At 34.7% G+C, this 72,089-nt stretch overlaps 4 protein-coding genes across 9 annotated transcripts in view; 2 read left to right on the top strand and 2 right to left on the bottom strand.

Annotated features, from left to right (window-relative positions):
* Positions 1-4,109: 4,109 nt before the first annotated feature.
* On the bottom strand, positions 4,110-12,199 carry LOC109112874 (G patch domain-containing protein 2-like). 2 transcript variants are annotated; one of them, XM_042746480.1, is made up of 10 exons: positions 12,042-12,199; positions 9,814-10,524; positions 9,235-9,299; positions 8,972-9,145; positions 7,784-7,830; positions 7,650-7,705; positions 7,201-7,234; positions 7,006-7,070; positions 6,782-6,870; positions 4,110-4,716 (listed from the first exon to the last, which is right to left on the bottom strand). In XM_042746480.1, exons 1-10 carry the CDS (start codon positions 12,089-12,091, stop codon positions 4,547-4,549), a joined length of 1,461 nt encoding a protein of 486 aa, XP_042602414.1. In that variant the 5' UTR covers positions 12,092-12,199; the 3' UTR covers positions 4,110-4,546. The 2 variants fall into 2 exon arrangements, with proteins under 2 accessions (XP_042602414.1, XP_042602415.1); XM_042746481.1 differs by having other exon boundaries at positions 9,817-10,524.
* A 1,037-nt stretch (positions 12,200-13,236) lies between these two features.
* Positions 13,237-29,564, top strand: LOC109112871 (phosphatidate phosphatase LPIN1-like). 2 transcript variants are annotated; one of them, XM_042746685.1, is made up of 20 exons: positions 13,237-13,483; positions 19,868-20,068; positions 20,149-20,244; positions 21,076-21,275; positions 21,619-21,705; positions 21,878-21,989; positions 22,116-22,359; positions 22,450-22,543; positions 22,974-23,119; positions 23,247-23,340; positions 23,434-23,503; positions 24,165-24,257; positions 24,377-24,432; positions 24,514-24,649; positions 25,306-25,454; positions 25,530-25,616; positions 25,699-25,851; positions 26,203-26,317; positions 26,490-26,593; positions 27,648-29,564. In XM_042746685.1, exons 1-20 carry the CDS (start codon positions 13,391-13,393, stop codon positions 27,802-27,804), a joined length of 2,487 nt encoding a protein of 828 aa, XP_042602619.1. In that variant the 5' UTR covers positions 13,237-13,390; the 3' UTR covers positions 27,805-29,564. The 2 variants fall into 2 exon arrangements, with proteins under 2 accessions (XP_042602619.1, XP_018981305.1); XM_019125760.2 differs by lacking the exon at positions 13,237-13,483 and adding an exon at positions 17,197-17,576.
* A 1,957-nt stretch (positions 29,565-31,521) lies between these two features.
* Positions 31,522-41,189, top strand: LOC109113116 (dihydroxyacetone phosphate acyltransferase-like). The gene is made up of 16 exons (XM_042746608.1): positions 31,522-31,679; positions 32,422-32,607; positions 32,684-32,860; positions 33,507-33,636; positions 33,829-33,956; positions 34,874-34,949; positions 35,026-35,177; positions 35,249-35,379; positions 36,213-36,436; positions 37,439-37,687; positions 38,809-38,888; positions 38,958-39,098; positions 39,972-40,071; positions 40,190-40,283; positions 40,385-40,446; positions 40,549-41,189. The coding sequence occupies exons 1-16, from the start codon at positions 31,668-31,670 to the stop codon at positions 40,590-40,592; spliced, it is 1,986 nt and encodes a 661-aa protein (XP_042602542.1). The 5' UTR covers positions 31,522-31,667; the 3' UTR covers positions 40,593-41,189.
* An 11,203-nt stretch (positions 41,190-52,392) lies between these two features.
* The window catches only part of LOC109065302 (DNA (cytosine-5)-methyltransferase 3A-like), a 43,042-nt gene continuing 23,345 nt past the window's right edge, over positions 52,393-72,089 (bottom strand). The window contains exons 1-18 of one of the 4 annotated variants that reach the window (XM_042747021.1): positions 70,948-71,521; positions 65,259-65,489; positions 63,834-63,992; positions 63,649-63,756; positions 63,406-63,562; positions 62,239-62,388; positions 62,087-62,131; positions 61,155-61,234; positions 60,966-61,078; positions 58,879-59,062; positions 57,811-57,895; positions 55,944-56,089; positions 55,759-55,849; positions 55,521-55,669; positions 54,331-54,416; positions 54,138-54,207; positions 53,831-53,949; positions 52,393-52,799 (exon numbers count right to left, since the gene is read on the bottom strand). In XM_042747021.1, the coding sequence (XP_042602955.1) occupies positions 52,658-52,799; positions 53,831-53,949; positions 54,138-54,207; positions 54,331-54,416; positions 55,521-55,669; positions 55,759-55,849; positions 55,944-56,089; positions 57,811-57,895; positions 58,879-59,062; positions 60,966-61,078; positions 61,155-61,234; positions 62,087-62,131; positions 62,239-62,388; positions 63,406-63,562; positions 63,649-63,756; positions 63,834-63,992; positions 65,259-65,489; positions 70,948-70,968 (2,136 nt within the window). In that variant the 5' untranslated portion in view covers positions 70,969-71,521 and the 3' untranslated portion in view covers positions 52,393-52,657. Of the gene's footprint in view, positions 52,800-53,826; positions 53,950-54,137; positions 54,208-54,330; positions 54,417-55,520; positions 55,670-55,758; positions 55,850-55,943; positions 56,090-57,810; positions 57,896-58,878; positions 59,063-60,965; positions 61,079-61,154; positions 61,235-62,086; positions 62,132-62,238; positions 62,389-63,405; positions 63,563-63,648; positions 63,757-63,833; positions 63,993-65,258; positions 65,491-70,947; positions 71,522-72,089 lie in introns of those variants that run through there. The other 3 variants (XM_042747018.1, XM_042747020.1, XM_042747019.1) reach the window with 3 other exon arrangements.

Raw genomic sequence — 72,089 nt, 5'->3', positions numbered from 1 at the left:
GGTGTTTATGCGAGATCAAGTGTAACATTGTGTTTGAAATGAGAAAGCCTCCATTATGCAGGAGGTAAACAGACAGTGTTTTCAGTGGTATTAGCCGGAAAAGCCTCTGTCCACTCATGTGCCGAGAGCAAACATGCATTGAGCTGAAAAACAAAAGATCTCAACGTTTTCAGTCAATAAGTCCGACATTTACTCGATTCTGCAACTCTCTCACCATAATCATCGTCACTGCAGACATCACAGCAGGAAACGCTCCTCATTAAACATCCTCCTCACCCCTCCAGATCACAACTAAACCCAGATCAGACAGACAGGTCTGACCACTGCATTACACATCTCAGTTCATAACATCAGGTGAAATAGTTCAATATTATTCTTTTAAAACATTTTACAACCCAGACAGCAGCAGTCCAGGAAGCTGCATGAGAGCACAAATGCTTATTTAGGCACCTTTATCAGGTCGCTTTCTAATGAGCAAACGTGATATCTAGCACCTTAAAGGAATATTTCAACATTTGCTGAATATGTGCTCACCTTCAGGCCATCCAAAATGCAGATGAGTTTGTTTCCTAATGAGAACAGATTTGGAGGAATTTATCATTGCTCAACAATGGATCTGAATGGGTGCCGTCAGAATGAGAGTCCAAACAGCTGATAAAAACACCACAGTAAACCACAAGTAATCCACACCACTCCAGTTCATCACATAACATCTTGTGAACCAAAAAGCTTCATATTTGTAGTATAAAGAAAGCTTTACTTGCATATAAATAGCAGAAACTGCGTAGATTCTTAATGAAGTACAATAACGCTGCTAATTGCAATGATATATAGTGCAATTATATAGTGCTTTTAACAATACAGATTGTGTCAAAGCAGCTTTACAGTATTAAATAGGAAAAAATAGTGTGTAAAAATACAAAAGGACAGTAACCACTCAATTTCATTTAAAGTCAGTTCATCATTGCACCCAGGCCTCTTTCAAAAATACAATGTCACTAACCTGGCAAATCCTGAAATTAGTGTTGGTCTTCAGTGCATCAACTCTGGCTTAAGATGAACTGACTGACATCACCTATATGCCTTTAGTCACCTAAGATGTATAAAATCATACTACACTAAGAAATCAAGAAAGTATTTTCAAGTTTTGTGCAACAGTCATCAGGTGGTTGGTGAGTGTACTGTACTTTATTATGAAATTGTGTGGATATGTGAGTATCAGTGACAGTCGTTACCTGTTTGCTGAGCGTTACGTAACTCAGGTCTCAAAGTGATGAGCTGAGCAGGATTACATGCTGGATTTCCTCTGACTGAGACGATTCTCATCTCGTTTGTCTCACGCACAGAGACAGATGATGACACAGCTTTTTAACGCTCACTTTGAGTTAGACTTTTTTTTTCATAAAACTGCTAATGTTATCACATTGGACTAAAACTTATCTTGTTAGGCTAAGACAAGTTATTGCACTGGACTTGCTAACAACTTTGCTCTATCTATCTATCTATCTATCTATCTATAGATTATAATATAAGCAGGTACCTTAAACACATCATTGGTCTTTACTTTCTCAGTTCTGTTCAAAATTTTTTTAAAAAGTTATAATTACAAAACATTTTGATAGTCTGTTGAACTGACAGCTAAGTAACTGTTGAAAAATATCTTATGCATCTGAAATATATCTTAAATATTCATATCCCATATTTTGAACATGGTCTTACAAAAAAACAACGAACTGCATTTTGTTTAAGAACTAATCAGGATTCCGTTGTTCACACTGACTCTGGACACTTTGAATAAATCTCCAACATATCAGCTGCTTAGCGGAACAGAAAACCGTTGAGTCTGTTGGTATAATTTTCTGCTAGATTGCACAGTTATAATTCCTCTCCAGATCAGCTGTACTGATGAGAGTACTGAAAGTGAAAGTGACATGACATACAGCCAAGTATGGTGACCCATACTCAGAATTCGTGCTCTGCATTTCACCCATCCAAAGTGCACACACACAGCAGTGAACACACACACCGTGAACACACACCAGGAGCAGTGGACAGCCATTTATGATTTTTGGAGAGAAATAAGACTTTTACAAAACATACATTTTAAATAATTTAAAAAATATTTGTAAAAATGATTTCATAATTAACATTATTATTTTAACAAAATCCCTCACATCCTGAGACTAATTTCAAAAAAAAAATTGCTGTCTTGAAAGTGTTTAGAAGACATTTTCTAATGACTATGAACCAGCATTGTTTTACTGCCAGATACTATTAGTATTTTAGTTTTTATTAATATTTTGTAATAAATGTTACAAATATTTTACATTTGAAGCATTTTTAATTTTATTCATTAATATACACACACACATAAATTGTGAGTTATCACTTTAATTAAAGTTTTGGTAATTTATATTGTGTTTTTGCCATTTTTATTTGTCTATATAGTTTTTATTCCTTTTATTTCAGCTTTTTTATTTTAGTACATCAAGTTAAACTAAATAAAAATGAGTGATGTAGCAATGGCAACTAAAATATATATATATAAAAAAATACCTTAAACATTTTATTTCAGTTAAAGTTTATTTCAATTTATTTAGTTTTCTTAAATTTCATGGTTTTGTTTTTAGTCAGCTATAACAACTCTGCATCATGGGAAAGATTCAAAGATTAAACCTTGAGCAGAGAATACTTTAATACTGACCTACAGTATATGAACAATACGTCACTTTGACTTCAGAACACACACAGAGACCATAGCATCCCGGTTCCTAATATGCAAATTGGCAAAAATGACAAAAAAGGCCAATGTAAACAAAGGTGGCATGTTGTACAGATCACAGGAAGAGACAAACCTGACATGCTCCTCGTTTAAGTCACCAACCGCTTAAAAACGGTTCATTCGGAGTGCAAACATGGTTAAAAATATGTGTTCCCAAAACCAAAATTTAAAAAAACACTTATCTTCATTCAGGGAATGCTCAAACACCAGAGAGGAAGTGATGTCACATTTGGCTCAAAGACTCCTCCCGTATTAGCGAGCAGATTCCTAAACATTCTGACAAGATAATAGCATCTCCAATCATCTGGGATTGTTCGTAAGAGGCATTGAAGTGTTTACCCAACAATGGTGTAATCTTCACCTCGTGACAACCAGGAATGACAGTCGTCATTAGTTAGTGTGACGCCTCCTTGAACGCTTAATACCATCTCAACTAAGCCAATTCAGTCAATTAATCCTATTCATTACTCAAACTCTGCTGAGAAATACACGCATTTCACTGAATGTCGAATCATACGCGCTGGAAATAAACAAAGTGGACTCATATAACATTATTAAAACACGCAAGTGTTGAGTCACGCAAAAGAGCAGCGGCCGCTTGCTTCAGTCTGCATCGTTTCAGCATTTCATACATGCAGTTTTCATGAGCATGTGATTGGCTGAGGTATTGACATTCATTATTAGTGCATGATATTTGCATAAAATGTCCAAAAACAGGATTTAAAAATTAAAAAAATAAATTAAAAAATTAAGTGAAAAATACAGATTTCCAAAAACGACCCAAAAAAAGAAATAAATGATGTTATCAGAGACATCAGATACGAATATCAAATGAAAAACAAGAGACAGATGATAATGTTGACTGATCTATTCTGTTAAAACACATTGGTTTTTATGAGGTGAAAGTATTTAAAAATTGTTTTCTAAAAAACTGGTATTTGCCGAGTGCTGAGGTTTGGCTGTTGGCTTGTAATGAACATCACTAATGAGGACCCAAAGGCTCAAAAAAACACCTCCACAGTGTTTAAAAACACAGAGAAAAAAAAACACAAAAACAAAATAACAAAAAAACAAATCCTATATTAAACCAATCCTTTTTATAGTACCAGTATTAGTTTTGATGACAATTAAGTGCATAACATTGTTGCAAAGTGAAAAAATAAAGACTGCCACTATTATACTGAACATAATTAACCCTCAATTTAACAAAATCTTTTTGTTTTTACATTACAGTAACGAATATTGGGAGAAATGTGCTTAATTAACATGAGAATAATTTCATAAAGCACAACATCTTCAAGGTCCTATAAACAGGCTTCATTTTTTGTTATGCAAAATGTAATTTATTTATTTTCCCTGTGATTTGTCCAGTTAAATATTTCCTCATTAAATTCATCCTATACTCAACTGTAGAAACATTTTCTTTACAAATTGCAAATTCTTGACTGTAATGATACTTTTTTGGTGAATAATGTTTTTTCTGTTAATTTGTTTGCTTTAACTTTCGTGTTGAAATGAGTCCGTGTGTGTGTGTGTGTGTGTGTGTGAGTGTGTGTGTTGGCAGTGAGGCAGCTCTAGAGTCAGTCCTTGTCTGGGCCAGTGCTGGTGTCCTATTTCGTTTCATTCTGTCAGTCATCGTTTCACCTCAGTGCTACCCTCTGCTGGCTGGCTGCTGTTAACGGTGAGGTTAACGATGAGAAAGGCGGCCCGTGGGCCCTAGCTGCTGTCTCTGCATGAGTTGCTCTCTCTGTTCTTGGCTCAAGCTCAGTTGAAGCCCAGTCCGGCTCCCTTCGGCCTCTGAGACGCACGAATGGGCTCCGTGATGCCTCTGCCGTCAGGGCCCAGGCCAGACCCCGGGGTCCAGCCCATACTCTGCAGCATACGGCTCCCCACGTTTGACTCCGGCAGAGGAGCAGCGCCCTCACCCACCACACCTGAGAGAGAGAGAGACACGGAGAGGAAAGGATAATCTGCATTAACAGTAAAGCTCATTGATTCTTGTAATGCACTTAATGGGCTGAAAGAGTCCTTAAGTAAGATCTTTAGATGAACTCTAGGGCTGGTCCGAATACATTTTTTAAAGTGCTCCCACACAGCTGAGGTCTTGGCATTTTCGTCTTCTCTTCCAAATGAACCGAATCAAGACGTTCACTCATGGGCGATTCATATTCAAAGGTGAATGAAAAGTGTTTTGCAGGGGATGCCAGGTGTTCAAAGAAAAAAAGAATATTTGAATCTCAAAATTGAAAATCGAATGCCAACCCACCGAACGAATAATCAAAAAATCTAATATTCTGGTAAAGCCCTAATTAACTCATGTGTGCAGTGCATTTAAAAACCCACAAAATAAATAAAATGTCCAATCAAATGTCCAAAAAAAAGTGTAGTTAACCAGAAATATGAACTTTATACATTTCTAAAAGATATATGTGCAATGTAATGTGTAAATATACAAATGTAAAATGTAAATATTGAATTTAATACAGTATATAAATACATACATACATTTCACCACCCCCCCCAAAAAAAATAAAAATAATTATATATATAGATATATATATATATATATATATATATATATATATATATATATATATATATATATATATATATATATATATATATATACACACATATACACATGCCTATATTTATATTTAGATAATTATATTATGTATAAATATATTTAATATAAAAAACATAGCCTATTTTCTAAAATATACACATGCAACTGTGTGCATTTATTTATTTATATATATATATATATATATATATATATATATATATATATATATATATAATATATATATATATATATATATAATAAATCTACACAGTACACACACAAATTAAGTAAACAAAACGTTTACTTTGGATGCGATTAATCGTGAATAATCATTTGACAGCACTAATATATATATATATATGTGTGTGTGTGTGTGGTGTGTGTATATGTATGTATATGTATGTATATATGTATATATGTATATGTATATATATATATTATATATATATATACATATATATATATATATATATATATATATATATATATATATATATATATATAAAAAATTTATGTTGTAATGTGACTATTTTCATGAAAATGTGGAAGGCTTTACTTCTGCTGATTTTATTTTAAATTCACTTAATTTGTATTTCTTATTTTTAAACAGTTAAGTATAACTTTATGTTGATATTTAATGGAAACTGTAAAACTTTACAATAAGGTTCTATTTTTTTCTTCCAGTGTGGCAACAGGTCATTTTACAGTATTCATATATAACGCCTCTAGAATTAATTATTAGACTAATAACAATTTTCAGCAGCATTAAAATTAACAACACAGCAAGTACATGTAGTTAATCAGAATTACTCTGTAACGATTTAAGTAAATATATAAAATGAATGAACGCTGTAAAATACAGTGTGACCAAAACATGACATGCTGTCCATGTTTAGTTCATGGCATCCAAACTCAGACTTTACTGTAAAGTGTTAGCATGCACATCAGTGTTTCTGGACATGGCTGCATTGAAAATCTCATAACTTCAGTGTTGTGTTTCAAATAATCCTGATGTTACATGTCACAGTTCCTGTTCCTCATAAACAAGTTTCTGAGAAATTGGTAATCTCAGCTCTGTGACCTCTGACCCCTGAGAGCCGTGGCCATGTGCTCTGCGTCACAGATCACGACAGGAAATGATGTTCTTTAATGAGGAAATGAGATCAGCACTGATCTGCCGCTCAGCTGCCAATCCCGTCACATAACCACCACTGAGTTTACCGTTACCACGGCGACCAGCCTCCGTCTCTTCCTGACGACACGCAGGTCGCATGTTTCCATGAAGTGTTTGTGTTAAAGAAGAGGGCACCATTTACATTTAATATTCAGGACGTGGGTCTGACGTCTCTTTACAGAAACATTTCAGATCACCCAACAGCTGTGATGGTAAATGAGTGTGTGTGTGTGTGTGTGTGTGTGTGTGTGTGTGTTACCTGAGGATGACGGGCCTCCCACAGGCGCAGCTTTCCGTCGTCTCTTTATATCTCCAGTACATAAAGAGCCAAGATGACCACTATTCTGTCTACAGAGAGAAAGGGAGAGATTAGGATACTCACTGCTTAGGTAAATATGCTAAGATTATGTCTTTTGAAATTAGACTATGACAAAAGGATACAGAAAATCTAACTGGTGCAATTTTATTACTATATATTATTACCTGCTAGCAGTCTTTAAAGAGCAGCTTTTCCTGTGGCTTCTGTCGCTACGAGAATCCCAAAGCAACTGCAGATATGTCAGACACACGTAAAACGTCACATATCACACAGTAGATTTTCACATGAAGAGTTTATTACAAAGGCCTGAAACTCAACATACAGTAAATAAAGCTTAGATTTATCAAAGCACGTCTTACTTGGTCTCTTCTGGCTCCAGAGCTGAACCACGAGCTGCAGCGGACAAACAAACTCTTAAAACAAGCCTGATATTACATTACTGATAGGTGATATATTACACAAATATTATATCATAATTTGAGTAAATTTATATTATAAATAACTCAATAAAAATGCATTGTTCATAAAGTAACCATTACATTAAAATGATTAATTTTAATGTAATTTAAATGATAAATCAAATAAGTAAAAATAATTAAATAACAATGTAGCAATATCTTTATTATTTAGGCAATACAGCAAATTAAGTACTTATATAATCTTTTAGTTATAAAAAAAAATAAAAAAAAATGGATGCACAAAAAAATCATATAATTCATAATAAATGAATAAGTCAGCATAAAAACACTAAAATTAACGATCATAATGCCAAACGTCATGTTGAGCTGTCAAACTCTTCAGGACTTACTCACGAGGATCCTGGGATAATCTCGGTAATCGATCAGGAATTCCTTGAGAGGTTCCTTTGGGAAAGAACATTACATTTATTACTTATAAATAAAAATTAAACAGTGAGTTCATACTTTAGACAAGTGCACATACCTGTGACTGCTGAAGACAGGCCTGCCGCGCGAGCCGCGCTTGAAACCCTGAAAAACACTTAGACTTAGTTAAAAACAAGTCAGAGACACGGCCTAAAGATTAACACGCATGCTCTGAATGAACAGGAATAAATCGCTTTCTCCAGATATAATAGACCTCCTTAAAACACAAACACCATTACCAGACACCACACTTTAAGAAAAATATAATTGAGGTTTTTCTGATAAAAATTGTCATTGCGACTTTCTAATTAAAAACATAAAAGTTACTAAGTAGGAACAAAATAAGAGATATTACTATTTTTATATTTCACTGTAAATTAAAAAAGGATAAAAAAGTGCAACTTATTTTTTACTAGTGAAATTAATAATAATAATAATAATAATAATTATTATTATTATTATTATTATTAAATAAATGCAAATGTTACTTAAAAACAAAATAAGAAATATTACTATTGTAATATTTCACAAGAAAATAAAAAATAGTAGTATTCAAGTATTCAAAAAGTTGAGTATTAAAAAAAATCTATAAAGTATATAATTTTTATTTAATAATAATATAAATAATAGTAGTAGTAATCTTCAAAAAAATAAAAGTTACTACTAAATAAAAAAATAAATATTACTTTTGTAATTTCAAAAAAACAAGCATTAAAGGGGTGGTTGATTGTGATTTTACATTTTTATCTTTAGTAAGTGTGTAATGTTGCTGTTTGATCATAAACAATATCTGCAAAGTTAAGATGCTGAAAGTTCAATGCAAATGGAGATGTCTTCTTTTAAAGAAAAGTCTGTTTAATGCCTACAATTACGACTGGTAGGGACTACAACGATCTTTATTTTACACTGCATCCCATTAACACAATCAAGCCTAGGAAAAGTAGTCAACCACCCCTTCAAAGAAACATTTTGTAACTTTTATATTTTTTATTACCAAATAAAAATATGACAATTACGAAATAAAAACAAAATGAGAAAAATTACTATTGTAACACTATGTAAAAAAAAAAAAAGAGAAATAATAAATATTGTACATTACACCTGTAAAATTACAAAACTAACATTTTGCATTTACTAGGTAAGTATTTAATACTAATATTTTTCATTTAGATTTTCACATAATAAGATGAAGATTTGATGGGTTGTACAGCTCTGTCCTCTGGTGGACAAACATCTGAACACTCACCTCTTTGAGCTCCCGGTGACATTAACGGGAACGCTCCGGTCAGGATGCTGTTGAACATGGGGTCATTGAGGTCCAGTTCGTTAGAGTCTTTCTCCCACCACGGCACCACACCCGCGATTCCACAAGCCCCGCCCGGCTCGCCCTCATAGAACCAATCACTTTGCTCATCATCGCCTGAAACACACACACACACAACACTCAAACACGAGCAGTGTTTAGGATGTAAACTGTGATTAGGAAATATTCGAGATGAGTGCACACACCTTGCCTTCCCTCGTCGTTTGTGTACAGACCCCCATCACTGCTGTTACTCACACTGCTCGTCTCACTGGAATCACACACATTACACATCCGATTAAGCCGTTTGTGGGAAATAAAAGGGTGAATTTCATTAAAAACATGTCCATGGTCATAAAAGAAAAGAAAGAAAACATATTTTGAACAAAAAATAAGAATCCCTAATTTTAAGCCTATTAAGATTCTTAGCATGTGACCATTTTCATTAAACCTCAGCACATTTCCAACCAAATTTTCGTTTTTTTTTTTTTTATTTAAAAAACAAATACCTGTTTTTTTTCTTTTCTCAAATTGGTGATTCTAATTAATTAAAATAACAAAATAAAATCATTTAAAATAATAAATAACATTTTAAAATATATAAAAATATATTAGTGTATATTAGTACATTAAAATATTAGTGCAATACAATTATTTAATTAATTTTATTTTTATTTACAATACTTGTTTAATGGATAAAGGGATTCAGCAAAGAGAACATGTTGGAGGCTCCTGGAATGAGAAACAGGAAGAGGAGGGGCTAGACAGGAGAGAAGAACACTAACCACCTGTCACTCATCTCCTCGTCTGTGCCTTTCTGCTCCTCATACTCCATCTTATCTTTGGCCGTTGGTCCCGCCTCTTCACTCTCCACCACCACGCCTTCATCCGCCACGTCCTGTGCGAGTCTCTGCGCCGTGAACTTCCTCTTCTTCACCCTGTTTTTGTTTGATTCGCTCCCTTTGACCTCTGGACTAAACCCCGCCCCCCTGCTGGTGGTTGCTCTGGAGGGCGGCAGCAGCATGGTGGAGACATCTAGTGGTGGGTCCACAGCCATGCGCTTGACTTTCCGACGCCTCCGCAAACTGCGCGTTCCCAAAACATCTGCTCCGCTCAAGTCGTCAAGCCACAGCGGCCTCTTCCCCCTGCCGGAGTCAGCGAGGGGCGTACGCCGCTTCGCGCCCAGCTGCTCATCCGAGTCGCTGTTGTTGTCGCGGGTGTGAGCGCCCCCTGCTGTCGTGGAAGTGCGGTAGTCTTTCTGCTCCTCTTGACTGGACTCAGAGCCTTCGCTCAGGTGGCAGGTGTCCCACGGCGGGTGAGGGTTATCGGACCGGCGCTTACGGCCACGGCGCTTGCGGGCCTGGCGTTTCAACAGGCAACTGACGGCCAGAGCGTGATCTCCACCGTCTCCAAACCCTCCACGGGCTTGTTCTGAACTCTCCTCCAGAGCCGACACCAGATCATGGACCAGCTCGTCCATCGTCCGCCGAAAGTGCCTGATCCAAAAGAGTGAAATTAGGTGAAAAAAATTGAAAATCAAAGAGCAACTGAGAGAGAAAATGTATTTGTTCATAATGACTGGATTTTAATTTTTGAACAATAATTTAACAGAGATTGTACATTTAGAGCAATTTCTAGTCATGCACGTTCACACACCAAAAATTCAATTAAGTGTCATGTAATGGTTTATTAATAATTTATTTTTCTAATATTTTATATTTATATATTTTTTTCTATTATTTATGCATTAACATTTTCTAGTATTTTATGCATTAATGGGACTTTGTTTGAGATCGTCATCAGCTTATCAGTTGTCCGCTGAAAATGCCTGAAAATGAAGGAGCAAATGATAAAGAAAATGTATTTGTTCATAATGACTGGATTTGAAATTTAAATAATAATTTAATAGAAATTGTACTATCAGAGCAATTTCTAGTCATGTACATTAACAAAAAAAAAAAAAAATTTTTTTTTTTTTAAATTACGCACCAAGTAATGGTTTATTTAATTTTTTTATTTTGTATTATTTATTTTTCTAATATTTTATGATTTTTTATATTTAATTTATTGTTTTTTATATGTTTTCTATTACTTATGCATTAATATTTTCTAGTAATTTATGTATTATTAATGGGACTTTGTTTAGGACGGTCACCAGGGCATGGACCAGCTTGTCCATTGTCTGCCAAAAGTGCCTTCTCAGAATGAGTGAAAAAAAAATAAAAGAAAAATTTTCATAATGACCAAATTTAGAATGATATAATAGAGATTGCTCTAACAAGCCAATTTCAAGTCAATGAAACATTTTAGAGCTAAACAGCATTAAAATGTTTATTTGCTTAAAAAAAATCCACGATTTTGTTTAAATTAATTCCCATGTCACACAATTGCTACAAAATGGTTTATTAATTTCTATTACTTATTTGACAAATATTGATTTTCATATTTTTCTACTATTTATTAATTTATACTTATTTTATACATTTTAAGGACCAACATCAGGTCATGGACATGCTTGTCCATCATCCATCCACCCAATAATGTCTATTCAGAAAGAGCGAATGAAGGAAAAATCCATTTATTTATAATAAGTGAGTTAGTATTATTAAATATAGCTATTTCTAGTCAGTTAACTATTTCAGCTAACAGCAGAAATGTATATTTGATATAATAATCATTTAAAAAAATATTTTTAAATGACTTTTATCTCATTCATTAATGCACTTTTTTAATTAATAAAATAAAATTATGTTATGTTTTTTTTTTTTTCAGGTTTTACATGCTGCTTGAAAGGTTCGGTAATACCATGGTAAGTTAGTTGCGGTGATGAATTATTACCATAATCATGTACTGTGGAATTTCATTTCAAAGAGCAGCATAGTGAAATATAATAACTACATGATAACACAATGGTAACATAGTTTTGTTCGAGTGATATCGGGTCAGAGATACACACATCAAACATCATGATCGGCTCTGAACAAACCGACGGCAAAACACACGAGACACATACCAGCCGGTTCCCGCTTTACCGAAGCTCTTGATCTCGGCGGCGCGGAACATGAAACCCGCAGAACACGACAAAAACTCAGGGGAAAAGATCGAGGCCGCGCTGACAAACCATAGCGCCTCAACAACAACAACACCACCGCGCCGGAAACGGACTACAAGACATAAAAGACGCGCATCCGGCGACGAAAAGACCGCATGCTTTCAAAATAAAAGCCAGTGATGATGATGATGATGATGATGATAATAATACTAATAATAATAATAAACAAACAAATAAATAATGCATAGGATTAATGGAGAAATTGACCTACTCATTATTTATTATGTTTATTATATATTTTTATTTTTTATTGCTTTTATTTATTAAGTTTATTATTTGTATTACCAATATTCTCTATCTTTTTGATGATTTGAAAGTCTTTTATCTGAAGTTATATTTTATTTTTCCATCACAATACGTTTTTGAAAAAACAAATTTAAATTTCAGACTGTATATTAAAACGTTTTTTATTAACATATGTACTCATATAAAAATAAAAGCCAACATGCTCCCTTTATTAAAATTTATTTTCTGTGGTCTTTTTCGTTTCATTTTTAATTGTTTATTTTGTATTTATTCTTTTGTTTCACTGTAAAATATACAGTCGTCAACAACAAGCTACAAGCATAAAAAAACTGTATTTTAAGACAAATAAATAACATTCTGAATAACAATAGAAATAAACATACTTAATATTATGTATTTTTATTTTTTAGTAGGTTTATTATTTATATTATCAGTTTTATTATTTATTTATTTATTTATTTATTTATTAAAGTAATTTTCAAATTTCTGACCTTGATTTTGAATGTTTTTCAAAGTAATTTCTGACCTTCTAGGTCTATAATTTTATTAAGCTTAATTTAAAAAAATACATGGAAAAAATCTGACATTTAAATTGATACTTTAGAAAAAATGTAATAAAAATATTATAAACATAACAACTTATAAACATAAAAAACTTTAAGTTTCCACTTGTCTTTTCTTTCTGAAATGTATTTTATTATTATTTTTGTGTGTCTTTGAATGGTTAATTTAATTTATGTGTGTGTTTGGACTGTGAACTTGAGGGTCTCACATGAACTTGGTCCTCTCACATTACCACAAACACACAGTATACTCCAGTGTAGCAGGTAAATATAGAAAGACTCTGTCTCTGCCTCTCATAAACATGCTGAAACACAGATCTGCTCTCTGATCATCTGCAGTTATTTCTAACTTCTGTGAATTTCTTCTGCGACATTTGCATATTGAAACCGCTGCATTAAATTTAAACTGGTTCTGAGAAGATCGTGACCATAACAGCTGCCATGCAGGGAGAGGATGAGAGGGATGAGAATGAAACTGGAAGTGACCTGAAACTTCAGAGTGGAGAAGAAGCCATCAACTCCAGCTGGTCTTGGGTAACCTGCTGTCTTTGTTTTGTTTTGGTGTTTATAGCACCAGTTCAAAGTCTGGACACACCTACTAAGAGTAAAGTAAAAAAATAACACAAATAATAGTATATGAATTATGTAGTGACCAAAAAAGTTAAAGAAGTCAAAAACATATCTCATATTTGAGCTATTTCAGAAGTTTTCACCTTCTGAATTTTGCTGCCCAGATCTCTTATCTCTTAATAAATAAAACAAAAAATAAACGTTACAAAAAACTATATATATATATATATATATAATAACTAAATTACTAAAACTTTATCTAAAATCAATATGAAAACAGAAATATATATATATATATATATATATATATATATATATATATATATAACTTTATCTAAAATAATATAAAAATAAAAAAAAAAACAAATAAAAAAAATAAAAAAACTTTATCTAAAATCAATATGAAAACAGAAAATATAAAAATAGTAATAATTAATAAAACTACCAATAAAACAAGAATCGGATCTCAGTAATACTAAAATAACATTGCACCACTGCTCCAACTCATGCATTAAAAATAATTAATTAAAACCTTTTTTTTCTAAATATATATATATACATATTAACAAAAACCCACCAATTCACTATCTCAACAAATTAGAATACTTCATAAGACCAAAAAAAAAAAAAAAAAAACATTTTTAGTGAATTGTTGGCCTTCTGGAAAGTATGTTCATTTACTGTACATGTACTCAATACTTGGTAGGGGCTCCTTTTACTTTAATTACTGCCTCAATTCAGCGTGGCATGGAGGTGATTAGTTTGTGGCACTGCTGAGGTGGTATGGAAGCCCAGGTTTCTTTGACAGTGGCCTTCAGATCATCTGCATTTTTTGGTCTCTTGTTTCTCATTTTCCTCTTGACAATACCCAATAGATTCTCTCTGGGGTTCAGGTCTGGTGAGTTTGCTGGCCAGTCAAGCACACCAACACCATGGTCATTTAACCAACTTTTGGTGCTTTTGGTAGTGTGGGCAGGTGCCAAATCCTGCTGGAAAATGAAATCAGCATATTCAAAAAGCTGGTCAGCAGAAGGAAGCATGGAGTGCTCCAAAATTTCTTGGTAAACAGGTGCAGTGACTGTGGTTTTCAAAAAACTCAATGGACCAACACCAGCAGATGACATTGCACCCAAATCATCACAGACTGTGGAAACTTAACACTGGACTACAAGCAACTTGAGCTATGAGCTTCTCCACCCTTCCTCCAGACTCTAGGACCTTGATTTCCAAATGAAATACTTGCTCTCATCTGAAAAGAGGACTTTGGACCACTGGGCAACAGTCCAGTTCTTCTTCTCCTTAGCCCAGGTAAGACACCTCTGACGTTGTCTGTGCTTCAGGAGTGGCTTAACAAGAAGAATAAGACAACTGTAGCCAAATTCCTTGACACATCTGTGTGTGGTGGCTCTTGATGTCTTGACCCCAGCCTCAGTCCATTCCTTGTGAAGTTCACTCAAACTCTTGAATCGGTTTTGCTTGACAATCCTCATAAGGCTGCAGTTCTCTCGATTGGTTGTGCATCTTTTTCTTCCACACTTTTTCCTTCCACTCAGCTTTCTGTTAACATGCTTGGATACAGCACTCTGTGAACAGCCAGCTTCTTTGGTAATGAATGTTTGTGGCTTACCCTCCTTGTGAAGGGTGTCAATGATTGTCTTCTGGACAACTGTCCGATCAGCAGTCTTCCCCATGATTGTGTAGCCTAGTGAACCAAACTGAGAGACTCAGGAAACCTTTGCAGATGTTTTGAGTTGATTAGCTGACTGGCATGTCACCATATTCTAATTTGTTGAGATAAATGTGAGCCAAAATCATCACAATTAAAAGAACCAAAGACTTAAACTACTTCAGTCTATGTGCATTGAATTTATTTAATACACAAGTTTCAAAATTTGATTAAAATTAACCAAAAAAAATAACTTTTCCACAACATTCTAATTTATTAATATGCAACTATACATATATTACATGAAAGTTTTTAATTATATCTCCAATTTAGTGTGTGTGTGTGTGTGTGTGTGTGTGTGTGTGTGTGTGTGTGTGTGTGTGTGTGTGTTTTATGAATGTAAGACTGCTCTGATTTAAGTCCTTAATTTAGGCCTTAAATTGTGGAACATTCAGACATTTTAAAACATTTTTAAGACCCATAGAAATCCTGTATAAGCAGATTAATAAGACAGACAGTCTGGGCTGCTTTACCCATCAGACTGTGGGCTAGTAAAGCACAAACACGTGAGTGAAGTGACTCAAAACCACAGGAAACCAATCTATTGTTTCCTCTTTCTCTCTCTTTCTGTCTGCTGTTCCTCTCAACACTGATGCACGAGAGGATCACAGCACTTTTGTTCACATGCAAATCTCTGATCTGTCTGGTGCACAGAAATAGTTTTGGGGGACTTTGTATGATTTTTGTAACTTTGTGTTTAATCATAATATCATATTTTTGGCCTGTTTGACTGAGTATTATTTACATTATTAGGCCTATTGCAGAACTTCATTGACAGAATATAAGAAAAGGAAGAGTTCAAAAGATTTCAAATGCTAAATAGCAAATAGAATTGTGCAGACAGTAGAATCCCAGATAAAAGGTTATAAAATCGTTGTCGGAACATTGTTTTGAAATGTTTCTAAAATGTTGAAATGTCTAGTTTTCTTATGATTATAACTACATGATTGGAACGTTAGGTTATTTAAAGTTTACAAAACCCTTTTTTTTTTAAGTAGCTACACCATCATAAGGTTGTTATGATGTTATATGGTAAATTTTCTTATGTAATGTTATGAGAACATATTCATTATTAATAATGTTATAAGAACATTCCACAAACATCTTTAAGAACATTTTGTCCTAAAGGTCTAACACTTTGACTATATGTGACCCTGTACCACAAAACCTGTCATAAGGATAAATGTTTTTTTTTTGTTTCTTTTTTTGTGGAAAATCTGGAATCAGAAAGTGCAAAAAAAAAAAAAAAACAAAATACTGAGAAAATCATAAGCAATGCATATTACTAATCAAAAATTACGTTTTGATATATTTACGGTAGGACATTTGCAAAATATCTTCATGGAACATGATCTTCACTTAATATCCTAATGATTTTTGGCATTAAAAAAAAAAATTTTTTTTGACCTATACAATGTATTTTTTATTTTTTTTTTGCTATTGCTACAAATATACCTGTGCTACTTATGACTGCTTTTGTGCTCCAGGGTCACATATAATGTTTAAAAAACATTAGTGAAAGTTGTGAGAATGTTCCCTGTCAGCTGGAAAGAATATAGTTCATAAATTATTAATACACAACTTAAAAAATATATTTTATGTTTCAATATAGCTACTGAAAGTCTAATAAACATTTAAGTACATCATTTAGTATCTACCCTATTTTCTTTAAAAACCCTTCTCATCATTCCAGAAAGAACTAACTTTATTATTTTTTAGTTTATTAGTTCAAATTGCCTATGTTTTTATTCTTTCGACATGCGGAATGCTAAAAACAGCAGACAGCGAACGTCAGTGAAAGCGGCTCAATGATTGGACAAGAGGATCACCTTACAAAAGCCACTAGGAACGATGAGAGCTGCGCGCTGATTGGTCAGAACAATCACCTCACAGCCGCCACTATGTGTCACGAAAGCTGCGCGCTGATTGGACAGCAGGATCACCTCACAGCTGTCACTCAAAGCGGTACCTGCAAAGCTGAGTTAAAACAAACTATTAGCGCCCGCCCACAACTTATCGGCTCTGTTTCGCTTCTTCTGGCAGCCGGATGATCGCAGATATTCCTATACTGAATACGGTCTATTAAAACGAGGGATTCTGTTTTAAATTTAAAGGCGTGAATGAAAATGAAAGTGACCCAACGAGAAGAAAGGAAGAAGTCATTTTTACCGATTGGCTGATCGGCATCTTTACGCAGCAGGGTTCTTTTTTTGGTGTCGTGACGTCACTCAGAATATGACAGCGAGAATATGAATGTATGAATGTTACAGTGTTTCTCCTTCACTCCTCTGAAAACACGATGAGCTGAACGGGGCTTTACTAACGTTACAGGTGAGACAGACTTTATGTATGAACATAATGCTGTGTATGTAAACCACTACAGCAAGCTGTTAATGTGGGATGTGAAATGAAATTGTGAATATGACGTTGATATTCTTACGTGACGTCTGTAAACATTGTTTTGGCATTCACCCTGATTACACAACTATACATAATATAATAAGAGCTGCTGATGAGTCAGTATTTTCCTTCACACTTTCAAAGCTGCTATTTTATCACTCTTATAATGTTGATGATTCATGTTAGTCCTGATTCACAAGACTTCTTCTTTTAAAGGCTGAAATTATTAAATATCAGTGTCGAATATACATTCATCAACAACGAGCTATAACGTAACTGAATAATAACATTTTAAGACAGATCAATAATACTATAATATAAAATATGTAGTATTAACTAATACATCAGAATAAATAAATACATTATTTACTAAATTATAATGGGCTACTTTATATTTGTATTAATTTATTATTATAATAAATGTTAATAAATAAATATTATTAATATGTTATAATGTATGTTATAGTATATATATCATAATATAATTTAATAAATGTAATTATTGAATACAAATAACTGCTTTCTGCTGCTAAAAATATGTTCTGACAGATTGTACTTTCTTCTTTGGAACTAAACATCTCTCTCTCTCTCTCTTTCTCTCTGCTTTCCTTGTCCTTTTTGCATGTGAAGGACTGTTTTGAATAATGTGACTAATTCTCGGTCTATGGATCATTTTTGCATTCACTTCACCTAAAGCTTAAAGCTTCAGTGAGAGACGGATGGCTTTGTAGTCCTCCTCTTTGGATATTTCTGGATTCATCTGTTCTCTTAACTCAGTTAGCTTGTCTGGGGCTGACATTATTCATTTATGGAGGAATATGACACCAGGAGGAGTACAGCAGTGATAATCTCACACGAGCACACACTGACATTGTGTATCTAAGTACAGAACAGATTCTGAAATCTGATTCTGTGGTGTTTGACAGACAGATGGTCTTTAATAAAACATCTGTAAACATGTACATTATGGTCAGATCACTGACCTTTGTGATCATCTGAGGAGTGAATGTTCCATATCTTCCAGACAGTATTCGATAAAAGCATCATGTCTGTTTGATCAAGTGCAGGAGTAACTGGTGACAGAATTCCTGCTGGCTTGACCTTCTCCAGAGGTTATGACAGAAAATCAATCATTCATTTCTGCTTGTGAGGGTATCAGATTGACAGAGTGGTGTGCAGAGTAAAAAATCAACTGGATTGCAATTCTAAAAATGCATGTATTATCATAAATTAGTATTTGATGTTGTTCATTATATACTATGATGTTTATTATACTACAATGTGAAATGTGTCATTTCTGCACCACTAGTAGTAAATGTAACTGGAAAAATAACTAGATTTTTACATTTTCTGAAGGAAATATAAGTAATGCCCTTTCAAAGTTTTGCAAGTGTCTTTTAGAGCATTGCTATGTGGTTGATTTAGGATGTTTTGGGTGGTTGTGTGCTAGTTCATGTCAAAAACATCCACCATCTGGTTTCTGTGATATGCTGGTCTCTCAGGTACCGTAATCAATGTATGTCTGAAAGAAATAGTTCATGTTAAAATGAAAATGTACTCACCCTCAGGCCATCCATGTTTTAGATGAGTTTGTTTCTTCATAGGAACAGATTTGGAGAAATTAATTAACCAGTGGATCCTCTGCAGTGAATGGGTGCCGTCAGAAAGAATTAGAATCCAAACAGCTGATAAAAAAAACATCACAATAATCCACAAGTAACCAAAAAACGAGTCCTCTATCCATAATATTGCTTTCTCCAGTGAAAAAGTAATCTCATCTGAATTAAGAGAGAAATCTGCACAGATCAAACACCAGTTCTAAATAAATATGTTGGTGGATTTTGATGTGAGAGGACAACGGGAGATGGCCTTTTTCACTGGAGGAAGTGTTATTATGGATTATGGACGCGTATTTGTTATTGTGATGTTTTTATCAGCTGTTTGGACTCTCATTCTGACGGCACCCATTCACTGCAGAGGATCCATTGGAGAGCAAGTGATATAAATACTAAATGACTCAAAATCTGTTCCCATGAAGAAAGAAACTCATCTACACCTTTGATGACCTGAGGATTTTAACATTTTAAACAAATGTTTATATTTGGGTGAACTGTTCCTTTAATAAAAGAAAATGGCACACTCTATTCCATAGAGTTCATACTGACCATACGCCACAATGTACAGGATCAATAATTGACGTCTCTTCTCCTCTCTCCATTTAGACTCAGACCATGAATTACGTGGGTCAGTTGGCGGGGCAGGTGTTCGTGCAGGTGAAGGAGCTCTACAGAGGTCTGAATCCCGCCACGCTGTCCGGCTGCATCGATGTCATCGTTGTCCGGCAGCCGGATGGAGCTCTGATCTGCTCTCCATTTCATGTTCGCTTCGGAAAGATGGGTGTTCTGAGATCACGAGAGAAAGTGGTGAGTGGTACATTTAAGGTAACAGTGATATGACTTGATATTAAACGTACTGACTTCTCTTCTCTCTCTCTTTCAATTAGGTGGACATTGAGATCAATGGGGAACCTGTGGATTTACACATGAAGTTGGGCGAGAACGGAGAAGCTTTCTTTGTCAAGGAGACAGAAGACGATCAGGTGCATCCATGCAAGCCCTTATATTTGCTCGGCAGTCACCAATATTAATGCTAGTTTCCTTTCCAAAACTGTGGTCACACTAAACTTGTGCTCCATTAACATCTATTCATATTAAGCCAAAAACACCACAAGCTCAAGTTTGGTGACCTCTGAACGAAAGATATTTGACCAGTAGAGGATCTAAATATAAGAGATCTCTCGATTACATAAATGTAAAGCTGCAAGGAAGTCTGAAGTAATTTCACATGCTCAAAGCCGATCTTAATCCAGCTTTCTAGAACAGAGCAGCATTCTGGAACACAGCAGGATACTTTCAGAATTTAGAATGTTTTCCAAGTATTCAAAGTTCTAAAATTCAAAAAATAACTGCCATATTCTTGAACAGTACAGTGATTTTAGAACAAAGCTTATCTGTAGAATAAAACGCCGTTTTATAACAGAATAGAAGCTTTCTGAATGGGATCATATTTAAAGTGACTCAAGAAGTAAATACAGGAAGTGGGCCAAGACATCTGTGAATTTAACCTTCTTTGCGAAGAGAAGAAAAAAGAAAGAAGATGTTTACAAGAGTCAGCCTTTGTGGTTCTGAGATCAGCTGAGTGAACATCCTCTTTTTAATTCCCACAGTCTTATTTTCCTCATTTCATCTGTTTTTTTTTTTTTTTTTTTGTTAACACTGTAGCTTATTACACTGCACTTTACATTTACACAATACAGTTATGTGACTCATTCATCCAGAGCCCAAAAAATGGTCTTACTAATGTCTGTTAATAGCACACTGTGTTTACAGTACAGTCTCATGTTAACTTTTCTCTTTGTGATTCCTTACAGGAAGTGGTTCCATCTTACCTGGCCACATCTCCCATTCCTTCCGACGGGGGGCTTCTGATGGGCTCCAGCGGTGAGAATGGAATAATGAAGAAGAGGAGGAAGAGGAGAAGGAAGTTAAGAATGGAGGATGTGAAGAGGGAGGAGAGCGTGGAGTTCTCAGAGGAAGAACTGTTCAACAGCGAGCAGCCTGATCAGAACAGGTCAGCTGACCCTTACCATAATAAAATACTCTAATATCATCCTAATAATCAGCATATTAGAATGATTTCTAAAGGATCATGTGGCACTTAAAACTGGAGTAATGATGCTGAAAATTCAGCTGTTCATCACAAAAGTACATTGCTATTCAAATGTATTCCAATAGAAAATATATTTCACAATATAACTGTTTTTACTGTATTTTTGATCGAATAAATGCAGCCTTAAAGACTTATTTTCAAAAAAAAATATTCTAAACTTTTGACCAGCAGTAAATAATTTATAATTTTTTTTTTCTATATTGCTCAACATGGTATCTTCCTGTGTGTGTTTCTATGTATGTAGAGATCTGATGAATGGAGGTTCATCCACTGGAAACAAACAAATCACAATTCATGCTCGTTCAGATGGAGAGTGGAGTCCTGTTCACAGGTAGTTTGCCATTACTATTTATGGTTTTTTTTCTGCTGATGATAAAACTATTGGCAAATAATCTCTGTCAGTGCTTTCTCTCTGATATTTGAGCTTTATTAGCATAGTATTGATGAGTTTTGCATATGAAATTCTAGTTTGTGCAATAAAGGAACCTGTTTTTTCTTTTCAGTCCTGATGTGTCTCGTCCCTGCACCCCTAAAAGTGACTCTGAGCTGCTTAAAGATCAGCAGGAGGATTCGGCCATGTTGTGGTCCTGGGGGGAGTTACCGCAAGCCGCCAAGGTCAGAATTAAACCAACTCACTGACACATTCACCCAATTAACAGCAACTATAACATCCATGTGATCTGAAATATGCCTCATATAATACACTCATACTTACTCCATAACAAAATGATATATTTACAGCCGTCGTTTCTGTCATCCAAACCAAACGTCCTGCCTGCGTGCCCACTGTCAATCCCGGTCTCTGACAACACACATTTCAGAGTCATCCCTGACACGGCTGTCCACGGCCACGACAGAAACAGGACATTACATTCTGACGGCCAATCAAACAGAGCGGCTTGCGTGATGTCAGCGGTGGAGGAGGGAGGAGCAAATACTGGACCCCGCCCACAAAATAAGACTGATTCTCCTTCTAAAAGAAAAGGTTATTAGTAAATGAGTTGTTTTTTGGTTAAAAAATTGGCTTGTTTATGTGTATTTCATAATTCATGAAGATTAATGTTCTCTCATGCAGATAAGAAAAGCCGCCACCTGGGTTCTGACGGCGTGTATTTGGACGATCTTAAAGATCTGGAGCCAGAAGTGGCAGCACTTTACTTCCCTAAAAGGTGCGTTATCACCTTACACCTATGCTTTTGTATTTGACTCATTAGGTTTTATGGCTCATATAGTATGATATAGTGAAAATATGGAGCTCATAAGTGATGAGGAAAAAACACCTCAGTTTTATTCAGAGGCACAAACTGAGCAAATATTTACTATTTAGTGCACACGCTGATATTTATATGACCAAAATTTAAGATGAAATTCTGACTGTAATGGAAATCAGTGAGATTTTACTTCAGTTCAGTAAGTGTTCATTTTAAAATATGACTAATAATATAAGAGTTATTCTTGTACTGAGTTTTTAAAAATCAGTAAAAAAAATTACAGCAAAGACATGTATCACAACCTGAAGTTGGAATGTTTCCTTGCTAAAAAAATATATAGGAAAAGGTGGATAGCAACAATAAAAGATGATATTTTGTGTTTTCTCAGTGGTTCGAACGGCGTTCACAGTGTGACTGTGTCTCCTCAGTCCATGTGCAGCTCGGGAGCCGACAGCGGCGTGGACAGTTACGACCTGCCCTCTATGGCCATCTCTCTGTGTGGAGGACTCACAGAAAACAGAGAGATCACTAAAGGTGCACAGACCCAATCAGCACCGCTCATTAATCATGTACAGCAGGACTACGAGCTTGAAATGCATTCGTTAAGCATTCCCTGTTTCTGCATCATTATCCATTTCCTGTCTCGCTCTTTATCATTCAGAACATTTCCAGCAGAAGTCTGTGTCATTTCAGCAGTTTGCTGATAATCCATCCATCATTGATGACCCTAATCTGGTGGTGAAGATCAGCTCTAAGTGAGGGTCATCATGTTACTGTTATCGATTCTCATCTCATTTGTCTCGGACTGAAATAACAGCTGCTATATTTGTTTCCTGTTCTCTGCGCAGGTTTTATAACTGGAGCACCGCTGCTCCTATTATGTTGGCTATGCAAGCCTTCCAGAAACCATTGCCTAAGGTACACACACACTCTTGTACATTAGTGTTTTCATTTTCATTTCATTTCACTGATTCATTTGAGTTACTTAGTCGTTCTCCCAAAAGTCAGTTTTGTAATGAAATAAATATTTAATACTAGTATTGGTATACTTTTGATTCAGTAATATAAATGAGTGTTTTTAGTATTTATCAGATATATGATTTCTGAAGGATCATGTGACACTGAAGACTGGAGTAATGATGCTAAAAAATTCTGCTTTGCATCACAGGAATAAATTATATTTCATAATAAATTAAAATAGAAAAAACAAATTGTAATAATAGTTAATAATTTTGCTTATTTTTGATCAAATAAATGTAGTCTTGGTAAACAAACATGAGACATTTGTAGTTTGACACATATATATGTAAGATGATTCACAGTAACGCTGTGATCAAGTTTACCCATCTGTTTTCTTGTCCTGTGTGTGTGTGTATGTGTGTGTGTTTTAGTTTGCAAGGCTCAGTCATGTGTCGCCTGCTTCATTTCTTTTCTTCCTCAGTTCATTGCAGTAGTTTCTATCAATCCTCTTCCCTGCATGAGAGTCCAGCATTCGTTTGATTCTTGTGGCTTTGGTTTGTTTTTTTTTTGAGAGATTTTTAGTTGTTGAACATAACGCCTGTGCGCATGTCCCTCACAGGCCACCGTAGAGAGACTTATGAAGGAGAAGATGCCCAGAAACCGAGGAAGATGGTGGTTTTCATGGCGAGGAAGAACAAACAGCACCAAACCGGTACTCGGATACATATTTCTCATCACTTTGGGCTTTGATTCAGATGGTCCACTGGGTGTAGACTTAAGGTTTGGTGACTTTCTGTGAAGTCCTGAAGTGTACGTCCTTTGTGTTTGCAGGATTCAGTCTCCGGTGGTTCAGCATGCCCTGCAGGAGACCAGACCATCAAGAACAGGTTCAGATCTGATGGAATGATTTCATCTGGAATATTACAGTCTGTAAGCATTCATATGCCTGAACGAACACTTGTTTACAGGCGCACAGACGAATCCTCCTCCAGCGATGAAGACTTAACTGCCAAACAAACCCCTGTCCCTGTTCACACAGACCCTGCCCCTGCAGGAGGGGGCGTGTCCTATCAGAAAACACTCCGCCTCTCTTCAGAACAGCTCGTAAGTATATTGAACTTAATTAATTTTTATTTATTTATTAACAAAAACTTGACCCTCTAACACTTGCACTCTCTATTCTATTCCTATTCTACTATCTTATTATTGAAAAAATGAAAACAAAAAATAAAAACAATTAGTGTTCTTTATCCTTTTTCTATTAGTTTTTGTTTTATTTATAAAAAATGACCCTAGCATTCTCTGTTTGTTTTCTATTCTATCTACTTGTTTTTGTTCATTATACAAAAACGTATAAAAAAAATTAAATATTCTACATATTATTGCTCTTTTGTTGGTTTTGTTTGCTTCCATTGTCCTCATTTGTAAGTCGCTTTGGATAAAAGCATCTGCTAAATGACTAAATGTAATGAAAATAATTAAATTATTTTTGATTTAACTTTATAATTAACAAATTTAATGCCACACTAAATACTACATGAAAAAACAATTTATTTGAGCCCAAAACAGTAACGAACAGTGCCATTTAGCTAAATATTTCACTACAAAACAGAACCCTGGAATTCCATGCAAAACTTGAATCGCTGAATCATTCAAATGAATCAGTTCACTAGAATGATTCAAACATTTCAAAACCACATTTGAGAAGAGGCCTTGTCAGAAGCATGTGTATTGTGTCTCTGATTGTTTGTCTGCTGTAGGTCAGTCTGCAGCTGAAGGACGGTCCTAATGACGTGATGTTCAGTGTGACGACTCAGTATCAGGGCACGTGTCGCTGCGAGGGAACCATCTACCTGTGGAACTGGGATGATAAAATCATCATATCAGACATCGATGGCACAATCACCAGGTATATAATCGCGAACATAATCTTAACCTTCCACAATAACTGATCTGGTCACATAACGGTGATGTCGTTTCGCAGGTCAGATAAGCTGGGGCACATTCTGCCCACTCTGGGTAAAGACTGGACCCATCAGGGCATCGCAAGCCTGTATCACAACATCAGCCAGTAAGAGCCCACAGACGCTTTCTCTGATGCTCTGATACGTCAGCAGGATGAAGAGGGAAATGCATCTGTGTGTGTTTCACAGGAACGGGTATAAGTTTCTGTACTGCTCGGCGAGAGCGATCGGCATGGCTGACATGACACGGGGTTACCTGCACTGGGTCAATGAGAGAGGAAACATGTTACCACAGGGACCCGTTTTACTGAGTCCCAGCAGCCTGCTATCAGCACTGCACAGGTGATGAAAAAAGGGTTGCCAAATATAATCACAATAAAGTGGCAAGTGACTCATTGAATTAAATGTGAAGTTCTGAAGTAGAAAAACTGAAATAGCATGTAGTAATCTGTTTTCAACTTCAAAAAATATTTTTTACTGTGCACACTCACACACACTGGTTTGATTCACTATATGGACTTCTGTTGATTTTATATCAAGCCGAATTCTATTCTAACTCTGCAGACCCTTTCAAATAAAGGACCCACTGCATAACAACTTTAAGTGACATTAGAACGTGTCAGAAATGTTGGTACTAGAGAATATAGCAAAAACACACACACACACTCACACACACTCTCTCTGTGTTTCCAGGGAGGTGATTGAGAAGAGGCCGGAGAAGTTTAAGGTGGCGTGTTTGACAGATATTAAGAATCTGTTCCTCCCAAACACTGAGCCCTTCTACGCAGCGTTTGGGAACAGAGGCACCGTGAGTGAACACAGAGACAATGAGACTGCAAGAAATGCAATAAAATATCGGTTATCGTATTATATCATAACTTGTCAGTCAAAATGCTTTGCATACCTAATTAAGATGCCTGCAGTGTAGATTATCTGTGTGATGTGTAGTTTTGTAATCTCTCTGTCTGTTGTGTCTGCAGGACGTGTTCTCCTATAAGGAGGTGGGAGTTCCTTTAAACAGAATCTTCACTGTCAATCCTAAAGGAGAACTGATCCAGGAGCATGCCAAGACCAACATCTCATCGTGAGTTTAACTATTGACCGGTGTTAGCGAAGCACCTTTGTAAGTAGTTTGTAGTTTGTCATGTTACAAGCTACTCATTACTTCAAGTAGTTCAACTACACACAAGTTACATTTATGAACAAAATAGCTGTTCATTTTGTTTGTAAGCTACTACTGTATACTGTATACTAAGCACTAAGACTCCTAGACTTTTTTTTATCAGCCGAAACTCTTAGACATAAAATATTTACTTGAAATACTCCTTAGATTTTAAGTTAATATTTAAATCATATAATGACACACTGGCATATTCACGGTTCTCTGATGATATTCATATGACATGCCAGAAAACATAAAATATTTCATATTTGTTTTTTTTCCTATTGTATTTATTTTAAAAATATAGTTTAAATTAATTTATATACTACTGTTGTAAATTACAATTGCACTGCAAAGTAAAAAAAATCATATTTGATAATAATTATAACAATCATTTTATTTGACACTACAAATTACAATACCAGTGTCTGTTCATTTTCATTTAAAATTCAAACCCTCAAACTTTTCAAAACCTCAACATTTCAATTCCTTTTAACATTTTAAACCCTCGCGCTTTCATTTTGGAGGAACGCTAATAAAATGCTGTAAACTTCTTTTGTAAAAAGAAAAACATGAAATTATGTGCTTGTAAATAAAGAAAATCTAGCACACACTGCATTGCCAGAAAATATAGAGACAGAAAATATAGAGAAAATTTTTTTTTTCTTTTTTGGTTCATTTAAAGCATCCAGAAAATTAATTCACTAAGTGCCTGTTTACACTTGACATATTTAGTTTTATTAGATCAAACTGTGGTGCTATTTCTTTGTTCATCAGCATACTTTTTTGGTCCAGACCAAAAGAACCAAACTACAAGTGTAAACATCTAATGCTTTATATGCAAAAATTACATTGTTTAGAAAAGAACTGAAAAAAGAACTATTTGCCTGCTACAGAAAAATAAAGTTAAGTCTGTTCTGTTACTACTTTTGTAGTTAGCACTGCTACTCACTGTGTGTTTGTAAAACCTGTGCAGGTATGTGCGTCTAGGTGAGGTGGTGGATCACGTCTTCCCGCTCCTGAAGCGCAGAGGTTCCTGTGATTTCCCCTGCAGTGACACCTTCAGCCAGTTCACCTTCTGGAGAGAACAGCTTCCCCTCGTGGACGGACAGATGGCGAACACCAGTCGCTGAACAGCTCACATAAACTGCACAGAATACAGAAAGACACAGGCTGAAAACCAAAACTGAACATACTGGAATCAGTGCAATTATATGAAAATCCCACACAAAATACATGTGTGGGTCTTGACCTCAGAAAAAAAAACTGCACTTTCTTTCAAAGAAGTCTTCACATGTCAGTCGTGATTTAGAGTATAGTGTTAGTAGATTTGTAAAAAAAAAAAATTAGCTCAGATGTTGGACATATTTTAAATTTTTCAGTTTTGCTTGTGGCGATCACAAGCTTTTGTGCTGAAAAGCATCTGTTAATATATTACTGTACTGCAAGAACAATCCATCACGTCAGGATAGTTACTGTCAAATTTCAACGAACCATTTGTATTTGTTAAAGTCAGACTGGATGAAACTGAATAATGTTACATATATCACATAATAGACTTTTTTCATATTTACAGGTTTCTCAGCAGCGGAAGTCGTCATAGTTAACGCGAGGGTATCACAAGTGTATTTTTTGTATTCCCATTTGCTAAAACAGCAAAAGAAAAACTCCACAATAGTGTTTTCACGACTTTCAAAAAAGGAAAAAATTGAGAGAGACTGATAACGGCAGTCAGAAGAGAGAACGATGTCAAATGTACCATCCCTCCCATAGATGCTGCATTAAAAACACCCGCGCATTAGCGTTAGCTATTTTTTTTGTAATTTAATGCAAAGGTGATATAATTCAAAGTGTAGTGTTACAAATGTACATCGATTTAAAAAAAAAAAATCAAAATATAAAAATATCTTTTTCGATGCTGATGACCGTTAAACACGTCATCACAGTCTTGTGAAAAGGGTCCATTTAAAATATCCAGGTCATATTTCACCATGATTTCAACCCAGAACAGTGTTGCCCAAGTCTGCGAGTTTAATCGACCACAATAACATGATATTTAGCCCCTAAAATGTGAATTTTACTAGGGGAACCCCACCAAAAACGTGTATTTTACCCCACCCAAATGCGATTTTTACCGGGGGATCCCCCTTGAAATGTAATTGGGCTAGTTTTGAGCATAGACTGTGGTTTTGAGTAGCAATTGGGAGGGTTTTGTTGTGAAAATCTGGCAACCCTGCCCCAGAATCAATATTTAACTAACTTTTTTTCGCGCAATGTGACAATCAAACCCTTTTAATCATTATTTCTATTGCAGTTAGCATAAATTAACTTTAAATTTGCATGAATACACTTTGTATTTTTTATGCAAAATATGACCAAGAAACTTCTTTTTTTGAGATTTACTCATTTATTCTCAGAGAAATTTTTATTGGAGTAGCCTAAGTAATATTTTTGTCTTGTCACATCATATCACAGCCATATTCTGATATTCCTGTCGTCATGTGTTTTTTTACCCAGCACTTTATGTTACTGAAGAAAAATGCACTATTATATTTTTTTTAAATGACTTGATAATCATAATCCCATTTGGTTTTATTCCATTTTAAAGAAGGTTTCAGTGGGTTTTAACGATTTACAGATTTAATATCTGAGACAGACTCAGTTAAAATATGCTAAATCTGTAGCATGATGTTGTTGATATAACTAGTTTTTTTGTTTGTTTTTTGCCTTGTTTGCCTTTTTATTGAAAATTATTTTCAGTTATTAGTTCCAAAGAAAGATTGTATTGATGGAGATGTTTGTATTTCTGATATTCTTTGAGTGAAAAAGCAGTAAATCAGATTCTCATGGGGAAATTCATCTGTTTTGCTTTTCAATAAAAAATAGCATCAAATATAGTGGCACTCTGATTTATTGCAGGGTTATCTCATTTATCCATAACTAGACAGTGGAAAATGTTTATCTTTTTTCAGGTGCTAAAATTCTTCGCCATATGAGAATGACTAAAAACGTAATCTATGATTTGCCAAAAGAAATTGGTTTGAAACTCACCAATAATAAAATAACTTACATTAATTCCAATTTTAATAAAAACATTTTTTTTTTTGTTCAAATATATTTATTGAACATTTTCCAACTTTAACAGAACACATGAATGTAAACCATAATCATTAAAAAAATCTGCAAAATAAGCATAAGCAGATTTATCCTACCCTTACGAAAAAGAAGTTTATTCAAGTGTGCTATTAGTATACTTCTTTTAAACTAAAAACAGGAAAGTATGCTTTTAGTTTACTTTTTATGTACTTCTCAGAAATGGGCTTTATATAGTCCTCAGAAATATACATAAAATGACATTTAAGTATACTTATACTTACAAAAAGTCTAAATATATTTGAGCTATACTTGTGCTCCTAGAATCCGTGTTTTCATTGTTATATGGAAGAGGGCGCTAGTACACATATTCTGTACAGAATTTCCTAAAAAAAAAAAAAAAAAAACAAGTGAAGGGGAAAAAAAGAACCAACATATACTAACACGTAATCTAACGCGATCATCTGACATGAAACAGCATCAAAACTGTAACATTATGGAATAAAATGTCGACCGATGAAGAGGTAATAATTACAGTCAAGCTTTGGGGTGTTGATCGACTCCATCTACGTTTTGATTATCTGTCTTTTTTCAGCTTTTTGTTCAAAATGTTATTTCCTTATTTTTTATGAAACTTACCCACAAAAAAGAATGCATGAAGAATAAAATGTTTTTGTTTACAAGCAGATACCCTGTTCTTTCATTGGATGTTTTGTATGTTTAGATATTCATATACCAAAATATATACAAACTAAAACCTAAATAGGGACATAGTAGTACACTTAAAGTATGATGTAAAGTTCACTCAAAGAAAACTTATGAGTTCACTTGCAGTATAAAACTACTAAACTAAACCTATACTTCAAAGTGAACAAAGTATTTGATTAGTAAACTATCAGTATACCTATAAGCTCACTTTTAGTATAACTGCAGTACAAACTACAAATATAGAGGTAAACTAGTTGTGTACTCAAAGTTTGCTGTTGTTAAACATAAAGTGGGCCAATTTAGTCCCAAGGAGTATTGAAAAAGTACACTTACAAGTATACTACTAGAACACTGATATTTGTATACTTGCTACATAAAGTATACTTAAAAAAAAAATATACTTAAAAAAAAAAAAATTAAACATAATAAAATAAACTTGAAGTATACTACATTTTGGTAAGGGTAGGCCACTAAAAAGGAAAAGAAAAAAAAAGGTACTCAAATTAAGTGGATAACCACACTAAATACATAGAGGTAATCAAAATCTTGTGCACTCACTTCCACAGAATAGTCGATAAATCAATCCCTAGATTATTGATAGAAGGCTTCAGTCATTATAAAACTGACCTGGCTGACCATTAACTAAACATGTTAAATATTCCAGTGGGATAAGTTCCATTAGAATCCTGTGCCTTAGAGTCATATCACTTATCCATCTCATTAATATTTTTACTTGATGTAAATATTAGATTGTAAAGTGTCTTTTCATTTGATAAAATCAAAGCTTTATTCAGCAGACCAAGGATCAAAATAAAAGGATCCACAATCAACTCATCAAAGATATTACTCATTTCATATACAATTTGGGCAAAGACAGTGAGTGAGGAGGATGCAAACTTGTGTTTCGCTCTGAAGGCACAGAGGTTGTAAGGGTTAAATGCATGTCTACGGTTATAAAAAACAGTGTTTAATATGACATTTTTTTATCATCTCTGTTAAACGTGATAATCTTTGACACAGATTGTTTGAAGTTGGAGATTATTGGGGGTGACGGGTCACGCGACGGGAGGCGTTCCCGCGGGGCGCACGCTCACTGGTGCGCGAGCTTGGGTCCGAGGTTTGTCCGGTTCTCTTGACTCTGACCCTCACATGATCAGAGGAGAGGAGAAGAGCACCTGCTGCTCTTGTATGGGACATGGAGCCACTGGTATGAACACCATCTGTCTGTTGTTTAGGGATCTTTGTTTAATTATTGGCTACGGACGCGTATTATAATAACGGGTGTAACTATCGCTTTCGCTTTTGTTGTGTAACGTTACACAGCTTTGGTGGTAATATCTAATAATAGCTAACGAATTTAGCACCTTAGCAGTATGAACACGATGAGGGAAGTGTTTTTATTTTCACTTTTTGTTATGTTTCCTTTACTAACGTTAGGCAGGATGCGTTTTGCGATTTTTAAAAAAGAATAATTAACATTTCTGAATTCAAATTATATAAAACTATTGCCAACCTTTTCAGGAGTTATGGTTATAACTGATCCTGAAGTGAAAGTGGCTTACTCTACAGAGTGAAGGATTGATTTTGACATTGTTGGGGACAACATCCATCCATCCAACTCTTGCCCCAACATTTTTGCATTTATGATAGACTTTTGACCACAGTTTCATGTCATCCAAAGTCTTTATTTATAGCTATGGTAGCTAACATACTCATAATTCATAAAGAGTTTTCAAAGTTTATCTAAACAATATGGAAACTATCCAAAGCTCTGTTAATCTTCCTAAAACTGTGACAACGGCATCTCTATATTCATCCTATGTGTCCTCTTTATTACTTTTTTGTTAACCTGGCAATACAACCAGAACTGTATTTTGTGCTTACAAGTTTTGATACTGTTTATGTATGAACTTTTTATATTTCTGCTTTATTGAACATGTATGCATTAGAGTGTGGATGGTGCAGAAGCTGATGGCTTCTTTGACATTCTGGAGGAGAGGAGGCGGAGCAGTGACTTAAGCCACGCCTTCCGGACCTTTAACCCTCAGCCATACCGTGGGGCCACGCCCATTGCAGCTGCCACTCTCAACAGGATGGTGCTTGAATCACAGTACCTGAGCTACATCATACAGGAGGTGAGAGACAGAGAGCATTGCTTACTAAAAGAAGATGCCACACCAGTTTTTCTCACCGTCTCTCGCTCACACACAGATTATGGTTGAATGTGATGAACCGCGTGAGGCGCTTTTAGAAGAGGCATCTGCGCTGCTGGATGAGATGAGTCAAAACCTTCAGCTGGGATTCATTCGTCTGCTGGGCTTCGCACTGAGCAAAGTTTTTAAGAGCGTCTTCAGCTCTATACACGTCAATGAGGATGGACTCACACGGGTCAGAGTTTTTCTGTTCTTTTAAAGGGGACCTATTATGCCGCTTTTTAGAAAATGTAAAATAAGTCTCCGATCCCCCCAGAGTGTGTATGTAAAGTCTTAGCTCAAAATACCACACAGATCATTTTTTATAGCTTGTTTAACTTGCCACTTTTATGGTATGAGCCAAAATGTGCCATTTTTGTCTTTGTCCCTTTAAATGCAAATGAGATGGTGCTCCTGGCCCCCTTTTCAGAAGAGGGCGGAGCTTCAAAACCTAATGCTCCCGTTGGCACACCCTCAACACACAACAATCTCATGCATTGAAACTGTCAGAAACTCTCAAGTAATCGACTTTCTTTTTTTCTTTTTTTGATACATTTCCTATGAAATCCATAGTGCATCACAAAACACAACACTTGTATTGCTTTTTTGGTGCTGACATTGTAAATCTCCAGTAATGGTGGACTTCTGCTTCTCACTCAGACCTGTGTCTATGCTAATAGGGCAGAGAGCATCACAAATGGGCGGGACTTTTTCATGTGGTGACGTGTACCACACTGCAGACACACAACTGTGTTCAAACACCTAATAAAACAGATTTTTGCATAATAGGTCCCCTTTAAAAATACATTTTCAATTCAGAAATGAATTTTGTCTTCATTCAGCTCCAGCAAGCCATTCAGGAGTATCCCGTCATCCTGATGCCCAATCACAGGAGTTACATGGACTTCCTGGTTCTGTCTTACATCATGTTCACTTATGACCTCTCTATCCCCGTCATTGCAGCTGGAATTCGCAAGTATCTATTGATTTTTAATGTAACTGTAGGTGGCAAAATCCCAGTCACATCATATTTTGAATGTAAAATGCAATTAAATGTTGTCATGTCAAAACATAAACATAAAACTACTTGTATTCAGGCTGTGATAGTGAATTATTTCTCTACTCACCTCTATCCAAATCTGTCCATGGTTCTTTCTCTTACAGCTCTGATGGGGATGAAGCTGATTGGTGAGATCTTTCGGCGGTCAGGAGCATTCTTTATCCGTCGTGCCATTGGCTCAGACAAGCTGTACTGGGCGGTTCTGTCTGAGTACGTCAGAACCATTGTGCGGGTGAGAATTAATTTATTATTAGAGGTTATTTGTCTAGAAATGATCGTACAGTACCATTAATTGGTGTGGGGTTGGTCATTTTTTTATTATTTTTTTTGCTCACCAAGGCTGCATTTATTTGATTCAAAATACAGGGAAAACATTATTATTGTGAAATATTATTACAATTAAAAAAAACTTTTTTCTACTGTAAAATATTTTAAAATGTAATTTATTCTATGAATTTTCAGCATCATTTCTCCGGTCTTCAGTGTCACACAATTCTTCAGAAATCATTCTAATATGCTGATTTGCTGCTTGAGAAACATTTCTGATTATTATCAGTATTGAAAATAGTTTTGCTGCTTCGTATTTTTGTGGAAACAATTTTTTCAGGATTCTTTGATGAATAGAAATATAAAAAAACAGCATTTATTTGAAACAAACTTTTTTACATTATAAATGTCACTTTTGATCTTTATTGTCACTTGTGATTAATTTAACGCATCTTTGAATAAAAATATTAATCTGAAGAAAAAAAAGAAACAAAACTGTTTGAATGTAAGGAAGCAATTTTAATTTAATAGACTTATATTTTACATTTCTATTTAATAGACATAACACTAATAATTTAATAACCCTGTTAAATGTAATCTTTAACAAATCTCAACATGAATATCCATCTTCTGTACATTATAAATTCAGTTGTGGAATGTAAAACAATTAATTTAAATTTTTTAATGCTTAATGTGGTGTTTACTTTTGTAATGCATGTTCCTGATCCTAATTTGCACAGTTAATTAGTACATATTATTAAAGATCTCTAATAATACTCCTGAATATGTATTTGGAAATATCTTCTATTGCACTACAGAAACACTTATTTAACCCTGAAAATATAATTAGCACTGATACTTACAGTAGTTGTTTTTCTGCAGACAGGTTATGCTCCATTAGAGTTTTACGTTGAAGGATTACGGAGCAGAACGCTGAAATCTCTCACACCAAAACTAGGTAAGCTTGTAGTTAAGATGGTAAGCTGTAAATGTGGGGTTCTACATGTTCTCCAGTTGTGTTTGGATCCTTCCAGGAATGATGCACATGGTGTTGGAGCCCTTTTTTAAAGGAGAGGTGTTTGACATCAGTCTGGTGCCCATCAGCATCAGTTATGAGCGTGTGTTGGAGGAGTCGCTCCTCGCTCATGAGCTGCTGGGAGTGCCTAAACCAAAAGAGACCACAGAGGTACAGTCTGTGCAAAATACAAAGATATTAAGGAAAGAACCTGGTTCTGAGCTCTTGCTGTGCATCTGCAGGCTTTGCTGAAGGCCAGGACTGTGCTGAAGGAGGATTACGGCTGCATGCATGTGTGCTTTGGCAACCCTGTGTCAGTCAGAGACCTGGTGAAGGGAAAAATAAACCGCAGACAGTATAATCTGGTACCCAGGTAATAAACACATTAGAGTTAATATAGTTAACTAAACCTAAAATAAATTAATAAAAAAAATCATTACTTGAAATAAAATACATTTTATTTAAAAATGTAAAACTTATTTTATTTCAATTAGTTGCTTATGCAATATTTCTAATTTTCAATTAATAAAATGACAAACTAAAATTGAAATAAAATAATAAACATAAAAAACTAATAATAATGACAAAAACACAACAATAAAAACTAAAATGAAAACAGAAAATATAAAAATGAAAACTAATTGAAAAAAGTTAATACAAAAATTACAATAGTATTTCTGTCACTAAAATAACACTGATGCACACCTTTTATTTATTTAAAATAAAATAAATAATAAATAAAACTTGTTTTAAAAAAATACTGTGTGAAATTGCAGTGATAATTTAATTTGGTTGTTCATTCATTTATTATGAATAAAGTAGTTCAATATGAAATATTTGGATATTAAATAAAAAAATATTATTTTAATTCTGCTTAAATTTTAAGCTTTTTTGTTATGCTTTACGTTTCTATTTTTGTCCAAAAATTTGCCAGTCTGATCAAATAATTAGTAAAAATAGAGATTTTAACACTTTCCCTGCCAGAGTATTATTTTTTTAGTTTACAGCCATCACCAGCATTTTGTGATCATATTCACAAATCATTCATGACACATAATTGTATTTTTTTGTTATTGCATGTTTTTGCATCTTGTTATTCCATGCAAACAGACAAATACTGCTTGAAATATACAAACTCCATACTGCAGAAGTAGTAGAATGCTGTTATTAGCTCAAAAGCCTCACTCTTTTTTGCCTCCTTAACAGAGACCTGCCTATGAAGCCCAGTAAGGAGACGCAGGAGTTTGTATCTGGTCTCGCCCACATGATCATCCGTTTGCAGGAGAGAAATGTGGTACTGAGCGCCTGGAACCTGATGGCCGTGGTTCTCCTTCAGAACCTCCAGGGCATTGATTTGGACCTGCTGACCCATAAAACCCTGGGGCTGAGGAGACTCGCCCTGCGGTTTGGAGCTCATCTCAGATGGCCCAGTAAGGATTTGTGTAGAGATGATGCTCTATAAATAAATGTGGGATCGCATTACACAATACTACATAAAAATACAATTAGCTAGTGGCTTCAGTGCTTTATAGACAGCTTCTGTTGCATGCTGTCAATTGGCAGAGAAAATATTTTTGACTTATTTGTCAGTTTGAATAAGAAAAATCTTACAGTGGACATCTGTAGGGCAGGACATTAAAATACAAGCCAAACCGTTCAAAATTATATCTCATATGTCACCACCATGTAAATGCAGTTATTTCTGATTGATGTGCATAAATACCAGAAAAAGTAGAAAAGCTTGATCATAACCAGAACTTCATCAGTTTCTGTTTTTTACAATACTAAAAACTACATTTCGACAACTTTAGAGCTCAAATAACTTTTTTTTTTTAACAGAAGAATTGATTTTACAACCATAAACCCTCTGGAATGTCTTGTGTTAACACAATTTTGGCTGTTTTTTTACAAACGGAAGAATGAGTCAAATTATTTTCTGCCTTAAAATCAACAGCAGATGCTGTCCATAGAGAAAGCACTAACATATTATAATTGGAGCTGTGTACTTCACTAGTTAGAATATTCATGAGCTCTTTGCAAGGGTCTCTCACTAGTTTAGTTTTCTGTGTATTGTGAACATCTTGTAAAGGTTCTTTAACTCTGGGACTAAAGCCAAACATGTGAATGGGATCAGCAGCATCCGAAAACAACAAAAACCCCATTCAGAGCTGTTCCTACGCCAACCACACAGACTGACCGTTAAATATTGGGCAAACGGGACAGAAGTTCTTAAGTTTGTGGGTTGAATCTTTCGGATACAGAAAATTGTTGTTTAAGATCCTGTTAATTCCAATAAAAATGTCCTAATAGCAACCACTCATCACGAAACACCAATCACATCTTCATCAAAAAAATCTAAAAAACGTTTATCATTTAAAACTATATTTGCAGGTATGAAAACATACCATTCTCTCCTCTTTTTTTATGTGTAGAGAATGTTTCGGATTCTGAGGTGATGTCATCGAGCGTGAGCCTGCATCACTCAGTGGTGCGCTGTGAGAGGGGGCGTGTCTATTTAGTGGAGGAGGCGGGGCCAGGCCCTGTCACTCAAGAGGAGGCTGTGTTCAGACGTGCTGCTGCTGTGCTCATGTGCGCCTCCTACAGGAATCAAGCAGTACATGTATTCACAAGACCAGCTATAGTGGCGGTCGCTATGAGAACAGCTGCAAGAAATAGGACAGGTGAGTCGTATCATGTGAAATCAACTATATAGGGCCACGTGATTTCTGCAGTGCAGACGGAATCATGGAATCCAGTCATAAAAATGGAATGTGGGATTCGATAATAAAGTTGCATAAAATCGAAAAAACTAATTCATAAAGATGAAAACAATTCTACAGATTCAGTTAGACATACTTTTTATAATTAACATGTATATGGACCATTGAAACAACAAATTAAATTTACAGGGTGCATATGGTGCTGCTAAAAAGAACATTATTTGGTGTAATGAAATGTGTTTATGCGGTTTAAGTTACAAAAAACACATTATTTTCCATATAATGTACATTATAGTTTCTCCTCTATGCTCCACCTTCTGAAACGCGTCAATTTTTACAAAGCTGTAATCGGTCTGAAAAGCGAGGTGTGCTCTGTTTGGCCAGCAATTCAGTGCATTGTGATTGGCCGAATACCTCAAGTGTGTGACGGAAATGTTAGGCCCCTTAACATACTATGCTGTCTCCCAGGCCAGCAGCACGAGACTCAGTCCAGCTGATCTGCTCGTGTACACCCCATCATTGGTTCTCTTTTAGCAGTTCAGTCAATGTACTATTAGGAGTAACTGAATAACTCGGGATACTGGTTTATTTCACGTCAGAGGGGGAGTGTAAGGCACGTTTATAAACCGAATAACTTAAGTAATTTGTGGTTTAGTGTGTACTGGAGATGCAAACCGTTTCAAACGATTCAGATTGATTTGGTGAACTGGTTCGACTGGTTCAATAAGAAGATCCGGCTAAACAGAAAGATTCATTCGTGATCTGGACATCACAAGACGAGACAAAGCAAATAAAACCCATTACAAACGAGGCATTTGTTGCATCCAGTGGGGACATAATTACTGATTATAATGACTTATAATGACTTACTATTTCTATTGTTCTCTTGCCACTTTTTTGTCATTTTTTGATTTCTACAGCCTCAGTCCCCCTTCACATTAAATGTGAAAAGAGCAGTGTGCTTAAGTTTTGTGTTCCACTGAAGAAAGAAGTCAAACAGGTTTAGGATGGCATGAGGGTGAATAAATGAATTATTATTGTCAAACAACTGAACCAAGGTTATTCTGTTGTTCTCTTTCTAGACGACGTCTTTCATCATTTCAAGTTCCTGCTGGAGCTCTTCTCCAATGAGTTTGTTCTTATTCCTGGTCAAGCAGTTCAGGTGAGTCTCACTGTTTAAATAACGCTGTTAAACACATGACATCCATCTAAACATCCGTTTCTCACTCAGGACTTTGAGGAGGGCTGTTCTTTGCTACAGCAGTCTGGTGTAATCGGCCGCTCTGATGAAGAGATCTATGTGAGGGACAATGGCCAGGAAACCATCATCTTCCTCAGAGAGATTCTGCAGCCTTTCATTGAGAGCTACCAGGTGACTAGTCATTTACACAGTTGTCCAGGCAGTTCTCCATCTCCATTGGCCAGTACAAATACCTTTAAATACCAGAATTAAAGGAATAGTTCACCCAAAAAAAATGTAATTAGCTGAAAATTTACTCACCCTCGGGCCATCCAAGATGAAGATGAGTTTGTTTCTTCATTGAAACAGATTTGCAGAAATGTAGCATTCCATCACATGCTCACCAGTGGATCCTCTACAGTGAATGGGTGCCGTCAGAATGAGAGTCCAAACAGCTGATAAAAACATCACAATAATCCACACCACTCCGGTTCATCTGTTAACATAAGCAAAAAGCTGCATGTTTGTGAGAAACAAATCCATTATTAAGGTGTTTTTGACTTTAAACCTTCGCTTCTGGCTAAAATAAGAGTTCATAACTCATAATAATGCTTCCTCCAGTGGTAAAAGTCCATTCCCTGTTGTTCTCTCACATCAAAATCAACCAAAAGATTTGTTAAGAACTGTTTTGGATTGTTTTCACTTGTAAACTGGGCTTGATCTGTGCATATTTCTCTCCTGATTCAGACAAGACGACTTTTTCACTGGAGAAAACAATATTATGGATAGATGACTCATATTTTATTCTCAAGATGTTAACTGATGGACTGGAGTGCTGTGGATTACTTGTGGATCATTGTGATGTTTTTATCAGCTGTTTGAACTCTCATTCTGACGGCACCCATTCACTGCAGAGGATACAAAAATTAAAAAATTACGAAATGCTAAATGACTCCAAATATGATGATCTATATGATGGATCTTGGCCTGGGATGAGTAATTTTTTCCAAATTGTAATTTTTGGCTAAACTATTTCTTTAATATAAATGCTGATGATGTGTTTAGCTGGTGTTCAGGTACCTGTGTGAAGAGAGTTCGCAGACATTCAGAGAGAAGATGTTTTCAAACAGCATCCGCAGTTTCATCGTGAAGCTCTTTATTTCAGGTGTGGGTCATTTCTGGCAATATCTGAGAAATGATCTTGTGAATTATGTAACAGATGAATGCAATCGGATAATGTTATTATTAAAACAGATGATCTTCGATCTGTCTTCTTCTTTCAGGTGAAGTTGAGTCGTATGAGAGTTTATCGTCTGACCTCCAGAAGAACGTTCTCTCAGCTTTGCTCAGCATGGCTGCTGTGACCAAAACTAAAGTGTAAACAATTTCAACACACATCTAAGAAATTAACTTTGAAACTGGAAAGGATTCATGAACACAGAAACAGTTTAATAATAACACCTCTCTCTGTTTTTCAGTGATGACCAGAATGAGATTAGAGTAAATAAATCTGCAGTGAAGAGAATATGGGACATGCTGAGTAAGATTATGGATTGATTTTTGTTCTGATCTACAGCCTTTTATTGCAAACTAAAGGGTGTTTCTGCTCTTGTATAGTGTAATGAGCTTTTCTTCATTACAGGATACGGATGGAGCCCTCAGATCAGTGTAAACGCCAGACTGTGATGAGAAGAATCGGACGACAGCGACTCATGATTCTTTTATTGTAGAACTGCTAATATGGACAGTACAAGTGCTGTATGTGTCTTTGGTGTCAAACACAGAACAAACCTTCAGTAGCTGCTCTAGATGCAGTATAGATCATTTAATTTTATAGATCATGTGAAAATCAGATAATATTGGTGTTATTCAACAACAAGATGTACATTTTAAGATACACTTACCTTTCAAGTATTCTTTTATAACGCATGTTTAACATGCAATTTTACACATTTTTAATTTTGATAATCAAATAATTGCATTTAATTTTTTTTATCGCATTGATGATTTTTTTTTGTATTAAAAAAAGTGTAAAAGTGTAATTTACCATCCATGAAAAATTAGTCCAATTAGGATCCATATTTTGATGATGACTGTGATCTGACTGACAGTCTGTCTGTGAAAAATGAAGACACACTGCTTCTAGTGATAAGGTAAACCTCATGAAAATGTTTGCAGAGTGATTTTAACACAGATTTTGTTACCATATGGTTCCAACAGTGTTACTGCTTAAACTTGTGGGGCCTGGACAATATTCAAAAATAAACATTTTTAACATTGTAATCTAGCAAAGTTTTTATATTTTTACTTTTAAAATAGTGCTTCACACACTCAAATCAAAGTAGTGTTGAATGCTGTAATTAAAGAGATGTCATTAATCACTTACCCCCATGTCGTTCCAAACCCGAAAAAGCTTAGTTCGTCTTCAGAACACAATTTAAGATATTTTGGATGAAAACCGGGAGGCTTGTGACTGTCCCATTGACTGCCAAGTAAAATACACTGTCAAGCTCCAGAAAAGTATAAAAAAAGCATCATCAGAATAGTGCATCTGCCATCAGTGGTTCAACCGTAACGTTATGAAGCGACGGCAATACTTTTTTTATGGGAATAAAAGAAAAATAACAACTTTATTTAACAATTTGTCTCCTCTGTGTCTCTCCACATCAGCATAGCACCATTTTAGAGAATCTGAGCTGTACGCAGGCAGCTTACACTCTTCTGTGTGAGCCTCGCTGCGGTGTTACAAAGATGAACAAAGCTTTTATGGGTTTGGAAAGACTTGGGGGTAAGTAATTAATGACAACATGTTCATTTTGAGGTGGAGTATCTCTTTAAAATCGATTATTACTGTCAATCTCTCACAGGTGAAGCTCAACCGAATGAGTGTTTTATCATCTGACATCAAACGTTCTGTCAGCTTTGTTCAGGATGGCTGCTGTGACCAAAACCAAAGTGTAAACAGCTTCAACACACATTTAAGAAATGAGTTCTTTTTAATGTAGCTAATGTGTGTAAGTAGACTACTGTAGTGTTTTAGTGTCAAACGCAGAATAAACCTGTAGTAGCTGCTCTAGGTGTTGAACTTACAGTATATTTTGAACTGTTATTGAGGAATAAATTATTTAATTTTGTAGTTCTAGACATGCTCGTACAGATACTAGTATTCCACAGCAAAAAAATAAATAAAATAAAAAATCTCATCAAAAATAATTTCAAATGCATGTTTAATGTCATTTAACAGGTTTATAATTTTAAAAATGTAATTCTACAATTACATAATTTTAACATTTATTTGTATGATAAATTATCATTATAGTAACATATTGATAACTGATTTATGTTTCCTTCTTGTTTTTAAGCAGCACAGAGAAACATGAAATAATGAAAAACACATATGTACACCTGTTTGCATTATTACACGCAGGCCTGTCCCCACAATGTCAAAAATGTCTGGTTTTACTATTCTTGTTGGGACATCTGGTCCTCACAATCAAACCCAAACAAAGTAGCATAAACAACACACACACACACACACACACACACACACACACACATCGTCGAAATGCAACTGTCGTAATGGCGAGGTAATTGTTTCCAGTGGAGCGAAACGTTATACAATCAACATATTCTACTTGTTTTTAAAATCTCACTTAGATAAAACATTTTATTGTAAGTGCATGGCAAAGAGCAACCAGGTGCTGTTTTCAGAGGATGTGTCTTTTTTTCCTTGTGGACTGATCAGGATTTAGATAGTCCTCCAGCTGTCCTCTTTGTGTCTGTATTTCTTCTCTCTGTTTTTTCTGTTCTTTCTCCCAGACATCCACTTCCTCATTAGAGAAAAACAGCATTTGTTGCGCCCAGCGCACCGTGGACGCAATGAGAAACAGCGCCGCCTGCAGGACGTGTCTGACAGCGACACACAGAGTCGACACGACTGTGAGAAACTGCGCGAGCGACTCAAAGATCAAACACACCGCCTCCAGGAAATAAACAGCGCTGCTTCTATAACACTTCAAAACATACCCGAGGCGATCTAGTTTAGTACCATACTTCACTAATATATCAAGGCAGAGACTTTGGAATAGAATTGCCCAAGCAGCTTTGGCGCAGTGTTGAGCGGCATGGCGCAGGTGTAACAGCACCAGGTACAGCTGACACACGGCTGTGGTCATCGCATGAAGAACCAAACGAAATTCATTAATAGTTTTTCCTGTGAATAAGAAGGAATCACATATAAAAGCATGCATGATGTTAGTTTAAACAACTGTTTGCTTTCGTGGCTGGGTGACATAACATCACAACCAACCATATTAACTTGTTTTTAAAATTTCAAATACTTAAAAAGTAAAATAAAATACGTTTGGATTTTTGGAAGACTGTTTCAGTACAAAATAAAACAGGTAGGCTAACTGTTAGACAATAACATAGCCAAATAAAATAAATGAAAAAAAAAATAAACTCAATAGAAATATAAATATCACAATGTAGCATTGCTTTTCTTTGAGGCAGATCTACCACTATCTGTCAGACTATTGTAAATAGTCTAAAATGGTCATATTTACCATCCACGAAAAAAATGACCAAAATAACCAACAGAATCCACATTTTGAAGGATGATCGTGATCCTCGGACAGTGAGTGACAGTCTGTTCATAAGAAATGAAACTTGGCACTGAGGCGTTTTACAAGGCGTTCTTGACACACTGACGGAGATAATAAAAAAATAAAATGTGGCCTGGCCTGGGAGAATGTTTACAGCTGTTTCTAGGTGTGTTCAATGAGCCTTTTCATTTAATGGCAATAGCTTTTAGTTAAAGGTAATCTGTTCTAAACAACTGTGTTTAAAACAGTTTTAGATGCACTAGAATTTATATCAACTACCCAAAACAGTGGAATAGTTCACCCCAAAAATTAAAATGATCATCATTTACTTACCCATGTGTGTTTCAAACATGTACAAGTTTCTTTCTTTTGTTGAACACAAAAAGGAGATATTTTGAAGAGTGTTGCTGGTGACTTCCATAGTTTATTTTCCACACTGGAGGAGACCTATAACTATTTACCAACATTCTTCCAAATATCCCGTGTAATGTTCAATAGAAGAAACTCATGCAAGTTTAAAACAACTTGAGCATCAGTAAATGATGACCATTTTCATCATGGGGTGAACTATATGCTTAATGATCTTCACTCACACCATAATAAAGACACGACAAGGCTGATTTTAGCACAAAAACAGTACATTTAATTCAAGTGTCCCCCAGCACAAGTGCACAGGAAAGGAGCCCGTGTTCGGCTGTCTCTCCTTTCACTGCGTACAGAGAGAATTATGGAAGGATGAACTGCTACTATAACACTCCAAAGACCATCGAAACACAACAGAACTACAGCCACACCGAGAGAGAGAGAGAGAGAGAGGGTGAGGATAAAGTATAAGAGAGAGACCTGTGGACTGATCAGATGGACGAGGCTGCAGGGCAATAAATATTGAGGCAACGACAATCATATATAAAAAAACAATACAGTCTGATCGTAGCAAGAGTACATGGAGGGAGTCTGTAGAAAGGAATGTTGGGTAATGTAGTTTTGCCATCACTTCCACGCAGTTACGTAACAGTGTACAGTAATGCTGCCTTCAAGTCGTCCGGGGAAGCTCCTACTTACGAGTTCGAAAGTCGATGCAAAGTGGTCGGAATCAAATGTATTTCCTGACAAACAAGCATTTTAGCTGAAAATGAAGAGATGTGCATTAGGTGCGGTTTTTGACACTACTGCAAAGAATGATGGGAAATGTAGTTTTGTTCCCTCATAATCCGGCAATTTTTGTATTTTCTGATACGCGACTTTTCACACCATATGCATACAACCTAAATTACGTGGTAGGCAATTGCAATGAAAACCAAATTATGACCAACTGGGATCGATTAACTGACACGAAACCCAAAAAATTCAAGAAAACCTCAACGGTACGCGCTCGACTCGTAAATACGATCGTTCCCACGTGACCTGAAGGCAGCGTGTGAATACAGTATGAATGAATGTTTCTTACCGAGAGGCACATACTACAGTAATGTCTAGGCTAAAACACATGAATCTGTACATTTTTATTCATCTTTTTTACTTTTACATTTTCATCAAGTACAAAGTTAAAATGCCTTTTGTTAATATATTCATAAAAGAGTAAAATAATAGTGCTTCTTCAAGACTACACAACATAAAAACAGTCATTGTCAAGACCAAGTCACTTCTCAACGATATATTTTCATGTCATTCTTTTCTAGTTCATCATTTAAGAATAAATTGTATAGCACCTTTTTGAAACAACCTTCTCTGATTCGAGATACATGTATTATTCCTAAAATAACCGACAAGACCCCGCCTCCTTTAAAGCTGACAACAGGTTATTGGTCGGCTCTTGAGCGCATCACCTGTCCATCATCTTCCCCACCAGGGTTCATAAATAGAAAAGAATTCTATGGCCTTTGCATTAATTGACCACGCCCATCACTAGTTCACAGCCCCGCCTTCGACCCCACCCCTTTTTATTATAACAGCCATGCATATAATCATACACTAGCCAATAATCACGGCAGAATTACTCTAAATGAATTTAAAAACACCCAGCACACAAAATGTAATAAATTTCTAAAAAAGAGGCAAACTTATCTATGTACAATTCATTTACCACTTAAGTCTTGACTAATAACAATCAAACCTCACGTTGCGTTACGAGATTCACCAGCCTTCACCAAACAAACACAAACAGACTCTAAGGCTACGAGCGGTTCGACCCAGCACAGTGCCACGAAGATCCTGTTAAAGGAGTCAGATTTTACCAAGCCAACCTTGAAAGGAGAACATCCTGCATTTCAAAATTTTGACCAAAAAGCAAAATATTCTGCCTCTGGAGTAAAATGAGTTGCCAGAAATTAATGGGTTAGCGTTGAAGGAAGAGTTCACCCATAAGTGAAAATTGACGTAAAATCTCATTCTGACGGCACCCATTCACTGCAGAGCAAGTGATGTAATGCTGAATTACTCCAAATCTGTTCTGATGAAGAAACAAACTCATCTACATCTGGATGGATGGCCTGAGGGTGAGCACATTTTCAGCAATTTTTCATTTCTGGGTGAACTATTCCTTTAAGGAAGGCGTTTTTTTTTCACAATAGTCTACAAAACTCAACAAAAGACATCATGCTGGTCATGGAAGTGCATGTTCTTCTTAGAGGTTATTTATCTCTCTAAATAATTTTTTAGACAGAATATGTTGATTTTTTTGCATTTAAACTTAACACTCTTTAAAAGACTCAAAAATGATGTTTTGAATCATGTGTGCCTGAAATGAATTACTATTATCAAACAACAATCCCATCAAACAGCTAAATAGCAGGATGCTCTCCTTTAGGTTTGGTTTCTGAGCATGAGCTAAAGCAGAAGTTTACTATAACCTGTGGGCCGTAAGCATATCTCAACATCAACTGTGATATAATAATTCAGATCTGAATCTAAACTGCAAATAAAACCATCTTTCAGGTAATGAGTCAGCTGACCAGATTTCAACACGTCAGCCAAAAGTTCGAAGAAATGAGCAACCCTCAAATAAGAAGTAGTCCAATGTGCTAGTTTGCTTTGCGGGTGAAATGTGATCTGTATAAACTCTTCCCTCCAGCGAGGGCCAATTGAATTAGCAAATTCGTACAAAAATCCTAGATTTTCGAAGCACATCTCTGTGAGCACCAGAGTCCTGTTTAATTCAGATGTGAAACAGGGTTATAAAACAGCACACGTAGTAGAGTAATCCAGTTTGCACATATTCCAAGTGTGAACTCTCCACTTGCACCACAAGAGGACTCTGGATTCTGGGAGCACCACGTGACCAGCTTTTAGGACATCACACAGATGGGCCACTTTCCCAGAACCCAGACCGAAGGAGCACTGAATATGTCAAGACTATCAAAAACCGGAACGGCAGAAACACAATACTAGTCAGCCTTTAGATTAGCACTTTGACTGATCTGTATGGAGTTCAGCACCAGAGAGAACGGCTACGCTCACATCGCAAGAGCCTAATTCAGAATCTCAAATATTTTAGAATTCATTTTTATTTTCCGAAATTCTAAACATAAATGTTTATTTTCACATTACACTTTGAATCCCAGGTTGTCAGTGTGGCCTCATACTTTAGGACACCATTTTTATTTATTTTTTTAAATAAAGGCATTTGAATATATTTAATTTATTTATACGTTTTATTTAAATATTACAATCTCCTTTTCAACACTTCATATAGTAGAATTTTAAAATTATTTGAATTTATGGCAAAGTTAAGTCAACGATGCAATTATACTAATTTATCTGATCAAAGTAAAAACAGCAATAATGTGAAATATTATAATTTAAAATAGCTGTTTGCTATTTGAATAAAATGATATTTATTCCTGTGATCAATTATTCGAGTCTTTAGTGTCACATGATCCTTCAGAAATCATTCTAATATGCTGATTTGCTGCTCAAGAAACATTTCTTACTATTTCAGTGTTGAAAACAGTTGTGCTGCTTCATATTTTGTGAAAACTGACATTTTTCAGGATTCTTTAATGAATTGAATATTCAAAAGACCAGCATTTATTTGAAATAATATTTTGTAACATTATAAATGTATTTATTGTCACATTTAATCAGTTTAATGCATCCTTGCTGTATAAACATATTAATCTTTTAAGAAAAGTCACATTTAATGAATTTAATGCATCCTTTCTGAATAAACATATTAACCTTTCCAAAAAAAATTCTTATTGACCCCAAACTTCAGACCAGTAGTGAATGTTAAAAATCACATGAACCACATTGCATGTTTCCATGATTAATTTCCGCATATGAAATTGTCTCAGATGGAAGATGAAAACATGCTTTTTTAAATCGCGCAATTGCGATGTGAACGTAGCCGAGCTGAACCTGAAGCAGAATGCAAGCCCGGAGAGAGTGAGAACGAAGCACCATGAAGCTGCACCATGGAGGATCTGCGGCACCATTGAATTCTGCACCACCAGTAGAAACACATGCAGGGGCTAAAAACAACACAACATCCCTGATACCTGACTGAACACACACAAACACCAAATACAGTAAGAATGGTGGTATCCGGACTGAAAACGGCAAGATCTGGCAGAATCGGGTGCATGTAATTCCATTTCTTCATGCGGAAGGTCGGTGTGTGTTGTTGGCAGAATATTGCATCAGAGACGACAACAAACGACATGATCTTATGAAGTAAATCAATTTCTCTCACAAAGGAGCAGTTCACCCAAAAATTTAACCAATGTCATCAGTTATTCACCTCCTCAAAGTGACCAAAGACCAAGTTGTGTTCGTCAATTTAAATGAAACCACCATCAACAGAGCTGTTGTGTTTTGTTTAAATTTGGAAGGCTCTTGAAGGGTTGCCACTTCCACTTAATTTAAGCAATGCTTATTAATCGTCATTGGGCTTGTGTTTACTCATACAGCAGGTGCATGTCAAGATATTTTGGTATGTGATATCTTTACAAGATAAAGCATTTGATTTTAAGCTCATTACAAGCTTGTTATTTGCTGTTTTTCTTGCAAGATCTGGCAACACTAACGAGCCAAAACGTACCTCGTTCACTGTGATTTCTTGCATCGCACATACAGAAAAGACAACTCTGATATACACTTAAATGCTTCATGAACAACTAGTTTGGTTGTGTACCAGTGTTGCCAAGTCAGTGGTTTACCCGCAGTTTAGACTGCGGGTTAAAACGAACCCTATAACCCCTCTATAAAATGCAAAACAAACAAAAAAAAATAACCCCTCGATGAAAGGGAAAACAAACAAACAAAAAAATGGGCAAGTTTTCATTAGCAATTGGACTGGTTTTGTTCTCAGACCTGGCAACCCTGTTCCACACACACCACATACAATTTTTGTAAATGACTTAATTTGGTTGTAAAATGAGGTTGTTGTAAGTGATTTTTTATTTTTGGGTGAACTGTCCCTTTAAGGTGTATGAGAATGTAACACAGCTCTCAGCGTGCATGTGTGTGTGTGATGGGACACAGCTCTCTCATATGTGCCCTATAGGATCCAGCAGAAAGGCGTAGAGAGAGAGAGAGAGTGAGAGAGAGAGAGAGAGAGAGAGAGAGAGAGAGAGAGAGAGAGAGCACCATAGTGGAGTTGTGAGTGAATAGTTGCTGAAGTTTAGTAGTACCATAATAAGACCGCAACCTGTAAACAGTGTATTGTTGATTTTTCAAGAACATCTTCTCTCTCACAGGAAATGTGTTTATGTGTGAAAATTATGTTTGTGTCGATGTTACAGACACATATACTAACCAGGCACCACATGACAAAGCGATAAGTAATGAATTTAATTTCTTCCATGTTAATCTGACACTTAGTCCTAACTAGATGTGATTTACCTGATTTCTATTAATGTAATAGTAGAAATAGCACTGTAGCACTGCTTAATCAATCTCAGGAAAATATGCCCACAGTCAAATTTAATTCAAAGATAAAAAACGAAGAATTTTTGATTTTCTTAGCCCATTTTAGAACCTTAATTTTTTTTTTGCATTATGGTATTTTATATATATATATATATATATATATATATATATATATAGATGTGCATCTCAATAACATAACATGAATGAGGCCGATACGATACGCATCTTGATGCATAGCCAATGATACAACATATGAAGCAGCTACCGATTCGATGTGATACGATTCACCCCGTTATGATGCAGTGATTCGATTCGATTCAACACAATGCGATCTGCTGCAATACGATGGAACGGAAAAGATATGATCACTTTTAATACCTCAAGGCCTGTTTACATAAAACAAGTTTACCAAATAAACCAGGCTTATTTCAGTTAGTCTGACTCATTGTCAAATGATTTGATTCCATAAAGCAAATTTAACATAGATCAACCTCGGAAACTAACCTGGTCTAAAGCAGGTTAACTGTCAGACTAAGCGGAGTTCCTCTAACACTGACCAATAGGAACGCTATTATTTGACTTTTGTTTTTTTTACAATTTCTAGTCATGCAGCCTTTCTCTCTGGTTTTATGACAGCTGTACCTTTGCAGAACAGATAGCAGAACATTAGAAGATTAAAATCTAAAATTGCTCTTTAAAGCATTAAAATAACTAAATTAAAAGTTAAAATCACTGAATTAAAATGAAAATAAATAAAGAAAATGACTATTCGAACTGCTATAAGAAAGACACATTAAATCATTTGAGCTTAGTAATTAGGACTGTACTAGCTTACATTTTATTTACCATTTACTACTGACTATTGATACATTACAATAGTCTCTTTACATATACTGCTATCATAAAAAATACACATATGTAGGTTTTCATGTTCAAAAATAAAATTTGTTCTCTGAATGACTAGTTTGCAGTTTAAAACTCCTCATAGGAGTGTATGCAAGTTTAGACAGTTTGCAAGAATCTTTAGTGCTCGTAATATGAAAATTATCTCTGCGAGACGCTGGCGGAGTGAACGAGTCTTGAGAGAGTTGAGCGAGGGCGCGAGCGCAGCCTCCTTGTTACCAGATCCAACTATTATTTAAGCATTTTGGACTTGTCTTTTTCACTTAATTTGACACTTTAGAAAGTCAGTCAAGTGGAAAGTTGCAGATTAGAGTCAGTGATATCTTTATCTTATCTTATTTCCAAATATCTTAAATAATTTCGATTTATTTTTATTTTTTTAATTTGTTTTATAATATCTGGCAACACTGCATCACCGACGCTTAAACTGACAGTAATAAAAAAAGCCAAAGGTTATTGCTGACAGGATACCACATTTGGTAAGGCAAACGCAAATAATAAATAATAATAATAATAAAAAAATAAATCATGATAATCTGTCAGAAACATCTGCCAAAAACAGCAGCATTTAACACCAGTACAAGGATCTGTAGAACAAGTAGGTTACAGAATAAAATGGAACAGCCTTCTCAAACACTAAGCATGAAGAAGTCTATGCTATTTCATTCAGTAGCCTATAGTAGTTAAAAGTTAAAAACATTAATAAAGAGCACTAGACAGTTATCATCAATGATTATTAATGAAAACTATAGCAGTAATATGTATTGTTGCATGATTAATAAACAACTGATAAAATTATCCACCCCTAACCTAAAATACTAACAAATTTTGATGCAATAAATATGGTATCCCTCCAAAACAGAGAAAACATCTTGCACAAACATCTACATGTCTTTCCCTTTAAAAGTGTTTAAAGTGTATTTTTGTATTCGTAGGGGTTATTATAATAGAACAATTCCCCGGACCTCACTCATTTTCAAACCCTGGCTACGGCCATGGATATATTTGCGTGATTTTCTGACATTTACAGATGGAAAATATACCTGTGACATGTTAGTTATGCACTGAGGAAAACACAACGTCTCAAATGCATCAAACAGCACAAATATATTCGCTGTTTGTCATGGCGGATCGATTTGATACATGATCGACATTAAGGGCTTCTTAAGAATAAGCGTGCACAAATTAGTGAGATTGTGTGAACTTAATTTGTCGTTTATGGAACCGATTTTGCCCTGATTGATTTGTTAGGTTATTTCAGGTAAGGTTTTGGACTTTAATCCCCGCTTTTCCTCGGGTCTCCGTGGTGTTGTGATTCGTCATATTCATGCAGAAACAGTTTAGAGGTGAGAAATCAGTCACAGATTATAAGTCACTTTCTAAATAATAAAAGTATAGTGCATCCACTAGTAATTATTTCTAAATAAATCATTTTTTACCGATGCAAATATGTTAGAAACGATGCATCGCGATACAAATGCCGACTTGAAGCCAATGTACACTTTTTAAACCGATACATCGCATCGTTAACTTTTTAATGCCGATGCACCTAGCGAATCGGGGAATCTTCCCATCCATAATATATATATATATATATATATATATATATATATATATATATATATATATATATATATATATATATATATGCCATAATGCAAAAATAAATAAATAATGCTAATTAATCCCTGTTAAGAAAAAACTAAATTTAGATATTACAGTAATGCCATTTTAATGGGTAAATGTACTTAATTATCAATAAAATAATGCAAAACATTTTTTACTTTTTTTTTTACTTTTGATAGCAGGGTGAAATATGACCTAGACATATTTTCTGTGAGATTCTTTATATATTAAACATCAAATATGACTTGATTCTTGAAAGTTTTCATATCATACCTGGTTAGTTCACGGGGTAACATAAGTTTTAGGGTTGGGGGACGGGATTCGCCTGCTTTGAGTTTTCAAAGAGCATCTGCTTCTGTTTCACACCTGTCATCCAGTGCTTTGTGCTCTATATTTTCACACTCGGACAAACATACACTTGCAAACACACACACATTTTGTTTCTGTCAGTTGTGTGAGAGAGAAAAAAAAAAAAAAAATGGAACATGACCAAACAAAAAAAAAAAAAAAACTAAAATGACGGACAATAAAATACAAGAAAATCAAAAATCTGGACTCAAATAAATTGTTTTCCAATAAATATCTGAACTGTGGCTGTCTAGTGGGTTGAATAGTAATATTAGGATAGCACCAGCCATTCAGAGGCCACAAGCAAAAATTAAAACCACAAGAAGGTGGAACTTATTGGATATGCAGGAAAGGAAGAGGAGGGATGTCACGACGCCATCATGATGTGTGGTGGGTGGAGCTTCAGTAACAGGCAAAGTATTCCTTCAGCGGAGCGAAGAGGTGGCGAATCACAGGCACGCTCCACGACCTTCCCAGAAGCCTTTGCCTGGCGAGACGACTCATGTTGGACACATCTGTGTAATGGACGGGGAAGCCGAAAACTCTGTAACACACACAGCAGTGGATTTTACACACAAGTACATACAGGTGAATCTCATGAATTCAAAAGTATATAAATATAAATATAAATATATACATATATATGAAGAGTTTGGGTTCAAGATGATAACTACTATTTTCTGTTTCAAACTTTCACATAGAATCTTGAGGTTATAATAACATTAAATATTCAAATCCAGATTTTGATTTTCAAAGAATTATTATAAAAACTGATTATTTTTTTCCCCAAAATGGAATAAATCCATTCAATCAACATAAAAGTTATTTTTCATCTTGAAACTTTAATTAAAAATGTAATTTAAATTAAACTTTAATTTACAATTATGTAAATAAAAACTTTTATTTTGGATGTGATTAATCGCGATTAATTGTTTGACAGCACTTATATATATATATATAAAAATTAACATGTTAATAATGCGTTAACGCAAACTTATTTTAACGCACAAATTTTATTAATGCATGATTAATGCAGCACACATTTTCTGTTTGACCCGTTGCCTGGACCGTATGGAGAAATGGAGAAATTTCTACAAAATCTAATTCAATGATAATTCACTGATAATATTATAAATAAAAAATATTAAAAAATATTATTTTTATATTATATAGCATAATATAAAAAAAATGCCAGCTGAAGATAATGAGGAAATTACTGCTCCCTTTGCCAAGTGCATTCCAAATGACTACATAATGGCACGCATGTGCCCTGTTCACTCCAAAGGCATAGGGAGGATCACTTCCATTTGGAATTTGCCCCGTGAACCATACAGTACGAACACGTGTAGCGTTATACCCCTAATATATTTATATTTATATATATATATATTTTTTAATAAATTATGATTTACATTTTATATTGATTTAATAATTTTATTTTATTATTTTTATTTAATAATACAATTTTTTTTTTAAATATATTTTAGATTTCGGGAGAAATAAGAATACGTTTCATGAAAATAATTTGTCATGCTGTAAGATTTTGGCATGAAATAATACCCAGAAGGCCCTCACCTCTCCATCTCCGTGCACCACAGGATATCCTCTTTATTGTTCATGTAGACAGGGTAGTGCTGGTCTTTGCCTTGTTTTATTGAGTTTGAGCGAGTTGTGATAGTTCGCACTTTTCCGAACTGAAAAAAATAGAAATATAAATTCAGCTCTACCTCAACGAGCCTCAAAACTTGAGACTCCATGTGAAATGAAATCTGGATATAGTCAACAACAACTTACAAAAAAACCCCATCAGGAATAATGACAACCTGTTCAAACTATCTTTGATTTTAATGTACAACAAAACCTTCCAAATGAACCCACACACCTTAGCTGTGCGTCCATGCTCCAGACAGTCTTGCAGCTCGAGTCTGTCGTTCATCATGGCAGTCAGAGGACTGAGAGAAAGACAGAGAGAGTTTGATCCCTTGTTTTTTCTGATGTTCACTTTTCATGCCTGTTTCACATGTAAACGATCTCATCTAATCTCACTCATACAGCAGATTTTCAAGCAGTTGTACCGGTTCATTCCAGGCAAGTTTCCCCAGAAGTATCGAGCTCTGTGTGCCGCAGACACCTCCTTAGCGTCGATCATCACTGGATTACACTGAACACAGACAGAACCGTTATATTCAACATTATATTGCAGAAGAAAGTCAGGTTTAGGCAAGATTTTGTCATGTTTTTAAAACAACTCTCTTATGCTCATTAAGGCTGCATTTATTTAATCAAAAATACAGTAAATATTGCAAAATATGATTGCAATTTAAAATAACTGTTTTCTATTTGAATATATTTTAAAATGAGTTTTAATCCTGTAATTTAAAGCTGAATTTTCAGCATCATTACTCCAGTCTCCAGAGTCACACGCACTTTCAGAAATCATTCTAATATGCGGATTTGATGAACAGGAAACACTGATTATATATTTATCATTATTATCAATGTTAATAAACAGTTATAATATTTGAATAATATTTTTTTTGGAAACCGTGATACGTTTTTTTTCAGGATTCTTTGATGAAAAGAAAATTCAAAGGAACAGCATTTATTTGAAATAGAAATCTTTTCTAACATAATAATGTATTTACCTTTGATCAAGTCATGCATCGTTGCTGAATAAAAGTAATAATTTCTTTGAAAAAATAATTTTACTGATCTCAAACTAATATCTCTCTCTCTCTCTATATATATATGCAGTGTGCAGTGACTCTAAAATGTATTTAGACACTGCCTGAATGTCAATGCATTAAATAAAACACTAAAAATAATAATAACGTAAAAAAAATATTTGACAAAATAAATGTTATATTTTCATACAGTATCATAATGAAATATTTATTGTATTTTAAATAAACACAATAAAAAATCAAAGGGAATTGATTAATTTAAAAACACTTAATAAAATAAATATCAATATCAGTTAACCTCAAAGTCACTGCATTAGATACAAGTGTCCCAAGTGTCATAAAGCTACATTTCACAAAAAATTCCGGTTTTAAATAATAAAACAATAGATGTAGTGTTGAAAACGAAGAAAATGACTTTGTGTTTGTCAGATGTTAGTGGAATTCAGACATTTTTCAGTGTCCAGATACAGTTTGTGCACAATGTCTGTTATATGTACAGCCACAAGTGGGCAGCGCTGATAACAGCACACATGATTCACTCTGTGCATGTGAGTGTGTGTTTGTCTCGAGTGTGCACACACCTCCAGAAAGCGTGAGATGTCTCTCTTGTCACTGATTCCCATGGCGACGACATTTTCAAACAGCCAGAAGAACGGTCGCTCGTCTCCTTCTTTAGGTCGCGCTTCATGAAGCAGCCGGTAGAACTCAAAGAACAGACGCCCGGTGCCCTCTACACACAAGAAAAAACACTCCTTACAACAAATGCATCAGTATGCACACATACCTTGTGGTTTTGCTGCTGGAGAGTGAGCGTCGTACCGAACAGGCCTTTCCTGGCAGGGTTGACGATGGACAGATCGTTACAGGGGCTTCCACCGATCACCAGATCAAACGGCCCCCACTCCTGAATCTACAGGGAAGCACGTGACGCAAACAGAGAGAGACGTCAGAAATGTGTCGAATATAAAAGACAATGAGGGACAGAGAGGAAGACACATGCTCACATGCTTGTGTGTGATGTTCCTGACGTCTCCCACATACATGATCTTTCCGTGGTGTCGCACGATCCCCACCGTGATGGAGTCCTCACACACCTCTGACGCCACGTACCGATCCACCTGAATGCCCAGATCCTTCAGCACCAGCAGCCCTGACAGCAAAACACACACACACTACCACATGAGTTTGATCAAAGGGACAGTTCACTAAAAATAAAAGAAATGATGTGCAATACTGTTCATTTTATTGTTAAAGTTTTTTAAAATTACATTTATTTTGGTAACACTTTTCTTATCCCCTTAACTGTCACTCACATTTTTGAACATAGATTGTAAGTGCACAATCCAAATTAAATTTTTATAATTCATGAATGAAAACATTTTGTAACATGATATTAATGTACCATGTTCATGGAAATGCAATGTCTGATTTTAAAATGGGTTTCAAAGGATGAATTTTGAGATTTTAAGTTTTCAACTGATATATAATTTCTGATGATTTCTAAAGTGTGACAGAGAAAAAGCCGCTAAGACAAAGGTCAGAACTCATGTTATGATGTAGATTTTTGAGGTGCACTCTTTTCATAAATTAATCTATTACTTTTCCTAAATAATTTTTAATGAAAAAACATTGGTAAAATATCTATTTAGGAGTCTTAGACCTTTCCAACGATATATAGTTTGTCTTGATTAGATTATGGATTTAATTGTAATATAATAAAGTAAACTTAGGCGTCCCACAGAGGGGATGGGTGACATTAAAACCTGTATTTATAATGCTTTATAAAAGTAGTTTTAATGCATTAATTATGCCTTTTAATCCCTTATAATGCATTGTACAATCTTGTGAATTATAACACTAATCAACTCATGTTACACTATGCCTTTTAAATTCTGTTATAATTATTTACGACAAGATATAATTAACAACAAGACACACAATTAATAATTATAATGTCCCTTTAATAACCAACAAAAAATGCAATCTACACAAACACAATAATTAAATCTTTAACACTTTTTTATTAGTAGATTTATATATATTTTCCATTTGTTGTTTTTATTTTAATGCTATTTTCAAACTTACTGTAAATTTCAGTTTTATTTGCACAGATGACTCCAACATCATGCAATTAAAAAAGAGTATTTATTTATTATTTATTTATTTATATCAGCTAGTTGTTTATTGTAGTCATAGTTTTCATCAATTCACTATCAATTCAATACCACTTTCACTGACACAGATTACTCCATAATCATGACTACGAAATATTTATTTATTTATTTACTTACTTATCAATAAGTTATAGTTTTCTGTAGTTTTAGTTTTCATTCAATATTTTTTACTTCAGTTTACTAACATGTAAAAAAACCTGTCAAATTCTTTTCATCAAATCACTTTAAATTTCGGTTGTATTACACAAACAGCTGTATGTATGTATGTCAGTTAGTTTTAGGTTCTTTTATTTTTATTTTTTATTTACTATGATTTCTATTTCCTACTAACAACAAAAAAAAAAAAATCACTTCTCAAATTTCAGTTTTACTCACACAGACAACACCATGATCATGCAACTACAATGTGACTATTTATTTATTCATTTAAAAAACTTTTTTTTATTTCACCAAGCTGCCAAGGCAACATTTCTCATTTTTGTTTAGTTTAACTTAAAGTACTAAAATAACTAAAACAACGAAATGAATAAATAAATAACAATTCATAAAAAAACTGTAGACAAAAAACAAAAATGACAAAAACAGAACAAAATGAAAAAAAGAAAACAGCAAATGTATAAATAAAATTTAATTCAAAATATTAAAAAAACTATAATAGTATCTCAGTGACACTAAAGTAGCACAGGTGTGATCTCACCTGTAGCGATGCCATCAAATAAAGAAAGCACTCTGATTGGCTGCCTCTTCTCTGCTGACATTGGTGAATACAACTTTGGCGGTTCCTGAGAGAAAAAAAATGGTCAGATTTTGTTTTTTTACAGAGGTCATGAAATAAATTTTTTAAATTATTTTATTTTTATTTTTTTTATTTTCATTTACAATTCTTAGTATGTTTTTAAATAAAAAAAAACCAGCCATAAAATGGAAACGGCCAATGACATGATTGGCTAACATCTTTGCATATTACATAAGTGTTACATGTGTAACGCTCTCGAAAACTTTTAATGTGTTTTTACTGTTTTTTTTACTGTTTATAGCAGCCACCAAGAAGAACTAATTGTGAAAAGTAGTGTTAATTTTGTTAGCCTTTTTTTATTTAGTCTTAGTTTTTTTTAATTAGTCGTAGTCCTGAAATGAAATCTTGGTCCCATTTTCATCATGCTGTATAATGGTTAAACTGATCAAAAGTGTGCGCATGGTTGCCAGATTGCAAAATTAAGCAAAATGTAAATGTATTCTTTTAACAAAGAAGCTCTGGTTTGGGGATTTGAGCTCTAGATACTTATCTGGCAACCGCACACATGAAAGCTTGTGTAGCAGAGGTGTGCACAGCAGTCCGCAATAATATTTAGTCTCATTTTTTGATGAAAAAGTTTTTAATTTTTAAAATTCATTTTAGTCTCATCTTTTATCGCCAATCATATTGCATGTTGATATAAACACAGTTATCATTTATTGTTGCCTCGTCATCGTCTCACGTTAGTCATGGGAAAAAAGCTTTTTTTTGTCATAGTTTTCGTTAACGAAATTAACACTAGTGAAACGTGTTGATTAAAGCATTATTGAAGAGTGATTTCAGAAGGGTAGAAAAGAATAATCCATATTTTAAACTGGAGAGTTTTGAAATGTGTAAACATAAAGAACATCTTGATTCTCCATTTCCTTTAACGTTCATTTGTGCTATGAGTAATTCTTTATGACTGTAGTAGAAAAAACTTATCGAATTTGTGTCCAGACTGCTAAGACACACACTAGGTCGACTCACAAACTCCTGGTCATGGTTGTTGGCGAAGAACAGCTGCAGTCGTGAGGTCCAGTCGTCTCTGCGCCTCAGGAGGCCCGAGACGTTCCTGCTACAGCACATGTAGCAGTTCCAGGGGTCTTCGCGGATAGCGACCTGTGCGGATCCGGACCCCACGAGCAGATCGACACACTCCACACAGAAACACCTACACAAACACAGAGGTAAGGCCTTTACACACTGAACGTGAAACCATGAAACATTAGATCCCTATGGGGCTATTCACACCAGAAGCAAGGCTTTTTTTCGCCCTGTGTGTCATTTTTTTCCCCATCACTCCGCAATGAAACAGGCCGTCGCTGTGGTTGCACAAAAGGATGAGAGTGGTGACACTGTTTCAAAAACCAGTGTAAACAAACACCGAAGAAGAGTATTGCGAAAGACAGAAAAGAGTGGATGCCGAGTTCATGTTATCATTGGTATCTAAAAACGGATTTATTCTCACATATTTTTATGCAGAATTAGGGATGTGATGAGATCTCGTGGCACGACTGGTCTCGTGAGAACGTGACGATATGCTCGCAAAACAATTTGCATTACAAATTGTGGGTGTTTACATTAGAGCTGCACAGTTAATTGTTTAAAGATGGCGATCTCAATTCAAACACCCACGCGATCTTATTCCAGAATGACAACGATTTAGCTATGTCAGTGTCAGCGGAGCGTGAGAAGCACGTTTTGTTGCTGTCCATGTTAATGAATCATTCATGCTGCAGCCGATCCAGAAAGAGCAACACAAACAGTTTTTTCAACCACACATCATTATTTCTGTTACAGACATTTAGATAACAGAAGTATTGATATAAAAGTTTATAGTTTGGGTATAAACACTTATTCTCTCTACAGTAGCGATCAAAACAAAAGTATCTTAACGCGTGTACGTATTGTAACGCTTATACTCTTCAGCCACGAGGTGGCGACAACTGCACGTTTAAAAAAAAGTATTTGTCATTGAATCGTTCATTCAAAAGATTCTATTTGAAAAACAGGTTTTTATGAATTGACTCTGACTCCTTCATTTACTTTTTTTTGTTGTTGTTGTTGTTCAAATGAATATATTTTTTAAAAAGACTTAAGCAATGAACAATTAATCAGAACCACTAATAAATTTTATTTTTAGTTTTCTAATATTTTTTTTTCTTTGGAATCGTGAGAGAATTGTGATCTTCAATTTATGTATATTAAAAAAAACATTATTCTCAATTTATCCAGAATTGTGCAGCTCTAGTTAACATGTTGTTTATTGCTGCATATAATTCATTAAACATTTTAAAAAGTTTAATTTCATGAAGTATTTCAAAATGCACCTACATTTTTTGCATTTTGTGTTTTTCAGTTGAATAAAAGACTATTTTCTGCTATATATTTCATCATTGAATCTTGAATCTTGTCTTGTTCTCGTGAACCCAGTCTCGTGTCTCGTCTCTTGTGATAAGTGTCTCATCATAATTATATAATTATTAATTTTCTTCTAAATTATGTGATATGAAAAGCACTGTCCGTTTTCTTCCATTTTTAATCAAAGAGAGTTCACTCTAGTCAAGCATATCTCTGCATATAAAAAAACTGAGAGAAACATTTTTTTCTACAAATGAAAAATGAAAGCAAATAGACGTATGATTACTATAATACATTTTCTGTATGTGTTTTTATGCAGCTCATGGTATTTTTATAACAATAAAGTTGACAAATGATAAGCAGGTGTAGTGTTTAATCCATTATATAATATACAAATACAGCATGTCAGCCTATTATAGAATTAAAATAAAAACATGAATGTGCACAAATATTCAAGTTTAGCTTGATGCTAATATTTTACCATGCATTCTTGTAAGCATTATAGATAGTTTGTGTTTCTGGTGTAGATCTTAATTTATTGCTGTATACTAAGCAGGGAACAATGTTAAATCCATATAACGTTATGTGATATCTGAGGAAAAATGCATTGTTGGTCAGCACCACCTAGCGTGCAGGCGTGAATTAGCAGAAGGCGATCAATTTTACACCTCACAGATCTCTCTCAGATAGTGAACAAACCCACACACACTCACCTGCAGCAGTTGTTGTTCCCACACATGAGCACTTCTCGTCCTCCGCAGCAGATGGTGCAGTATGACTGATAACCGTCATCGTCGTACTGATACGCGCACTCCAGGAAGCTGTTCTGTAGGGGAGGAGAACACCGCCTCAGCACCAATCAGAAGTCAGAACAGGCTTGATTGACAGGTGTGCATGTGTACCTTGCAGCTCTGGCACATGGCTCCGATAAACAGAGGATGTTCTAGTGCAACGTTCAGACTTCCACAGGAAATACAAATATCTGCACACAGAACAACTCCATGGTGATGTTTGGAATAGCATGTGACTGTACTTTTATTATTTATGCAGTATGCATACTGTGCACATTGACCTATGACCCTCTGACCTGCCACATTTGCCAAAACAGGCAGAACGTAACAGAGCACACTGTGTGATATACAGTGTGCTCAACTTTACCATTTTAATAAAAAACTGTACATTTGAATATCTAATTAAATAAGTATGTACAATTTAATTGAGAATTTTATTCATTTACATATCTTAAACTATTATTAGCATTTTAATAATTATATTCTATATATAAAATAATAATTTGAATAATAATATTACAATATATTTAGTATTTTAATAATTATATTTACATATATTTTTTGTATTTCAATATATTATATTATATTTCAAAAGCTATGTATTTAAATATCTATCTATCTATATGCAATATATATATAATTATTATTATTTGAATATATATATATATGTTTCTTATTGTGTGTGTGTGTGTGTGTGTGTGTGTGTGTAAATATATATTAAAATACTAATTATATATTTAATAGAAGAATTACATTTCTTATTCATATAAGACTTCAAATATTTAAATATATTTAATTTCCTAATTTTTACAGATTTGTTTTCTTTTTAACTTAAAAACAATTATTTTAGTTTTGATGACTGTTGTCAAATGTGTCTTAACTTAAAATAAATAAATAAATAAATAAATAAATAAATATGTATACCACACACCATACATAAGTTGTTTTGTGTGTGTGTATATATATATATATATATATATATATATATATATATATATATATTGTTTTTTTAATTCAAAGATCACATTCAACAGCAAACTCACCTTCAATATTGCGACACTTTTGTCTGACTTCATACACGAGTCTCTCTGAGGAAAACAAAACACAATGTATGTGAAATGTGAAGCTGGTTTACTGTGTGTGTGTGTGTGTGTGTGTGTGTGTGTGTGTGTGTGTGTGTGTGTGTGTGAGATACCTCGAGTTCCTTCATCAATAATCTCTTTGATTTTGGGTTTCTCGACACTGTTCTTCCTGGGTTTCTTGGCAGGGGGCGGAGCCGTGTACGCAGCGGCCTCAGGCTCCACCCACATCTCTGGATAGACCTCAGTATACGGGCTTCGCTCCGCTAGAGGACACACAAAAATACACACACAAATCTCTTTAATATCGCAACTGTATATCTTAGACAGCAATGAGATCAAAGGCTCAGTTTCTGTTGAGAATAAGAGCACAGGAATTTATATTTTGTCTCCTACATGGTTTCAAAAGAGAACTCCACAATGTTTGTTCAGATCTGTCTGAACTCAAAAAAGTCTCTCAATGGCTAAACATTTCTCAACGAATTCTTCAAAGGCTAAATTAGCAGGTCTATGCTATCCAAAAATAATTTTAGCAACAGAATAAATAAATAAAATGTAATTAATTAAAATAAAATTGCAATTAAATTATATTTTTTTTACTCTTAAAAATATAAATCTAATAAATAATAAAAAGCAATAGTAAATATTTTCATTTATAACATACTGTATATAACAATATTTGTAGTATTAATTAATTATAAAGATATTATTAATTAATCTCATCTAATTCCTCCAAGGCCAAATAATCAGGTTTGTCCTAAAAAATTATTTGAGCAACATAATTAAAAATGATAAAATGTTATAAATTATAACAGAATTATAAATTAAATTAAATGAATCAAAATAAATTTAAAATACAATTATTAAAACTTGTTTAAAAATATATAAAAAATACACAAAACAAATAATAAAAACAACAACAACAATACATTAATGTAATTAATTAAATACCATTAATTAAAATAAAAAATATAATACAAGCAATAATAAAATATATCAAAATAAAACAAATAGCATTCATTAAATTATGAAATATCATGAAAAAATTATAACAATAAAAATAATAATCATAAATTATAATAAATTGCTAAATTATTTTATTTATATTTAACAATATATTTCACAATAATATTTTAAGTAGTAATAAATTATAGTGATAAATAATTAACTCTCAGTACACAATTATAAAAATATTGATAAAAATTTTTATTGTAATAAAATAGTTTCTTACATAATAAAACTCTAATCTGGGCCTGTGGCTGTGTGTTTGTTAGATACATTACCTGGTGGCGGCTCCAGGCCTTTGGCACCGGAAGGGAGAAACCCAGTGCTGGCCCATTCAATCATCTGCTGCGTGTGCACTTCAACACTGTTCGATATGTCCGGGTCATCGGCGGACACACACACAGGGAACGGTTTACCGGCACGCATACCCGCCGTCTGAACAGGGATCCACAAAAACAACATGAGAAAACACACACATACACACACAATAACACACACGAAAGAGAAATATCATGACTTGCCTGTAAAACTTCATAGATGGCTTTTCTGTACATGGGCTGTTTGTTGTAGGTGGGCTGATGAAAAGACGTGCAAAATGTGCTCAAGGGCAACAGCTTTTCCACACACACCTGACAGAGGAGAGGACGCTCATTGTAACGTCTCTTATCAGCACTCATGAAGGATCCTGATTGGTCGACTGACTCACCACTGAGAATTTGCCATCTCCAAACCACATGACCCAGCGGGTGCCTTCAGCGGCCCGACTGCGACCTGCCATCCACCATGACACAATCCGGCCGGGCCACCAGGAGAATCCCCGCAGCTTCCCCCAGACCAGCTCTCCGATCCCGAACCCACGGCCGTCCTGAAACACACAGCGTCACCGAAACCTCACACACTGCAGGTTACATGACAGAAAAACCTGATTCTTGATAAGAAGGGCTACTTTGCTGAATCTAATGTGCTGTAACACCACAATTAGGAACACGATAAAGCCTAAAATTGAGTCAATTTAACTAGAAAAAAGAGCTGCATGAAAAAAAAAAAAAATCAACCTTAGGAAGTCTAACTATTCAAGGTTTTATTTTCTATACGAAAAATTTAAATGTAATGTTCATTTACAACTATTTCATATTTTTAATATTAATTAATATTGTTATCTAATTCATAATTAATTTTAATTTATATGCATTTAATTTAGAATCATAATACATATATTTAAATAAAATAATAAATATAAATTATGTTGATTAATATTACAGAAAAATAATTAGTAATAATACTGTTGTACTGTTTGTTCATTTATAATAAACAAAAAAAATATATAATCAATAAATACACACACAAATTAATAAACAATAAATAAATTAAATATAAAACAAAAAATACTTGTTTAATGGCAACTTATTCAAATAATAAAAAAATTAAAATAAAACACTTAAATAATAAAAAAAATATGATTTTTACTGTGATTATTTTAAAATAAAAATTTTAAACTAAATAAAATGTTAATACTATTGCAATGTTTTATTAATTTATATTAATCATAATTAAAAAAAATCAGCATTAAATCAAACTAGTGTATAATCATAAATATTAAATATTAACAAATATTAAATAATATTTGTTGGCTCTGGAATTGCACTGGCAATCAAGTATGAAAAACAAAGCCACAAAAAGTGAGGAGAAAATATTTGCGTATAATTTTTTTTTTACAGCCTTAGCTTGCTGATATTAAATCAAATTTAAATCAATCTACTTTTAATTTGATTTTAAATAATGGTTTATTTTGCACATCTAATAAATATTAAAAATAAATAAATAACCAAACTCACATCAAGTCATGGAATACCAAAGTGTACCCTATTTAAACCAAATAAGAGCCATTATTTTTACGAGTGCTCCATCAGTACAAATGAAGAGTTTATTTGCAAAAACAGATAGCTCCGTTTTTTAAAATTCAAAAATTCAAAAATCATGTTTTGTATTATGTTATCATGTTTTTATTGTGTTAGTTAGATGTATTTTTTAGTTATTTTTAACCTAATCAAAATAACCCAACTGCAGTTTGATTGAGATTAATTGGAATGCACAATGAAAAAACATGATTTCTGACTCTTCAAATATTCACCTCATATTCCAGATCCATCTCCGAGGATCTCGTCATCACTTTGTTGCCGCAGGCAACGGGAGGCGGCTCGGGCGTCGTGGCGACCGTTGGGGAGGCGGGGTCAGTGTGCTGCTGCTGAGGTGTGGGTGTGGATGGGAGGTTGATAGCTGACTCCTCCTCCTTCTGAGAGCCCACAGCTGATTGGTCGTCCATTATGTCACTCATGGTGATCCCCAGTTGGGCCTTCTCCTCTAAACACACAGAGGCACACAAACACCAAGGTGAAATACAGACACAAACACACAGGGTCTCAAAGGATTTTCGCTCATATTGCTCGAGAAACGTCTTTATCTAAACATCTTTTTCCAGCAAGAGAACAGACTAGTGTGTGTGTGTTTAGGTAAATATGGATTTGAAATCACTGCTGAAATGTAACCTGCAGGATTTTACTGTCATATGAGGACAAACTCTGAGTTAACACGAAACAGGACGTCTTTGTGTGTGTATTAGACTTCTGAACCCTCCAGAATTATTGGATATCCTGGCAGAAAAGTCAATGAAACAAATGTTTGTTTACATGGATTGTAGAAATCCAATATAGACCTGCTTCATTCATATTCCATATTCTTAATCTAATAATAAGCTTGGCATTGTGGATCACGAATACTGTTGGCTCTTTGACAAACTGCTTTGGATAAAAGCATCTGCTAACTGTATAAATGTAAGTGTACATAAATTATGATTCTGAGTGAAAATGCATCTTCATAATTTTTCCATAGTCCTTTATTGCAGAAGCATGTTGAGTTACACTACCATTCAAAAGCCTGGGAGCAGTACATTTTTTACTGTGAGAAAGAAGACTCTTCTGCTCACCAAGGCTGCATTTATTTAATCAAAAACACAGTAAGAACAGCAAAATTATGAAATATTATTACAAATTAAAATAGCTGGTTTCTATTTGAATATATTTTAAAATGTAATTTATTCCTGCGACACAAAGCTGAATTTTCAGCATCATTACTCCAGTCTTCAGTGTCACATGATCCTTCCAGAAATCATCTAATATGCTCACTTGCTGCTCAAGAAGACAGTTGTGCTTCTCCCTGAAACTGTGAAGCATTCATTGATGAATAAAAAGTTCAAAAGAACAGCATTTATTTAAAATAGAAATCTTTCATAACATTATAAATATCTTAACTGTCATTTCTGATCAATTTATTGTATCCTTGCTGAATAAAAATATTCATTTCTTTCAAAAACATCTCACTGAACCCAAACTTTTCAGCAGCAGTGTATGTCTAATGAAGATTCATTATGTGCAGATTTGAACCAATGCTGTGGATTTGGCAGGAGGCAGACAGATTCTGATCTACAGTATCCGACGAGTCCACAATGTCAACAAGATTCCCATGACTCCGAAAACAACATTACAGATCCAGCACTGCTGCCCGCAGACAGAAAAGTTACAAACAACATCTCTTAAATATCTCAACAGCTTCCACTAAACATTTTTTATAGTTAAATGTTAAAATACTTTCTCATCTCCCAGTTAAATAAGTAAACCTTTTACAGTATATATATATATATATATATATATATATATATATATATATATATATATATATATATATATATATATATAATATATATATAGTAAAGTCTATTTAAAACATTACTCTGTCTGCTTAAGCATCTTGAAAACCTAGAAAACTGCATTTGTGCCACTTACCCTTCTGAAAAATAAGTGTGCTTAATTGTTTTAAAGGTGCACTTGTTGTATACTTCAAATCCTACAAGTAATTAAAAAACTGTTCTTGCAGATAATATTGATTAAAATGCCACTTTATTGTAAGTTTAGTTTACTATCCTGACTGATGCATACTCTTTTAAAAAGCGTACTTTGTAATAATGTCAAATTATGCTTTTAACTTTAAAGTCCATTTTAAATCATGTTAATAATCTTTTGCCTTTATTAGTGGTGCCTGCAAAGCAAAGCATCACTATTGTTATCTTGCATACATATTATTATTCTGGACAAAACTTCACCGTGCAACTGTTTGTCACACACCCAGGAAAGGGGCGTCAAATCATGTGGCTTATGAATTTTTTAAGTAATTGGGCAAATGATGCTCACACAACGGATGAAAAATCGGGCAAAAAAATCCCGTAGTCTTAGCATGGATCCGAACTTTCTGACCTCACATTGCCACATCAAAATGTCATAGAGACTTGGGGGTGGGCTCATTTGACTTGTCCTAGCAAGCAGCCATTAAATGGTAACATTTAAACTTTATAGGCATGCCCTAGCAACAAGTTACAGCAACTAGAGGTCAACCGATGTATCGGTTTTGCCGATTAATAGGCACCGATAATTGATTGCAAGAACAGTCGGTTATCGGCAAAAATCCATGCCTATAGTTTTCCGGGTTGCGTTCGTTGCTGGAGTGGCTGAGAAGGGTCTGTTTTCATTATACAGTGCGAGAGCGGCCTCTAGTGGTTGAAATCAATGACAGCATGTGCTATTTGTTTAGACACTTGATGCTGCATGCTGAACAGATGAAAAAGACCCAGATTTAAATGCAGCTGACAGAAAATCCTGCCGCGCCACAGAGCGCCATTCACATAGTTTTCCATTAAATTATATTATATTCGCCCCGAATTGTCGTTAATGTACATAATGAATTGTATATTGAGCATTTTCATCGAAATGTTTATCTTTCTGTGGCTCTAATAAAGTCTGTATGCTTCATTTATAGAGCTATAATATAGATCGCTCTTTCCGTTTGCTCTGTTTTTTTAAACACTGAACTTCAAACTTACCTATGCCTCATTGTTCATTCTTGAAGTAAACTTGTGTCCATTTAGTGATTAAATAAACTTTTTTAGACCGCTGCTCGAGTTGAATGTGACGCGTCTGGAGTGTGTGTGATACCGGTGAGTTGTTCTAGACTCAGCGCTGCTCTTTCATTTTGATTAGATAATCATTAAGTGTTCAAGAATAGAAGCAGTTAAAGTGTGAGAATATACATTGTGCTGGTATAATTGTAATGCTATGGCCTTTGTATATATATTTAAAGATGTGCATCTTTAAGCATGACTGTTGAAATTAAATGGTAACTCTTTCAAATAAGAGTCAATTTGTAACATTAAGATTAATGAAAGCTGTGTAAGTATTTTTCCTTGTTAGAGTGTGGTAATTTCAACATTTACTATTACTATTATTATTATTGCTATTATTATTATCACTACTACTAGTATGGTTCAGTTTTTTTTGTTCCATTTTAAAAACTATCGGTTAATTTATCGGTATCGGCCAGTGTGGTCCAACCTAGCTATCGGTATCAGCAAAATCCACAATCGGTCGACCTCTAACAGCAACCTAGCAACAAGCCCACAGACTTCCATTTAAAAACCGGCGAGAGGTATATCTCTGGTTCAGAACATTGTAGAGACAAGTGGGTGGCCTCTTTTGACTCAGACTGGAGAGCAGTCTTTAATTATCACCATGGAAACTTTCTATCCACATCCTAGCAACCATATGGAAGCATAAATAAGTCGTGTTAACACCATAACATCATATAGACTCTTTTGATTCGGTCAGACATTCAGTCTATTTTTTTCACCCTAGTTACTGTCTAGCAACACATTAGAAACCATTTACAGCAACAGACACAGGGGTTGGCTCTTTTGACTCAGACACACATCCAGTCTATAAGTTTTGCCCTGGACCCTAACAACCCAAACCCAAAGAGGGATATCTTCAAATCTGACTGTCATAGAGGCATGGAGCCTTTGGAGTACCATCACTGTCAGCCGAGCCACCTGCTAGCAACTGTTTAGCAAGACCTATATCTCTGAATCAGAACATGTTTAATTGTAGTATTAAATAATTATTACATTTCAAACATACTCAATTGCAACTTTCATTAAAATGTGCAATTACAAATATATTTTTGTGTGACATCAAAGTATATTTTAGTTTACCATAAATGCTTGTCAATACATTCTACAACCAAATTTCAAAGACAACATAATTATGACATAACATAAATACTTAAGTGGGTAAAAAACACTCCTAAATTCAACCAATTTGATGTTAATATAAATTTTAACTATATATTAGATTTTGTAATAATTGTAAATAATACGTAATATTAACATTCAGTTTGGAATGAAGTACATGCTTTTAAAGTATATTACTTCCTTAACAAAAGTCCCTCTTGTTAAAAGTATGCTTAAGTGTAATTTTTCACAGGGATACACATGATGTTCTAGACATTTCTGCAGTTTAATTTTTAATGCTTTGGCTTCTTTTGTAACTTTTGTATGTGAGAGAGTGAAACTTTGATTCCTTCAAGCAGCTGTTGGTTTTCTCTTGTATGACCTTTTGCAGGAAGGACACAAGCACCTCATATGACCTTCAACCCCACTAAACGGCCAACAGCAGAGCAGCTAATCACACCGAAACACAGAGATGTAAAATACAGAAGAGAGGCCTGTTTGATGGGTCAGTGGAGACACATAAACTCACTGCGGTCCTGCATACATTTCACATGAGGGATGGAAACAGAAGATGGACCTGGCATTGACATCCATTTCAGATGCTCAGCACTAAATACAGGTTTAAACAGGGTGCAAATCGTTTGGCGTGCCAAACACAAAGCTCAATCAATCAGATGAATAAATATCACATCACATATGCAAATGTGTCATGTTTTTGTCGTCTGTGGTGCTGATTACAGAATTGTAATTAGCTTTACAAATGTCAAGTTCAAGAACATGAACACAAAACAAATCAAACCAAACCCAACTAATCTACTTTTCTTTGTTTTTTTGTTTTGTTTTTTTAAGAAATCAATATTTGTTTTTAGCAAGGATGCATCAAATTGATCAAAAGTGACATTTATAATGTAAAATATATATATTTCAAATAAATGCTGCTCTTATGAACTTTCTATTTATTAAAGGGGTCATCGGATACCCATTTTCCACAAGTTGATATAATTCTTTAGAGTCTTAATGAAAAGTCTATAACATACTTTGGTTAAAATTTCTCAATGGTAGTATAAAAAACACCCTTTTTACCCTGTCAGAAACATCTCTTTTCAGAGCAAGCTGTTTTCTTGCATGCCGCTTTAAATGCAAATGAGCTCTGCTGACCCCGCCCCTCTCTTCTGAGCTGCCCTCTGAGAGACTGTAAACTTTAGCAGCATTCATCATGACACTTGCTAACTAGCACATTATTAGGAAAATCGATTTGCAAAGATTCACTTAAAAAAAACGTATACTCACTTTTTCTGTAGGTGAAGCTGGATCACGAATGATTCGCGCAAACATAGACGCATTTAGGGAGATTTATTGACAATGCAATAAAGTATTTTACTTCTCTGTCACAAATGAATCAATTGAAGTATTATTGAGCCCTATGATTTCTCGCATCCATTTTTATATGATTATTCTGTCTCTTCAAATCATCTCTGATAAAAGTGTTTGACATTAACATGTTGCAACATAACACATAATTATGATAAACAAACACATACAAATATTGAGTAAAATAACCCATTTTCAATTCAATTAATCAGTTTTTTCAATCAGAAATGTTCAATGAGCAGTGCATTCTGGGAGTGCATCATTTGTGATGAATACATGCGATGCTGCCTCAGAATTTGGCCAAAATTTTAGAAGGCAGCATAACGTCACCGCCTACCTTTTGGAACCTTTTCTTCATTTCGAACCGAAATGCACCTTAAAATACTGCCTAAATAGGCAGCTCACTAGGTTTTGGAACAGATCTACTATCTGAATCAGATTGTTCGTCCTCTTCTAGTCGTGTCTCCATGACGTTATAGTGGTTGTGTTGGTGGTTACCCAGCAGCCCTTTGGCAAACGGCCCAGTGCACCCTGGGAAATGCGGTCTTTAACAGATTACCTAATTTCCTGCTGCAGTCCACATTGGCGCGCTATAAATGGCGACAGTGTTTCTATGTGCCGACACATAGAAACCATTTGCAAACTTCTAGTGGAAAGTGTGTAAACATCTCCCACTATGACCTGAACTACCCTTGGCTTTATGACGAGTTTCAAGAGCTGAGAGCTTTATGATCGTGACCCAGGCGTGAACGACCTCTGACCCCAACCTCACCGTGACCCTAAAGTCTCTCAGGCTCATTTCTATACAAATGTCACTCCTTTTCGTAAAGCATTTGGACACTTTATCAAACACAGTTTAGAGTCAGTTAGAGTTTTTGAAAGAAGTCTCTTCTGCTCACCAAGGCTGCATTTATTTGATCAACAAATACAGTAAAAACAGTAATATGGTGAAATATTACCGATTTGCTGGAAACCGTTATACATTTTTTCAGGATTATTTGATGACTAGAACGCTCATAAGAACAGTATTTATTTGAAATAGAAAACCTTTTTAACATTATAAATGCATTTACTGTCACTTTTGATCACTTTGAGGCATCCTAAGTATTCATTAATCTTACTGACTTCAAAATAAACGTTATTGTTTATACAAGTATACACATATCTTTAGCTTAATCAATGTAATATAATGAGAAAATGAAAACGTATAAATATATATGATTTTATTGTCAATCAAATACACTGAACAAATTCTACACAGTGTCCTAACCAGCAATGCAATACATTTCCAGCAACAACTAATTCAAAGCCAATTAGAAAATATTTGAAGTTTATTATGCAGATAATACAGATTTTAGACCAATAAGATCTCATGATTGTGTGGGACTAACCTGTGCAACGTGACAGAAACAGACACCCAGTAATTGACAAAATATCAGTGATTTATCATTTGTTGCTCTATCACAGAGATTCACAAAC

Source organism: Cyprinus carpio, chromosome B20 (assembly GCF_018340385.1).
Source record: "Cyprinus carpio isolate SPL01 chromosome B20, ASM1834038v1, whole genome shotgun sequence".
In the NCBI taxonomy this organism is placed as follows: Eukaryota; Metazoa; Chordata; class Actinopteri; order Cypriniformes; family Cyprinidae; genus Cyprinus; species Cyprinus carpio.
The sequence above is the reverse complement of the archived record's forward strand: the minus strand, read 5'-3'. Positions and strand labels throughout refer to the sequence as shown.

Coding starts and splice junctions, on each gene's coding strand:
- LOC109112874 (XM_042746480.1), bottom strand. CDS start 12,091: ATGTTCCGCGCCGCCGAGATCAAGAGCTTCGGTAAAGCGGGAACCGGC. Junction 7,706..7,783: donor CCTGTCTTCAGCAGTCACAG/GTATGTGCACTT, acceptor TTCTTTCCCAAA/GGAACCTCTCAAGGAATTCC. Junction 7,235..7,649: donor TTATCCCAGGATCCTCGTGA/GTAAGTCCTGAA, acceptor TGTCCGCTGCAG/CTCGTGGTTCAGCTCTGGAG.
- LOC109112871 (XM_042746685.1), top strand. CDS start 13,391: ATGCAGGGAGAGGATGAGAGGGATGAGAATGAAACTGGAAGTGACCTG. Junction 21,706..21,877: donor GAGTGGAGTCCTGTTCACAG/GTAGTTTGCCAT, acceptor TTTTCTTTTCAG/TCCTGATGTGTCTCGTCCCT. Junction 23,120..23,246: donor AAACAGAGAGATCACTAAAG/GTGCACAGACCC, acceptor TTTATCATTCAG/AACATTTCCAGCAGAAGTCT.
- LOC109113116 (XM_042746608.1), top strand. Junction 32,861..33,506: donor ATGAGGATGGACTCACACGG/GTCAGAGTTTTT, acceptor GTCTTCATTCAG/CTCCAGCAAGCCATTCAGGA. Junction 38,889..38,957: donor TTCCTGGTCAAGCAGTTCAG/GTGAGTCTCACT, acceptor TTTCTCACTCAG/GACTTTGAGGAGGGCTGTTC.